General features: G+C 48.1%; 1 pseudogene; it reads left to right on the top strand.

The window, feature by feature from the left end:
• The first annotated feature begins 24217 nt into the window (after nt 1–24217).
• LOC136480514 (aspartic proteinase nepenthesin-1-like) lies at nt 24218–40714 on the top strand (annotated as a pseudogene).
• The last annotated feature ends 21440 nt before the right edge of the window (nt 40715–62154 follow it).

Genomic DNA, 62154 nt, shown 5'->3' with positions numbered 1-62154 from the left:
GCGGCCCGCCAAAAAATCCTTTAGTCTCGGCTCCTGCCACCAGCCGGGACTAAAGGTCCCCCTTTAGTCCCGGCTGGTGGCAGGAGCCGGGACTAAAGGTGCTTTAGTCCCGCGCGGTGGATGGAGCCGGGACTAAAGGTCCCACCTTTAGTCCCGACTGGTGGCAGGAGCCAGGACTAAAGATGCTTTAGTCCCGGGCGGTGGGTGGAGCCGGGACTAAAGGTCCCTCTCGTATATATCGCCGCCTCCCTTCTCTCTTCCTCCTCATCGATCGCGTCTTCGTCTTCAGCGTGTCCCCAGAGCTCCACCGCCGCTGATTCGCCTCCCCGGCCACCCCCGACGCCGCCTTCCTCACCGGAGGGCACCCCGAGGCTCGCCCACCTCGCCGGAGTAGCCCCGACGCCGCGCCCCTCACCGAGTAGCCCCCGGCCGCCCCCAACGCCGCGCGCGCGCCACGCCGCCGTTGATTTCGCCTTCCCAGCCACCCCCAACACCGCCTTCCTCACTGGAGGGCACCCCGACGCCTGCCCACCTCGCCGGAGAAGCCCCGACGTGCCGCGCCCGGCCAGGAGCCCCCGTGCCTAGATCTAGCACCGCTGTCCACCACCGCCCGTCGCCACTGCACTCCATTATAATTCTAAACCGCCGGTATATATATATATTATATTTATGAATTATATTGACGAAATGTGTATTAATGTATATATGTATGAAATTATATATGTATGAAATGTGTATATATATATATCAATTAATGTATATATATATGTATGAAATTATGTATGTATGAAATGTGTATATATATATCAATTATAATGTATATATGTATGAAATTAATGTGTGTGTATATATACATATCAATTAATGTATACATGTAGAATTTTTCCTTAGGAAAAAAAATCAATTGTGTTATATTCTGATACCATGTGGCCTATACCCTAATCCCGGCCTAAACCACCCTAAACCCTAAACCACCCTAAACCCTAAACCCTAAACCACCCTAAACCCTCCCCGGCCACCGACACTAGCCGGCCGCCCCGCGCAGGCGCCACCGCCCCGAAATGTGTATGAAATGTCTATGAAACCCTAATTGCATAATTATTGTTTTATAATTGTTTAGGCTCTCTATGGTCGACCCGAGAGACGATGACCTAGAGGCGGAAATGATGGATATTATCAACGTCGGCACTGAACGCGGTGCCGATGTTGATAATGACCAACAGGAAGACGACGAGAGTCAATACTTGAATCTCGATCATATTGTTGAGGAAGTTGTTCATGAACATAATTCCGGCGAGGTATATATTTCTCAATATCTAGCTCTCATTTATTTATTATGCATACATGTAGCCCACTGGATCGACCTTCGTTTTATAATACATTTTGTGTTTCTATGCGTACATAGCCGTCTGGATCGACGACGACGACGGGGAACACAAAGAATGTTCGAGGGGCCAAAAAGCTGTTGGAAGGCCGCTACATCATCTCAGAATTCAACGTGGCTACAGGCGAACCACTAGGACAATATGCACAGAAATTCGTGTACCACTGTGGGTACCTTGTAAGGGACAAGCTCCCGATCAATGCCCACGAATGGAAAAAAATAGCAATGCTCCTCATATTAGTTATGTCTCTGATAAGGACAAGGAGCTAATTTGGCAAGATGTTCTTGCACATTTCATGCTCCAAACAGATGATTATCATGAAGACATCACCCACGAAAGGTTGACGGAACGAGTTAGGCACTGGACAATGAAGAAGATGGCCACCCAATTCCAATCTTGGAAGAAGCAGCTGTACAAATCATACGTCAAGAAGAACAAGACTCCAAATTGGAACGATAAGGGCCCAATCACGAAGGCAAGGCCCTACTGGGAGGAATTTGTACAGTACAAGACATTAGAAGAGGGTGTGGAATGGGCGAGAAGGAACCAAGAGAATTCCAGACAAAAGCAATACCACCATAACATGGGATCAGGTGGCTACACGACTTTCGTTCCCAAGTGGCAAAAAATGGAAGCAAACCTTATTGCCAAGGGGGTCGTACCTGAATCAGCATCGTGGCCTGAACGCACAAAGCGTTGGTTTTTAGGTGATGGGGGAGGATTGGACCCAGTCACCGGGAAGCTCGTCCATGGCACAAAACTCGAAAGAGCAACAGAAAGGTTGATTCAAATTCTAAAAGCTAGAGATAGTGGACTATTCTGGCCCAATAGAGAGAAAGATGAACTGACATATTCCATCGGGACTGCTGAGCATTGTGGACGAACTAGAGGCAAAGGGGCCATTCCGTGGGTGAAAGGTTTCCCTGAATGGATCGATTCGTACAGAAGCCGCCAGAGACAGAAGGATGAGGAGGCAGAGAGGATCCGCATCTTGCAGCAATATGTTATTGAGTCACAGGAAGCGGTGCTTGAATCACAAAGGCAAGAAAAAGAAATGCAAGCGAAAATGCAAGAGGAAGTCGCAAGGCAAGTGCAAATACAATTGAGTGCCCATAGGATTACAACAGCTCCGGGAATCAACATTAGCTCCGATCAGTTGAGAAGCAGTTGCGCTTCTACAGAGCTGCCTGATGCCATAAAAGATGCAGAGCTGCGCTTCCCCGTGGATGATGTCACTAAACCTTTTACATCATGTGAGCTGCACATTCCAAAAGATAATTGCACAGTGAAGGTGGATATTGGTGTTGTAAACCCTATCAACCGTACCAAGACACCAAGAATCCATGGGGCAGTAGTACCAGCTGGATATGCTACCGTCTCGGTGGATAAAGCTATTGAAGGTTTTAGTGATGTGCCTCTTGACATTCATGCAGGTGATGGGGAGAAGACCGTGGGAGAAGCAGAGAAGTCATTCATTGCATGGCGCAAGCGCTACATCAATATTCCCGGGAAGCCGTTGCCGCACAATAGGTACGGATGAAAGTGAACAAAACAAATTTTTTTATTAATTTTATATTGCCTCTTAAATAACAATTGACTCATTGTCTTCTGTACGCACACAGCAGGGCCTCCCCCAACCTAAGTCAAATAGTACAATCACCAGACCAGCATAGTGCTCCGGGCGGCGGTTATGATGGGGTAGAAGACACGGCTGCAACCCCACCATCTCCAAGACGGTCTCCACCGCCGCCGCCACCGCCTCCAAGGCATTCCCCAACGCCGCCTCGAAGGTCTCCAACGCATGTTCCCCCACCATCTCCAAGACGGTCTCCACCGCCGCCGCCACCGCCTCCAAGGCGTTCCCCATCGCCTCGAAGGTCTCCAACGCCTATTCCCCCACCATCTCCTCCAAGACGGTCTCCACTGCCACCGCCACCGCCTCCAAGGCGTTCCCCAACGCCGCCTCAAAGGTCTCCAACGCCTGTTCCCCCACCTCCTCCCATGAACCAGGGAAGACGGCTACAAACAAATAAGCCATCTGCCCCGCCGACGAAGACGACCAAGAAGGCCCCCATGAAACCAAGGCCAATTCCACAGAAATTGCCTGGTGAAATGAGTAAAGAGGAGTTACATGATGCAGTTAAAAAAACCGTCGAAGCATTCTTCTCAGGCACAGGGAAGAGGAAGCAGCAGGAGCAAAAGCACTTCCACCTACCTCCAGCTAAACTAAGGCGGATGGTGGAAGCTGAGCAGAAAAAGAGGCGGCAAGCTCGTAAGCCCTCACCACCATCAGACTTTGACCGCAATCTTAACAAGATAATCAAGAAAGCTGTTAAAGCAGGGAAAACTGTTGCACAACTCGGAGAACAAGAATTGCAATCAGTCCCTCCTCTAGTTATTGCTAATGAATATGGTTCAAACATAGATATGCTGGATATGATGAAAATACCTGCTGATAAAGAAGTGGATATGGCGGAACTTGCTAACTTTTATGCTATGAGAGGTATCGACCTTGGCGATTTCCTCTTTGAAAGTGCGCCCGTAGCGGATGAATGGCAGAAATATGAGCATGGCAGGAGTCTATGGAATCCTAAGACCATCAATGAACTGGGTACACAATTGTTCAAGCTAAACACTTTGTACCTCGACGCGTGTCACCAGAACGAGTTCTATATTTCTGTCAGAATCAAAGACGACCATTGGTTCTGTGGCGATGACGTTATGTACATTGAGTTAGCTGAATTACACCAACTAGTCCACCGGAACTCTCTCGACAAGACTCTCATCAGCTGCTATTGTCTGTAAGTGATTCTTTCTACTAATTAATAATAAGTCGCTACGTACGTACATGTCTGTGTTTATTATCCTCACTCTATATATATGATGCAGGTTTGAGATGGGAGAGTGTAAAAAGAGAGGGTGTACTGATATTGGTTTCATTGATCCACATATCGTATTAAAAAACCCTAAACCCTAACCAACATGGAAAGCAGAAACGGAGGCCAATATCAAGATGTTCTTAGAGAAGCAACGTGATAAGAAATGTATACTCTTCCCCTACAACTTCAGGTAAGTGTTCATAATGTCGATGATAGTGTATCCATATATATGTTCACTGTACCTGTTAGCTAATTAATGAGTGTTAATGGACATGGCAGTGAACACTGGATATTGATGGAACTCGATCTGGAGAAAGGTCATCTAGGCATCTGGGACTCGATGAGAAAAGAGCAAAAAGAGTTTCAAGAGATGATAGATATTATTCAGAGGTAATTGCAGTCTCACTAGCAAAACTATTCCAGTCTCTCTACATGCAAATTAATGGTCCAAATATTTTTTTATGTTATTTGGTAGTTGTTGGGAAAAGGTCTGTCAGGAACACCATATGAAACGCAAAGTGCCACTGAAAGTAGTGCTATACAAAGTAAGTACTATATACCTACCTTAGTTCAATTTCCCTATGCTCTGATGATGACGAATCTTTTTCTCGTAAAGTGGGTTCTGCGACAGCCCCAGGGGACCAATCTCTGTGGATACTATGTTTGCGAGTTCATGAGAGTGTGCTAAAAAAGAACTAGTCTAGAGGAAAAAAGGGTAAGTGTACACATATATATATATTCTTCATACATATATATATATATATATATATATATATATATATATATATATTCGTGATAGATACAATTTATTTATCATTATTCTTGATACACACACACACACACACACACACACACACATATATATATATACTAATATACTTTTTCTCTATCTCATATCTCAAATTGAAGACTCGTTGGTTGAAGGAAAAAACCCTGGACACACACCATCTCAAAGCAATCCAAGAGACAATAGGTGGATTTCTGAATGATCAGGTCTTAACTCCCGGCGGTGAGTTTTACTATGACCCAAATATGTGATGATGAAAACCAAATTTGATATTGATCCAAAGAACATGTGATGATGAAATGTACAATTAATGCAAACTTTACATGTGACGATGAAATGTAATATTATGTTTTAGTTTACTTTTACTTGTGTTGCTTGCGTGCATTGATCGAGCGAAAACTTTATAGTACACGCGCATATACGTATATTACTTTGCAACGAATAATGCGTATTCGAAAACCAAATTAAAACAAAAAAGAATCATCAATTGAAATAAGCAGGAAAAGAAAAAAAAAGACCCTTTAGTCCCGGTTAGTAATACCAACCGGGAATAAAGGGGCCAGCCCAGGCGCTGGCGTGGCTACCTTTTTAGTTCCGGTTGGTATCACCAACCGGGACTAAAGGTCCACTTCTATTCCCGGCTACTGACCCTTTATTCCCGAACTCGTATTCCCAGCTGCGTAACCAGGAATAAAGGGGGTTGGCAGCCGGGAATAGAAGCCATTTTTTACTAGTGATACACGCTGCTTGCGTTGTTGCCCGTCTCTAACAAGATCGAATTCAGTCAGCTGCTGCCTCAACTATGGTAATGTCACTATCTTCTGGAGGCAATTTGTTCTAGGGTTATGGATCTAGAGGATTCTTGTTCTAATTGGAATTAGAAACTCGTGTATCTGAAAAATGTTTGATTTCTGTTTAGTTAATTACCTAGATCTTTAATCTGTATCCTTTTAATTGCTCAATGCTTCCTTATTTTAGGCAAATAGTTAATTGTAGTGAACATCAGACTGAGGTATACTACAATTATTATGAATTCTTTTTACTACTTAGTTATGATCTAATTTCTTTTAGGTTGTCATACCTGTTGGTTAAATTGATTGCAGCTAGCAGACGGAGTACCTAGTTTTCGGAAAAATTAATCGCTTGGAGTGGGGAGGATTACTAAAGTTGCTATCTTTAGTTAGGATTTTTGAGAAAAATATACATATGAGTGCCTCTAAATTATATAGTGTTAAAAAGCTGAAAACTGGTTCTTAGTTCATAGTTCAGTGACTGTTCAAACTGCAACAAAAGAATTTTAGAATTTATCCTGGTTAAGAACTTGCTTGATGTTCAGAGTTAAACGTGAATGTACACTGGCTTTTGGTTGCCAATGTTCTTTTTCATATAGTCGTATGGATTTGTTGCTTTAAATGTTGAAAGTGAAAAAACAGTGCTGCTTGATAGGTTGCATAATACATGTTCTTATGGAATGTTAATTATTTTTCTTTTACTGCTAAAAGTCGATCCAATTCGTTTTTTTCCTACTCAACATAATAATGCCTCAGTTTCATATTGTTTTTTCTTGTTGAGAGCATTATGGGGAAGAGAAAAACAGAGAGTATTGTCACCAGACACCTTTGGGTGATAATCTGATATACAAAAGGTGGGGTCATTATTATCTGGTGTTATATGCAGAATATGAGATAGGACCCTACACAATTATTATTTAGTATTGTGACACGTTGCAAATTCATTATCAGTTTTTCTTAGAAACAATGCAAAGCACACTATGATACTAATACTAACATTTGAAAAGTCTGAGTTGGTGGTGCTTTATTTCTATAGTATTCATGCTTCGATTTAACATTATCGGTTTTTCATAGAATTCATGCTTCGACTTGACTTGATATTTTTTCATTTCAGAACTAATATAGGTGGTATGGCAAATCAGTGTAGCAATAGTCTGTGATCATGTGTGTCACCAGTGAATCACGTCCTAGCACTACCGGAATCGAAGGCTTTGCCGATTGTCATATTCTTTGCCGAGTGGCCAGGTCACCTTGGGAAAAGTGGCGCCTTGTCACACCCAGCTCTCGCCTGGATTCCTAGTTGCCTCTGAAACCATGATCTGTACTATATTTGTTTCCTTCTCCATATCTCAAAAGGGACTTGCATACATTTTTGCCTTTTCATCAAGCTATGGGATGTGCTTTCTTGTTTTCTATTTTTATTCATGCATGTTTTTTTTCAACTGCTCCAAATTATACAAATAGCCTACCTGTGCTCTTGTTACATTTAGATTGTTAAGGAGAACCAGAAACTTCACAAAGGCTCTGTTGAGATTGAAGATGACCTTGCTACTCTTGCTGATAAGGGTGTTTTTCCTGGGGATATTCTTTGGGTCAGAGACTCTGAAATCTATGAGAATCGTGACATAGCAGGTAAATAATAACAAAAAATGATGTGGCAAACCTTTTTTTAAAAAAAAAGAGGATGCTAATGGTTTTAAGCGTTTGCTGCTTATATGTTTCAGATGAAATTTCAGAACAGAAGGCTGATATGCTACAGGTTGAGGAAGGGTTTCGAGGAACCCTGTTGACATCAGGCGTCTCTGTTCAGCTTTGTCAGGACATAACATTTAGTGAATGAGTTCCGCATATCTACCGACTTGCTGATTGAGCTTGCTAGGAGGTGATGGTGACTTGCTTATTCTTTGTTTTTATTTTATTATTACATATCGTTGCGTTCTCAATGAAGATATGCATATGCACTGTCAAAAATTAGCAGCTGTTTCAAACCCCTATCATCTAGTACATATATTATTCACGTTCCAAACTATGCTCCATGGATGAAATCATTTTAGGAAACAACCGATTTGAGATGTCAATTACTCACCACTGACCGCACTGCTACTCATTTCAATACCCTGTCTTTCAGCTTTGCATCTTTTGACTCTTAACACATGGTCTGTTGTGATGCAGACATCTGAATTATGGTGGTTCTGGCAATCGCCCAGGTGCTGATGGTTTTACCTTCACTATTTTGGTAGCATAGTTTTTGAATTTTTTCTGGATGTTGGTTCTTCCGAACTTATACCTGTCATTAGTCTCTTAAATTTGTCGTCTTCATTTCTATGTCCATGTGGTTATTATGAGAATTATGTTGCCGGAAGCATGATGTGCATGCAGATATGGTGTACTTAAGAGTGTTTTGTATGGCAGCTATTAAACTGAAATATGCTGAGAAAAAATTTATTTTTTTTCTTTGGAAAATAGGTTTGCCGAGTGTAATTCCCAAAAACACTCGGCAAACAATAATGGTATGCTAAGAAAAAAATTATTATTTTTCTTTGAAAAATAGGTTTGCCGAGTGTAATTCCCAAAAAACACTCGGTAAACAATAATGGTATGCTGAGAAAAAAATTATTACTTTTTCTTTGGAAAATAGGTTTGCCGAGTATAATTCCCAAAAACACTCGGCAAAGAATAATCATTTGCTGAGTGTATTTTGGAAAAACACTCGGCAAACCACTTTTTTTGCCGAGTGTAAAATTTGACACTCGGCAAACCATTTGCTGAGTGCGCGATAAAAAACACTCGGCAAATAGCTGTTTGCCGACACCGTAGATGTCGTATACTGTTTGCTGAGTGTTACACTCGGCAAAGTCTTTGCCGAGTGTTTTTTTGTCTTTGCCGAGTGCCTGTGGCACACGTCAAAGTCACTGTTTCCGGTAGTGCAGGTTCCACGAGGATCGTGAAGATGGTGCCGGAATCCACGATCATGCCCCCGGAGCCATCGGCGCGCAGGTCGAAGGTGCCGTTCGGGATCGGCAAGCGTGCGTCGCCGAACGATATGCCCTCGAGGGAGACATAGTACCTTGACGGGCTGAACGGGCTCTGCAGGAGAGGCGTCGACTGCACGGCGGCGCTGCCAATGGGTGTTAGCTCGGCAAGGGAGCCGAACAACACTGGGCTGCCTAGACTGGTGTTGAAGAAGTCGGTGAGGCAGTAGGAGAACTTGCCGACCCCAAGCTGCGCCGCTAGGGACAGGCTCCCGCGGCCCAGGCCGACAGTGCCGGCGGAGTTGTACGAGAGGCCGCCATTGTCGATGCCACAACCAAACGCGATGCCGCCGACGGAGACTCTAGGCGCACCAGGGCTAGAGCCGAACGTGAGCGTCTCCGTGCCCAGGACACCGGCGGAGTATGCGCCGTCGCCGTAGGCGTATTGGTACCTGCACGGTGAGCTAGCCGTGTAGTTGCGGCTCCAGATGGGCAGGCCCGTGGCGCTGTAGCACGGCACGGCGGAGAAGCTTGACGAGGCGGCGGTGTCATAGATGGCCGTGTCCTGCAGGAAGCAGAGCTTGCACGGCTTGCACTGCGTCCAGGTGAGATCGCTACTGGTGTCGGCCAGGGCGACAAACGGCACTGGCAGCGTCCCGATGGCGAGCTCCATGAGGTACTCGGCCTGGCCAGAGCGGAGCGTGGCGGGGCCAGCGTTCAAGCTGGTAGACATTGTGGAATAACGCGGTAGCATCGTGGACGCTCGGTGCCGGCTTCTGTGTGCAGCTCGGCTCATGAGTTCTGCCTTGGTGATGCCGCCATGGGAGTCAATATGGGTGAGCGTGGAGCGGTAGCCGGACGGTGGTGCCGCCACCGAACAGCACTGTGAGGCTAGTAATACTAAGAGTAATGTTAGGACTTGCATTGCTCCGGCCAGTGTATTGATGTTTGTAGAGTGTTTTTATGTTTGCTGAGTGTATTCTTTCAGGCACTCGGCAAACAAGTTCTTCGCCGAGTGCTGCTCTAAAAACACTCGGCAAAGAGGAGGTTTGCCGAGTGTAAAAAAACACTCGGCAAAGAGAGGGTTTGCCGAGAGTTTTCTTTTTTGCACTCGGCAAAGAAATAAAATCTTTTACTGGGAAAGAAAGAGAAGAAAAAAAATGAAAAAAAACTTTGCCGAGTGCCCAGATCAAGGACACTCGGTAAAAGAAATAAAATCTTTTTTCTGGGAAAGAAGGAGAAGAAAAAAAAATAAAAAAAACTTTGTCGAGTGCCCAGATCTAGGACACTCGGCAAAGAAAAAAAAACTACTTACCGTGTAAAAAAGAGGCAGGAAAAAAAACAAGCTTTGCCGAGTGCCCCCCATCCGGCACTCGGCAAAGCAAAACTCCTACTATAACCCGGCCGCACCCACGCCCCCCCCCGCCCCTTCCCCTTCTCCCCGCACGCCCCCTCTCCTTCTCCCCGCTCCACGCCGCGCCCGCATGCCCCCTCCCCTTCTCCGCGCAAGCGTCGCGCCGCCCCCTCCCCTTCTCCCAGCCGGCGGCCCCTCCCCTCCCGGCTGGATCTGGCGGCGGCTCCTCCCCTCCCGGCTGGATCTGGCAGCAGCCCGGCCACCCCTCCTTCCCCCGGCCGCCGCTCCCTCCCCTTCTCCCCGGCGCCGCCCCCTCCACTCCTTCCCTAGATCCGATGGCGGCCCCTCCCCTCCCGGCCGGATCCGGCGGCAGCCCGACCACCCCTCCTTCCCCCGGCCGCCTCCCCCTCCCCTTCTCCCCGGCGCCGCCCCCTCCACTCCTTCCCCAGATCCAGCGGCGACCCCTCCCCTCCCGGATCCTGCGGCGTCCCGGCGGCCGCCCCTCCCCTCTCCCGGATTCGGCGGGTGGCGTGCGGGTGGCGTGGTGGCGGGCAGCGTCCGGCGTGGGGCGGCAGCGGGCGTGGAGGCGTGGTGGCCGTGGTGGGCGGCGGCCGGTGGTAATTTTTTTTATTTCTTGCGAAAAATGTTTGCCAAGTGTTTTTTGGGCACTCGGCAACGTCTTTGTCGAGTGCCCGACGAAATACACTCGGCAAAGTTAGTTTGCCGATGAATTTTTTGCCGAGTGCCCTTTACCGAGTGTTACACTCGGCAAACCCTTTGCCGAGTGTATTCGTGGCTTTGCCATGTGCCCAGGGCACACGGCAAAGCTCCCGTTCCCGGTAGTGACCCTTGGATCTGACTAAATTTCTAATTAAGAGCTGCTGGATGAGCTTGAATAGTCATGTTCAAACTTGCAAAACTATTTATAGTTGAAGATCTAGCGGCTAAATTACTTTGATATCTTCCACTTGGAAGACTCTGACAATGGCATGAACACATAGAATAAATGACAACAGTAAGTACTACTTGTAGATTGTCATCAGCTGCTTATGGAAAGCGATGTGCACAATATATATTTAGCTCTACCAGACACATTCTGTTATATGCATTGACCTTGAGCACATACAGACATTGACATATATGATCATCAGGATCGTCATCATTCTGTTATATAATCATCGATCAGCATCGTCACCATATACAGAGAATGAGATAGACATTCTGACAATGGCAAGATAGCACAAACTAAATGACAACAGGAACTACTGGACCCTGAAAAAACTTGTCAGAATGCGATAGCACAAAATATTTAGAAATCTAATCAGACACATCATGTTATCAATCTTGAGCATATAGACGCAGATGTCTTCATCAGGAGCAGAAAAACCAATTCAGTGGAGTGGGCTACCCATTACTAATGTAATGTAATTGGTTCTAAGTGCCCAACCCCAACTTCTTGGCGCTGCTCCAGCCTCTAAACCTTTGGTACCACCATTTGTTGTTGTTGTAAGATACATGAAAGAATCTAGACGAAGACAAAATGAACTGTTCAGGAAGGTGCCTTCGCTACCGGAAACCAGCACTTTGCCGAGTGCCGGAGGCTTTGCCGAGTGTATTTTATCGGGCACTCGGCAAAGACGGTCTTTGCCGAGTGCCAAATAAAATACACTCGGCAAAAAAAAAACACTCGACAAAATGTGTCTTTGCCGAGTGCCTTTTTTCTGGCACTCGGCAAAGATGTATTTTGCCGAGTGCTATTTTTTTGGCACACGGCAAAATGTGTCTTTACCGAGTGCCTTTGTTTTGGCACTCGGCAAAGATGTATTTTGCCGAGTGCCTTTGTTTTGGCACTCGGCAAAGAGGCATTTTGTCATGTGCATTTTTTTTGGCCCTTGGCAAATCAGTTTTTCAAAGCAATTTTGAGGCCCTAAATGAATTCAAATGAAAAACTTTTCAACTACAAAGTTGTATAACTTCTCAAGATTTTCAAAATTTATTTTGGTCATTTCTTCATTTGACAAAGCGACAATAACATTGTTCATAAAATCTACATCTCTTATATCTCTCATATTAGTTTCATGAAAGTAGAAGAGAGATATATAAGATTTGTGAACAATGTTACTACCACTATGTCGGATGAACAAATGACCAAAATAAACTTTGTAGATCTTGAGAAGTTATGAAATTTTGTAGTTGGCAACATTTTGATTTGAAATCATCTTGTCATGCAAAAACGACGTTTGAATTTGAAAATTTTAAATTTTGAATTTTTCAAAAGACCTCGGATGGAAAAACTTCCTAAATGAAAATTGTAGATCTCCAAAAGTTATGAAACTATGTAGTTGACAACTTTTTGATTTGAAATCATCTTATCTTGCAAAACTACGTTTGAATCTCTCAAATTTCAAATTCGAATTTTTCAAACGACCTCGGATGGAAAAACTTCCTAAATGAAAATTGTAGATCTCGAAAAGTTATGAAACTATGTAGTTGACAACTTTTTGATTTGAAATCATCTTATCATGCAAAACTACGTTTGAATCTCTCAAATTTGAAATTCGAATTTTTCAAACGACCTCGGATAGAAAAACTTCCTAGATGAAAATTGTAGATCTCGAAAAGTTATGAAACTTTGTAGTTGACCATTTTTTGATTTGAATTCGTTTAGGGTCTCAAACAAGCAATTTACTCTCGGTTTAGTATAATATATGAGGATAGATAACGGAATCTAGACACAAGTGTCAGTGTAGTGCAGTGGTAGAGCAGCAGACTCGCGAGGGAGAGGTCGTGAGTTCGAATCCCGCCGGCCGTGTTAGCCGCGAATTTAGCCCAAAAAATGCAGCGACTTCGATGGAGATGGGTGGGCGCTGGCCGGTGGCGGCCTCCCCCAAAAAAATTTGGGTTTTTTTGCTATTATTTTTGGATTTTTTTTCACATTTTTATTTTGCCGAGTGTAAATCTTTGCCGAGTGCTTTTCCGGCACTCGGCGAAGTCTTTGCCGAGTGTCCGACAAAAAACACTCGGCAGAGTCTGTTTGCCGACTAAAATTCGTCGAGTGTCGTTTGCCGAGTGTCGACACTCGGCAAACCCTTTGCCGAGTGTTTTTTAGGCTTTGCCGAGTGCCCCTGGCACTCGGCAAACCTCCTTATTCCCGTAGTGATGGCGGCGGTGTGGCTATATCTACTTTGTCATGGGGCTTTCTCTTTCTTGATGTCTCTAGAGAATTCATCCCCGTTCTTGTTGTTTTCGGTGGCAGCAGCTCCCAGGCCGGCCTATGCGGGCGGCAGCCGGATTCAGCACCAACATGCTTAAATCCAGTGCTTCGAGTATTTGTGGTGGTTTGCATGCAGATCTGCCTAGAGGCATCACGGGAAGGGCCAGGCACGGAGCCAGCGGTGGGGCTAGGGGGGGCTCCAGCCCCCCCTACCGCTCGTGAGCAAGTGAAGCCCCGTAGAGTCGTCGTCTGAAATTTCAGCTGTAGATGTAGAGGTAGGAGGGGCTGAGATTTGCTGAACCACTTTTCTTGCTAATTGCCGTTATTCAGCCCCTCCTAAATTTTTTCCTAGCTTCGTCCCTGGGAAGGGCAAATAAGAGGTGCAAGTGATTCATGTATTCCTCATGCGGGCATATGGTGTTAACTCTTCAAAGGAAGCTATAGCGTCTTTATGTCTCCCATGCCGTGCAACATCGATGTATTTTGGGGAGGCGGTGCTGGGTGTAACACCCATGGTCGCCGGCATCAAGCCGTCGACGTGAGCACTACAAATGGCACAGATCAGGGATGAACGTCGGCGAGGTAAGCCCTTGCCTTAGCGTGTTCGTGTTTACTTTTCTTCAATAGCGTTTCTCTTACAGAGTTCTGGCATTTGTATGCCGGTAACACGACACTGGCCTATAGCCCACATGACAGACACTGAGTACAAAGCGAACAATGAAAAATACGCCAAGCTAATAAGAAGACGTCTTGTGCCCTGCTGTGTCACCTGTGACACTTCCCCCCGCCGAAGATGAAGCTTGTCCCCAAGCTGGAGCATCAGGAAAGCGTTGCCTCAGAACATGATAATCTTCCCATGTTGCAGTAGATGGATGCAAACCAGTCCAGATAACCTTGATTTGAGGAATGGATGTGTTCCCTTTCTTGACCAGACGCCTGTCAATGATCTTGTCTGGCACAGCTGCTGTAGCTGCCAAGTCTGTAGTGACTGGTAGTGCCTCAAACACCGGAGTGTAGTCTGGCACAAAGGGCTTTAGGTGGGAAATGTGGAAGACTGGGTGAGTCATATGGCCCTCCGGTAAGTCCAATTTACATGCAACTGAACCCACGCGTTCCAGAACTGTATAAGGACCAAAATATTTGTATGCCAGCTTGGGAAAGGGGTGGTTGGCCACTGTAGATTGAGTGTAGGGCTGTAATTTCAACAATACCTGATCACCAACAGTGAAATGACAGTCAGTCCATTTCCTGTCAGCCAGCAACTTCATCCTATTCTGAGCTCTTGCCAGATTTTGCTTGATGGATTGCAAATGAAGTTCCCTGTTCTGAATGACCTCAGCTACTGATGGAGAAGTATTTTGGGGTAGCTGAGGTACTGCACCTACATTTGGTTCATACCCATAAAGGGCCTTCAAAGGGGAGCAACCTAGTGAACTGTGATAGGAGGAGTTACACCACAATTCAGCTAGGGACAACCAAGATTTCCAGGCCTTGGGAGAGTCTTGCACTGAACATCGGAGAAACATTTCCAAACATTGATTTACTCTCTCCGTTTGTCCATCCGTTTGAGGATGATAGGCTGTGCTTAAGGCTAAATTGACTTTGTACAACTTGAACAGTCATGTCCAGAAGTGGCTGACAAACAGTGTCTCGGTCACTGACAATAGAGTTTGGTAAGCCATGCAACTTGACTACATTATCCAGGAATGCCTGAGCAATAGTGCTGGCAGTGTAAGGATGCTTAACTGGAATAAAATGGGCATACTTAGTCAGCCTGTCCACAACCACTAAAATGACACTGTAGCCATCAGATTTGGGTAAACCTTCTATAAAATCCATAGAAACATCTCTCCAAACTCCTTCTGGCACAGGCAAAGGTTGCAACAGACCAACTGGATGTTGTAATGAATGTTTAACATGCTGACAGACTGCACATTGCTTGATATAACTCTCGACATCCTATCTCATACCCTTCTAAGCAAAATGTTTCTTTAGTTTAAAGTAGGTAGGAGTAATACTTGAATGGCCTCCCAAAGGACTTGAATGAAAAGCAGCAATGATTTTTGTTTGTAAAGATGAATTCTGGCCAATCCAAATGTTTCCATTGTGTCTAATGAGGCCCTGTTCTAGACTGAAACCATGAGCATCAGGGCTGGACATAGCTAATTGCTTCATCAGTAGCTGAGCTTTGGGATATGTGGTGTAGGAATTCAAGACCTCTTGAATCCAAACAGGCTGAACAGTTGAGACTGCTTGAACAGCCAGGAGATGAGCTACCCTAGATAAAGCATCTGCAGCCACATTTTATTTGCCTTTCTTATACACAATCTTAAAGTGGCCACACCTTGAGAAGAGATTATGTGACCCAAATATTCCAGACTATCTTGAGCAAAAGTACATTTAGAAGATTTCAAGTACAACTGATGCTGTCTAAGGGTGGCCAGCACTTGCTCAAGATGACTAGCATGATCTTCTAAAGTATTGCTATATATCAATATATCATCTAGAAAGACCAACACAAATTTTCTGAGGAAAGGCTGAATGATTTGATTCATGATACACTGGAAAGTGGCTGGTGCATTAGTGAGTCCAAAAGGCATCACCTTAAACTGGTAGTGGCCGTGATGTGTCTTAAATGCTGTCTTGTGCTCATCCTCTGGAAGCATTCTGACCTGATGGTAACCAGACCTCATATCCAATTTTGTGAAGAATTTGGCGCCGGCCAACTCATCCAGTATCTCCTCAATTATAGGCATTGGAAACCTATTCTTTATAGTGAGGGCATTGAGTTTCCTGTAATCTACACAAAACCTCCATGTTCCATCTTTCTTCTTGACAAGTAGGACTGGAGAAGCAAATGGACTGTGGCTGTGGAAAATTAATCCAGCTTGGAGTAACTGTTGAACCTGCCTTTCTATCTCTGATTTATGGTGGGGAGAGTAATAATAGGGTTTTGAATTTACAGGAATGGAACCAGGAAGCAAAGGAATTGAGTGATCATAAGACCTTTGTGGTGGTAAGGTCTGTGGATTAGAGAAAACATCCTCATATTGTGACAACACCTGTTGTATAGATGATGGAAGGATAGTGGAATTGGTAGGCTGGGTCTGGTGTTGTGGGATCTGGTCCACTAATACAAAGGCCCAAACATCATTGCCTTTGGTGGAATTGTAGACTTTAGTTGCAGATATGGCTGACAGCTGCAGAGGTGGTGGATTGATGCCTTGCAATTTCACTGTCTATCCATTCACCTTGAATTCAAGAGTTTTAAGTTGCCAATCACACTGCATTGGACTGTGGTGCTACAACCAATCAAAACCCAGAATAGCGTCATAGGGGTGCATATCCAGTACTATCATATCAGCAACCAGTGTGTGACCCTGACAATACCATTCCAATTGCTTGACCATTTTATCAGCCACTATCCACTCCCCATTTGCAAGTTTTACTTTCCGAGGGGACATCGGCACAGTTGGCAGGCCAGCTAGTTGGGTGAACCAGGCACTTACAAAGCTATGAGAACTGCCACTGTCCAATAGAGTAAGCATAATCTTGTTCTTGACCCTGGTTTTTAGTTTAATACTGTTGCTTGTATCAATGCTGGTCAATGCATTGAGGGACAATTGACAAAATTGGTGTGGTAAAGCATCCTCGATGGCTAATTGATTGAGAACATCATCACTGAGTTCTCTATCCAAGTCATTGACCACCAGAGCATTGCTGTGTGGTTTGGTTCTCTTGGGACAGACCTCAATATGTCCTGGTTCAAATTTCTCCCCACAGGTGTAGCACAATCCATTAGCTTTTCTATAGTCCCTCAGCTGTCTATCCCTCCATAGAGTACTAGAAACTAGTTGTGGCTTGGTCTCAGTTCTGTGTTGTGGGGTTGGCTTGGGAAGAATAGGAGCCTTCTGGTACTTGTTTTTCCCTCTATCAAGCACCTTTTGCTGAATCCTGGCTATAATAGCAGCTCTGTGTACAGTTGTTGGTACCTGAGGCTCAACCACTGCCCTAATGTCATCTTTGAGACCACTTACATAATGGGAGGTGAAGAAAAGATCATCATAATGACAGCTATGCATAGTAATATCAAACTGCAATTGCTCAAACTTAGTAGTATAGTCTTCCACAGTGCCTGACTGTTTGAGATCAATCAACTCAGTGAGGGCATTTCTATAATCATCGGCTCCAAATTGCTGTTCCACAGCCAATCAAAAGGTGATCCAAGAGATCTTAGTATGTGTCTGTTTATAGGCCTAGTACCACTTGGCAGCATTGCCCTCTAGATGCATGGTGGCAGAAGACACCCAAAGTGTCTCAGGCACATTATAGATAGAGAAGTAATTGCAACAATTGTCAATCTAGATTTTGGGATGAAGGCCATCAAACTTGGGAAAAAACATTTTAGGCAGAGCATGATGAGGTACCCCTTCTCCCTTGTCTTGCTCTAGTTTGGATCTGTGATACTTGGACTACTCAGGTTTCTGAATGTTCTTGTCCTTGGCAAACATGTTCTGGAAGTGCTCTTCCTCATCATCGTACACTAGGGACGACGAACCATGACTGGCAGAGCTTTTCTCCTCCTCAAACTGCCGCAAGGTCAGTTGAGCTACTACCTGGCCATTAGCTCCAACTTGCTAAGCAATGAACTGTTGATCTGCAGAACACTTGTCAACCTTTGCGTTGTTTAACTCAATTTGAGTTTTCATCTCTTGCTGGACGATACCCATATCTGTCATACGATTGAACAAGAGATCGAAATGATCCATCACCTGGTCCCACTTGGACTGGTCATCATCAGCGCTCTTCGACATCTGATCCAATAGAATTTGGGTCTGCTTGGATGGTTTAGGATTGGAAGGCTTAGACGGAGCCGTGACTGAAACTGGTGGAACAATAGGTTCGGTTCACGCCTCCCCTATTTACTGCTCCACACAACAACTAATCACCGCCGCCTGGAAGTGAGGCTCGACCAAGGAATTTTACACGGAAACAAAGTGTCCCGCAACCCAAGTGGATGGACACTTCCCCTCCGAACGCCACCACAACACAATTGAACCAGTTGGCTACGGAATTTTACACGAGAACAAGCGCCTCGCAACCCTCACCACTGATTCAAGCGTGCTAGAAGGAAATGGAGTGAGAAGTTGGAAAAAGTCTCACAAAGGGTTCATGCCACCGAACCAAATTGTTGATGTAGTCCCCCAGTCGAGAATCGTGCCGTAGAGGATGGAACCGTCAACGAACGGGTGGTGATGGCGCCCGCTCGCAGTCGATTGTGGACAAAGAGAAACCCGTTGCAGTGCCGCCACACAGATGGAGGGCAGGAACTGCAACGGATCCAGGTATCTATGGAGGAGGTGGGGTGGATGGATGGAAAATTTGTGGATCTCGGATTAGACGAACTCGACGCCGCTAGCTGACCCGATTCAACAACAGGAGGGATTTACGGGACCTCTCGCCCACACCACAAGGATGCGGGGTGGAGATCAACCCACCGACCGGAATTACGAATCGAATATCGAAGCCGAGTGGAATCGAGAGCGGAGGCCGAGGATAAACCGTCTCTCATACCACTATAACACCCATGGCCGCCGGTGTCAAGCCGTCGACGTGAGCACTACAAATGACATAGATCAGGGATGAACGCTGGCGAGGTAAGCCCTTGCCTTAGCGTGTTCGTGTTTACTTTTCTTCGATAGCGTTTCTCTTACAGAGTTCTGGCATTTGTATGCCGGTAACACGACACTGGCCTATGGCCCACATGACAGACACTGAGTACAAAGCGAACAATGAAAAATACGCCAAGCTAATAAGAAGACGTCTTGTGCCCTGCTGTGTCACCTGTGACATAGGGCAACTCTGATTTGATGCATTTCGTGATCAGTTGGTGTAGGATCTGATGTGTGTCCACCGCTAGATTGACCGCCTTGCCCAGCCATCTGTGTCAGATGGAGGTGGAGCCAATCATGGGGTAGTCTGATCCAAAGTTCCTGAGCTCAGATATGCTTTTTTTGAGGAAAAGCTCAGATATGCTTGGTGGTGGTGATCTGCTCATTGGTGATGCATAAGTGTCACGTGATGGCTTCGGCGGGAGTTATGGACAAGGTGCAACACTCTGGTAGTCGACTGTTTCTATGCGTGGATACGTGGTGGGCTGCTGTGGAGGTGCTAGCGAAAGCCTTGATGTTGTTCCTACTTCCTACCAGACTCGACAGTGGCAATTCCTTCGGGTGTTGTTTTCCTTCTTAGAGGTGTTATGATGGCACTGCAAAGCTCTCCTACGCACAGATGTCCACGTGAAAACCTGGCCTCGTATTTTCAGGTGGGCGACATCGGTGACTCTCGTCATTTTCCTACATGGGGTCATCCACCTTAGAGGTCCGTCTTCACGAAAAGTTGATCGACGGATCGTCAAGCTTGGAACTTGTGCAAGATAATTTGCATGTGGTCTTCACTCGGAGAAGACATTCGCTTGCAGGAGGCTGTCAGAAACCCAAATCGGATTCTCTCACAAATCGAAATTACAGCAATAATCAAAGTAGCTAGTAGCTTCTAGAAGGTTCTGGATACAACTTTGAGGTACTGGGAGAGGGAGGAAGGAAGGAAGAAGAAAGATAAATCAAGTCAGAGACTCGCCTCGAGCGTGAGCTCGCCGCCGGGTTCCTGGTCTATTCTTCGACGACTCCTCCACTTGACCTGCTTCTGTATTTGTTTGTGCTGCCGTGTGGCTTCCTTCTTGGGCCAGGCCAAGTCTGGTGCTAGAGCCCACTCGCTTCTCCAGCCTGCTAGCCGGCCCGGCCAGCCCATGAGGTCGCTGACATACTTCCCTCCTTGAAACACGGCTTGTCCCCAAGCCATGGTAGAGATATCCAAAACAAACTCAAAACCGCCAGGATCCCATGGCACTTGCAAGTCATTGGTGTTTAGTGTCAATCTGACATCATTCCAGACCGGTATATGTGACGTGCTTCCCTCCTTGTAACACGGCTTGTCCCAAAGCCGTCTCAGAAATAGCAAGCAGATGTGTTCCAAATCTCCAGGATCCCAAACCCAAACTGATGTCGAAAACGAAACAATATTGAGATGGTGACCACCTGGATCCCAAAGCACTTGGATATCTGGCCAGTCATCCTTGCTCATCAGTAAGCCATGCTGATACTGGGCAATGATCTGAATTTTAGGGAACTGCACATCTATCTGAAACACCAACTTGCATTTTGTAACCTCAGCAAGATGATTTTGGTGATTCTTGTTCCCAAGTGCTGCATATGGCGCAAGCCACAATTGGAAGTGAAACCAATGCAGACTAGAGTTGTGAATGGTGCACTTGTTCAGCACATTCAGTAGCATCCAATTCCACATATACACTATTGTTTCTACATGCAAGCTGAGAGCAAACCATGCTGTCACTCCGAGCAGCATTCCATCAATCAGTGATACTTGCTCACACCATTTCCCATCCTCTACAATATATAATAATCTCTTCATGTCATATATAACCCATTGGCTTGCTCTTACACATAGCTTTTGCTTCTCTCGATCTGACAGAAAATAATCTGGAAACCACAGCCTTCTCAGATTGATATATAGGGAACTATCAAGAAATATGCAGGCTCCTACCCTTGTGATACATCCAGATAATAACCAAGTAGATATACATTCCACAAATTGTGAATACATGCAGGCGCCTCCAACATTAAACAATCTCCTATTAGCATAACCCCTCGTATGACAGAGATGTGACAGTAGTATCTCATCTTTGCTAAGTTCTGAATACAGTAAATGAGGTCACTGTCTTTTCTGGCGGCAGCCATGGAGATATCAATTGCACTTTGGCTTGACAGTAGCTTGTCCCATGCCATGGCTTTGGTTGTCGAACCTCAACATTGCTGCTCCAAAGATACACTTGCTCAGGCGGTGGCCATAGTAGTAGCACTGATGGTCCAACAATTTGACTGCACACAAACAATGGCCACAGTAACAATTGTAGCTCCACTTTGCCTCCCTCATTGTGAAGTTTACTCTGATAGTAGCAACTCATGATCAACAACCAACGTCTTAGCTTTTGCTCAAGGACGAGCAAAGGGTAAGCTTGGGGGATTTTGTTGGCGGTTCTTATTGACAAAATCCAACCGCCAACTATGATCCAAAAGGAGGAAACTACATGTTTTTACGCACATACCTTTACTATTGACATAGTTCCACTTGTATTTCAGGATTACTGTTTTGCAGGTCACATACATGAATTCAAGGGAATTATAATCAAAATACGCCATTAGACAAAGCACAATACAGATCATACACCAAAGAACGAGAAGAGGGCCCATCCAACGTGCAAATCCAGGGCGAGCACTGACATGGGGATGATCCAGACCCAGCCAGCAGCCCATAGCACGAAGACGGTAGCGAGGGGGGGCAGCCCTAGTGTGGCCGCTCCAGGGGTGCACCCGCACCCCCACCACTGCCTCTTGGTCCCATCTTCGTCAGGCGATGCATTGATGATGCCTAGGGTCGGTTTTGAGTAGTTTCCTATTTTACTTCGGCCAAACCGACCACAAACTAGTATAAAAGGAGGGATAGTGCTCACATTCAAAGGACACACACCACACAAGAGCCTCCTTCCCTCCACACTTGTATTTTTTACTATTTTTAGTAGTGTTTGGAACAAGGCAAGCTTCATTGGAGAGCTTGAACCTCTAGGGTCAAATTTTGGTATGAATAATATGAAGAGCTCCCTTATGTTCTTGTTCTCATTTTATCAATATAGCTATGTTATGAAATTAGAGCAAAGTTTTTATGTTATCCATTTGGAATATGGAACTTTATGCTTAATCTTTCATACATACATGTTTAGACCAAGACCTAAATTGAGGTAGTAGGTTCTACTATAGGATTAGTTTTTGTTGTTATATTCTTGCGGTTCATCGTCCGTCCCCGTGGTGGATGCTCTAGTAAGAGGACTCCTTATAAAGACAAAACTTTCAAGCCACTGCTAGAGTAGTAACCAATAGCGTAGACGTGGTGTCTATGTTAGAAGTTACCTTCGTTTGCCTCGTATCCTCCGGTTGAGGGGTAGGCGGTAGGAGGTGATAGCCCCGTCCGTCCTTCGTAATCCCACACGTTCGGATACGGCGTAGAGCTAGAGGCCGGTATCGCCTGGCAGACCAATTGTAAGCCGGTGCTCGAAGTAAGTTTATAGTGACCAAGACTATCTTAACTTAGGATCACTATCCTTAGATATTCATGTATTTGTATGATATGCTAATCTTAGCATAGCTATACATGATAAGCCTGCTCCAGGTTAAAATATTCTTTTATTCTTTAGTCTTTCTTTTATCTTTGTCTTTGAGATTGACTTGAGTGTGTGTGTCACACTATCCAATATCTATCTGGAATTACCCCTGTTATGGACTTTGGTCTACTATGTAGTCATGTTATCTTGTCTATATCCTTTTTAGAGACTTTTACACTAAGCCTTCATTTGGAAAATATAAATGAACGATACCCGAATACTTCCGGGTGAAATGCTACAATAATATATCCATGCGCTTGCAGAGTATTTCTGCATGTGTTCAGAAATATCGTCACGGTGTTTCTGGTGCCATTGCTAGGAAACACCAATCCTAATGATTGCGCTAAAAATGCCAATAGCCACATGTGCCAGGAAGCTGTGTAGTCGTCATCAGTGCTGGTCTTCCACAGGGATGCTAGCTCCCCTAGCGGATTGCATCGTGTAGGTAAACCGAAGCACTCGTTGACGCAGCGAGTGAAGTAGGCCCAGCCGGTGATTGTCCTGTGCTACGTGAGGCGCATGTACCATTGCTGAGCGCCACATGTTAGATCAAAAGAGGCATACCAGACTTGCTCATTTTGGGGGGTCTTTTGGCCTCTGAAGAATTGCTTGCAGCGGTTAAGCCACGGAATGGATCCTCCTTGCCATCGAACGTGGGGAACGACAGCTTGTGGATGCGTGGTAGTGGAGGACTAGGACGGAGCCTGGTGTTGTTGATGGATGCGGGTTTGGCGGTGGTAGTGGTAGCCTGGCCCTAAGATACGGGCTCTTGGTGTTGCTCTATGGGCATGTATACCCTAAGACAGGTAGTGGTCAACAACCAATGTATGTTCTATGTAATTTGGGCTATGCAAAGATACGTCTGTGATAACACATCAGAGGGAGAATTCAAAACAAGGCAGCTTCCTGAACAGTTCGTTTAGTCTTCGTCCAGACTGTTTCCTGTATATCTTACAACAACAGCAAGTAGTAGGGGTTGGGCACTTAGAACCAATTACATTACATAGGTTTCTCCGCTCCTGATGACGACATCTATGTCTATATGCTCAAGATTGATAAAGTGATGTGTCTGATTAGATTTCTAAATATTTTGTGCCATCGCATTCGACAAGTTTTTCAGGATCCAGTTGTTACTGCTGTCATTTAATCTGTGTTATCTTGTCATTGTCAGACTGTCTCTATGCTCATTAATTCGCTTCCAATACCTAAACAGAATGATGACGACAAGTTATTTGTCCTGATGACCATACCTATGTCTGTATATATATGCTCAAGATCGATGCATATAACAGAATCTGTTTGGTAGAGCAAAATATTGTGCACGCCGCTTTCGATAAGAAGCTGATGACAATCTACATGTAGTACCTACAGTTGTCATTTGTTCTGTGTTCATGCCATTGTTGCCAAAAGGTGCGGAGTCTTCCATGTAGAAGATATGAAAGTAATTTAGACGCTAGATCTTCAACTATAAATAGTTTTGCAAGTTTGAACACATAACACTTCTGTCCCAGCATGCAGTTCTTAGAAATTTACTCAAGCTATGCATCGGTTATCAGTTCTCACGCTCGAATCCAAGGGTGCAATGCAAGTCCCAACATTACTCTTAATACTAGCCTCACTATGCTGTTCAGCGGCGGCACCACCGTCCGGTTACCGCTCCATGCTCACCCACATTGACTCCCATGGCGGCTTCACTAAGGCAGAGCTCATGAGTGGAGCGGCACACAGAAGCCGCCATGGAGCGTCCATGATGGCATCGGGTTATTCCAAAACGAGCTCGGACGCTGGTCCCGCTAGGCACTACGTAAAAAACGATTTTTAGCAACGGTTCGAATTTTTTGTAGGGGCGGCTAGTGATGGAGCCGGCCCTACAATGACGTGCTCGGGTGCCCAGACACCAGCCGCCCCTACAAATGGAACAGCAGGGGCAGCTGGTGATACGAGCCGCCCCTACAAATAAGGTCTGATTTGTAGGGGCGGCTCAATCACCAGCCGCCCCTGGAGTTGCTATTTGTAGGGGCGGCTGGTGATTGAGCCACCCCTACAAATGCCCCCGTATATATAGCTCCGATTTGTAGGGGCGGCTCAATCACCAGCCGCCCCTACAAATGACCCACATATAATACAGCTACAGCACCTCCTTCCTCCTCGGGTCACTAACTCCAACCCATGAAAGAAAGGTGGGGAGGCCTTGGGCATCTCCCAAAAATTGCTCTAATAAGGGGGGAAGGTTTTGGTCTCAAATCCTTTGGTGGAGAGGTTGTAGAAGGTAAGAAAATGCTATTCCCACACTTTTTTTGAAGTTTTAATGGTTGGTTAGTGAGTAATTAGAGTTTTATTTTTCTCTCTCTTCTATGGTGCTTGAGCTACTTATGAAGCAAATTAGACCCAAGTTTTAAATGTACTAGGGTAAATTAGGGAGGGGAACAAGATCATACCCTTATTTGGTCCATGTTTCTTGATTTTAGTGAACAATTAGTTAGTTTTATGGATGTTTCATGTGCATGTGGATCTAGATCTAGGGTTTGGTTTTTTTATTAATTTTGTTTTTGTAAATTTATGTTTGATGAAATTGGACTAGGGTTTGTATGAAAGATATTGGGTAAAGTATAATTGTTGCTAATTGTTGTCTTTGAAATTGTTTATTGTAATCAATAAATATGTATTTTAATTATTTATGGATAAATGGGCCATTAATTAATTTTCCTCTACCATGGTGTGTTTGTATGCTTCATGTAATTATATTAGATTTATATTCATATATATCTGAAGTATATACAATTATTCTCAAGTAATTATTAATTTGATTCATTTTTATATATATCTGAATAAGTAGTCCTTTAATGTTTGTTTTGTTGTTGTTGTAAAAGATGGAGTACAGGAACTCTTGGATGTATGGTTCGTTAAGGTTCAAGGCAGGTTTCCGTGAAGAGGTGGATAAATTTATTGAAGCCGCAAAGAAGCATGCAACGACATTGAAAGAGAATAAGGATACAATTATTTGCCCCTGTAAAGATTGCAAGAACCGTATGGCATGGATAGATGTGACTATCATCAGATCACTATTTGATTATGCGAGGATTTGTTGAGGACTACACAGTGTGGATTCATCATGGTGAAACGGTTATTGTTAACGACGAGGATGAGGAGGAATACGACGACGAAACCATAGAATCCCTGTCCCAATATTCAGCAGAGCTTGATGCACGAATGGATTTTGAGTTTGGCAATGAACAAGGTGGTGATGCTGGTGGTTGGGATGGTAACGACGAAGGTGGTGCTAATAATGATGGTAGAGCACGTGTCGGGGATGAAGACGAATTTGGAGGACATGATTCGAGCCCTTGGACCAGAGATTTTACTAAATAGCCCGAAAGGTCTAGAAAATTTGGAAAGGGTGACAAAAGCATCGAAGGAGACTGTGTATGGTGTTGAAAAGGGTTGTCCGACACATTGGACATTGCTACGTTTTGTGCTTGAGCTGCTCATCCTGAAGGCTAAGTACGGCTGGTCAGACTGTAGTTTCAATGATCTATTGCATCTCCTGTCATGGGTGCTGCCACAACCAAACTCAGTTCCCGCCAACACATACCAAGCGAAGAAGGTCATAAGTCCATTGACAATGGGGGTTGAAAAAATCCATGCATGCCCCAACCACTGTATACTTTTTTCGTGGCGAAACGTTCAAGTCACTAGATAAATGTCCCCGGTGTGGGGCCAGCCGGTACAAGAACAATGACCTTTACGGTGGGGACGAACCCTCCACAGGGAAAAAGAGGAATAAGAAGGGTACAAAAAAGGTGGTACAAGAATCTCAGCCCCTAGAGGACACTCCATTAGGCAACGATGCAAAGCAGAGAAGAATTCCTGCCTTGGTAATGTGGTACCTGCCAGTGACCGACCGCTTGAGACGTATCTTCCTAAACCCTAAGAAGCCGCACTCATGACATGGTGGGATGATGAGCGCAAGGTGGATGATGATAAGATTGCACACCCGGCTGATTGTAGTCAGTGGCAAAGGTTTGATGAGAAGCACAAAGAATTCAGCGATGACCCAAGGAATGTACTGATTTGGCTTGAGCACCGATGGAATGAATCCCTTCAATGAGAGGATGAGCGACCACAGCACATGGCCAGTGATCTTGACCATGTACAACATCCCAACATGGTTGTGTCAGAAGAGAAAGTACCTTCTCCTCACTATTCTTATTTCTGGCCCTAAACAACCAGGCATTGATATAGACGTGTTCCTCGAGCCTTTGATGCAAGAAATAGAGAGGCTATGGAGGCATGGGGAGCAGATGTATGATGCGTTCCGAAAGGAGGACTTCATATGTAGAGCAATAATATTTGTTACTACCAATGATTATCCCGCGCTGTTTGCTTTGTCTAGACAGATCAAAGGAAAGACGTGATGCTTGGTTTGCTTGGATGGTACTACATGGGTGTACCTGGATGCATCCAAGAAGATAGTTTACCTAAGGAACCGACGCTTCTTAAAGACAAGTCACAAGTACCACAATAAATTGTTCTTTAGATTTTATGACAACGCCTCAGAGATTGAACCCCCTCCGGAGAGACGTCATACAGGAGAACATGCGTACAGAATGGTGAAAAACATACGCGTCAGTCTATGGAAAGAAGAATCCGGATGGGACAAACAGAGATAGAAGCACACCTCCTGTCGAAGGCGTACCTTTCAAGAAACAATCGATCTTCTTTCAGTATCTGCCTTATTGGCCAGACTTGGAGGTCCCCCATGCCATTGATGCTATGCACGTGTAGAAGAATGTCTTTGAGAGTCTCATTGCTACCTTGATGGACACAGGCAAGTCAAAGGATTGTCTAAAAGCACGGAAAGACATGGTGCAGCTAAACGTGATGCCACAGCTTCATCCGGTACCTGAGGCTAATGGAAAATACACTCTGCCGTGGACGTGCTTCAACCTAACACTAGACGAGAAGAGAGCTATATGCACTTTCCTGAGGGGGATCGAAAGTCCCGACTGGGTTTTCAGCAAATGTGAAGAAGCTAGTGTCGATGAAGGACTTGTCAATAACACACTGTAAGGCTCACGATTGCCATGTGATGCTGACAGTGTTTCTACCTATTGCAATCAGGGCTATAAAGCCAGAGTTCTTGAAAATGGCCATCACCCACATGTGCTACTTCTTTTCGAAGATCTCACAGAAGATGATTGGCAAGCAAGAGCTGAGTGACCTACATGAATTTGTGGTGGAGACACAAAACCAACTAGAGATGTGTTTACCTCCTAGCTTTTTTTGATATAATGCCACATCTCATTGATTCACATGGTTCATCAGATACAGGCGCTGGGACCTTGCTACTTGCATGAAATGTGGTCCTACGAGCGGTTCATGTCGGTTCTAAGTCGATACGTGCATAATCAAGCATACCTAGAGGGCTCCATGATAGAGGGTTACGGTACTGAAGAAGTCATCGAGTGTTGTCAAGAGTACCTAAAAGTACAGAAAGCGATTGGTAAACCTGATTCTCGTCACAAGGGTAGGCTGGCTGGGAAGGGCACCAGTGGTAGAAAAGTGTTCATCCGACCATGATTACAAAGAGGTGAGTCAGGCGCATTACAGTGTCTTGTAGAGTACACAACTGATGCAACCGTACATTGATGAACACTTGGATATCATTATGGCGGAGAGAAATGGCCGTTCGGATGATTGGGTCATGAAACAACACAAGCAACGACTAACTACATGGTTGAAGGACCAAAACATACTGCCTGGAGAAACCATAGACTCTATTACCATCAGTAGGTTGGCGGAGGGGGCATCGAGACAAGTGACATCTTGGAATGCTTATGACATCAATGGGTATATGTACTATACCCACGCAAAGGATAGTTAATATGTGAACCAAAACAGCGGTGTTCGAATAGAGGCTCTTGATGGATTGGGGTGAAAGATCCAATACTTTGGCATCATTGAAGAGATATGGGAACTTGACTATGGAAGGGATATAACGGTGGCCCTGTTTCGATGCCGTTGGATCAAACAACACCAACTAAACAAGATCGGATTGAGAGTCCTAGACCTCAAGAATCTAGGCTACCAAGATGACCCTTAGGTGCTCGCTTCACGTGTCGCACAAGTTTTCTATATGTCTGACCCACAAAGTAACCTCCCCCCGAAGAAGAAGACAAAGCACGTGGTTGCCTCCAGGAAACAGCACATTATTGGAGTTGATGGCGTGGATGATGTTGAAGCTTACAATAACTATGATGAGATGCCGCTATTCACAGACTTTCCTAAGAAGATCAGTGTTGTGGAAAAGAACCTCCCCAAAGGCATAATGCCATGGGAATGGAAAGGTGTCAAGGGGAAAGTCGTTACAGCGGGCTAGCTAGTTGTTGAACATGGAGTGTTTGTGTAAGTGTGTGTTTGTAAGACTTCATTTATGCATGCGTGTGAGACTATATATTTATGTACGTGTGTAAGACTACATATTTTTGTACGTGTGTAAGACTACATATTTTTGCATGCGTGTTTGTAAGATGATTTTTTCCCTAAAATTTTCTAAAATCTTGCCCTATCAAGTTAGTGTATTGATTTGGGCATTCTTTTCATTTGACAAAGTTTGAGCACTTTAAATTTTCAAATTTAAAAAAATGACAAGTTCAAACGAGATTTTCAACCATTAAATGATTTCAGCTGAAAAAGTGACGAATACCAAAGTTGTATAACTCATCAAGTTCTACAACTTTTATTTTGATCATTTCTTCATCTGACAAAGTGATAGTAAACATTGTTCACAAATCAACATGTTTCTCGTATAGTTCATGAAACTATGAGTCATACATGAATTTATGAACAATGTTTACTAATACTTTGTCACATGAAGAAGTGACCAAAATAAAAGTTGTAGGTAGTGATGAGTTCAACAACTTTTATGTTCACGACTTTTATTGTTGAAATCATTTAAGGTTTCAAAATCTCATTTGAAGTTGCCATTTATTGAAATTCAAAATTTCAACTGTTCAAATTTTGTCAAATGAAAATATGATCAAAATAAAAGTTGTACATATTGATGAGTTCTACAACTTTGGTATTCATGAGTTTTTCATCTAAAATCATTTACTCTTTCAAAATATTGTTTAAAGTTGAAATTATTTGAATTTCAAAATTTGAATCATTCAAACAAAGTCACATGACAAGATGACCAAAATAAAAGTTGTACATGTTGATGAGTTATACAACTTTTATGTTTACAACATTTTAATTTTACTTCATTTAATGTCATAAAATTGTAGTCGAAGTTTTAAAATTCAAATTTTTAATTTTTGTTTTTTTGTTTTCTATATTGTTTTGACTACAGTTGTTTATATATATATATTTATTCATATATAGAATAATACAAAATATTATATTTGTGCATATACACAATTTTTTTATATTACTTTGTGTTTTTATGATATAAAAAATATAGAATTTATAATTTATAAAAATAGAAAATATTTGTTGGGGCGGTTGGATCAGGAACCGCCCATACAAATGAATTTTTAGGGGCGGCTGGATCAGGAACCGCCCCTACAAATAGGGGCGGCTGGATCAGGAACCGCCCCTACAAATAGTCTCAAGTATAAATACAAGGGTGCACGGGAGTCAACCTGTTGGGCGCTGTCTTCTTCCTCCGACGCCGTTAGGCTGCCCCGCCGACGCTGCCTCCCGACCGGACCTGTCCCGACGCTGGCCCGCGCCCCCTTCCCGCACCCGCGTGCCTGCTCCTCCCCGCCATAGGGTTTCCAACAGCGAGCGGCCTCCGCGCACCTCCACCGGCGTCCGCGCACCTCCAGTTCTCCACCTTTAGACCTAGGTACTTGTAATCTTCCCCATCTGTTCATTCTCTCTAATATCTCTAATCCCTTCTCATGGGTGGCGCTAGCTGCGGGATCCGAGCGCGGGCAGTTGGATCTGAGCACGGATGGCTGGATTCGAGCGCAGTAGGATCCTAGACCGAGCAACGGCAACGGTGAGATCCCGACATTGGGGCGACGACGGCAGGAGGATCCAGGTGCGTGGCCTATAACCTAGCCATCTCAAGTCTCCTCCTCCATGATGCTCCGCGTGCTCATGGGTAACCCTAGCCATGCCTGTGATGCCCCAAACCCTAGCTGCATTCTAGATCAAGGGGTCCATTACCTGTATAGTTCATGGATTTCATTTGGGTAACCCTAGCTGCTTAGGTTTTGTACATATGTCCCTTCGTTCTCTCCTTATTTCCCCAAATTGATATGGTTCCTTGATCTATGATGGCTGCAATTTCCTATGAATTTCCCCAAATTTGGGCTATATGATATAGCAGCTCCACTTAGCCTATGGTTTTCAGGGTATATTCTGTTTCATGTCTAAATTGTTAATCATTGAATTGTTACAATCAGAGGATATAGCAGCTCCACCAAGCAGTGTGGAAAAAGTCATGGGAAATGATGAGCACATAGGCTGTGCCATGAGTGGACTTATTGCTGATGCTAGAACACTAGTTTTGACTACAATCATGGGAGAACTTGCACTACCACGCAAAGAAGTCCTCAAGAGCTTGTCCATTTACCAAATATTGGTCCTCCTAGTTTCTCAAACCTCAATAAGACTTTTCCCTTGTGGATGGATGTTACCAGCTAACAAAGCAGCACAATGCACATAAAAATAGGATCACTCACACTGCCTTGCCCTCTCACATGTCCAGCCAAATGCTGCTCTTTTATGTTCTAAGAGTTTATAGAAAAACTACTCAAGATCTGAAAAGACACTGATCCCACAATAACACCAAGGATAACTATAGTTTCTAAGATGCACACTACTTTGGACATTATGGCATTTAATTCTTAGAAAAAATCAGTCAGAATCTAATATTTGAAAAAGTGGAAATTTTCATTAATGTCTATGTTATCTCATATAAAACATCTATGATTTGTAATTGGCACCGGTCAAATTTTAAGTTTTAACGCAACAACACTCGGTTTGAATATTCCACCAATTGTAAGAAACACATACAGTGTTTGCTTTTATTAACAGAAAAGTTAACATATAAATTGCAAGAGAATAATTTTCATAGGAAATTGCAGCCATCATAGATCAAGGAACCACTCTACTGCTACACTTACTCTAATCTACTACTTTCTACTTACTACTACTACTTGCTACTTCTAGCTACTAACTATTGGTTGCTGTTGCAAATTTTCTTATATAATGCTAGTGTTTCTTATCCTCTCCGCTATGTTTGGCAGCAGCAATTGCTCTATTTGATTTGGCAAGCTGGTGCTGCTCTATTTGTTTTAGCAAGCAGCAGCTGCTCTATTTGTTTTGGCAAGCTAGTGCTGCTGTTTTTTTTGCTTATATAATGCTAGTGTGTAGTGGTTGTTGCTACTACTACTACGTAACTACTACTACTACAACTCCTACTACTACTCCTTCTCTGTTTTTTTTGCTTATATACTGTTGGTTTGTAGTGGCTGCTGCTGCTACTACTACTACTACTCCTCCTACCACTACTCCTACTACTACTCCAACTACTACTACTCCTCTTACTACTCCTACTACTCCTCTTACTACTCCAACTACTCCTCTTACTACTTGCTACTCCTAAGTGGTTGCTGCTCTTACTCTACTACTACCACTCTACTGCTACACTTACTCTACTCTACTACTTTCTACTTACTACTACTACTTGCTACTCCTAAGTGGCTGCTGCTCTTACTCTACTACTACCACTCCTCTGTTTTTTTGCTTATATACTGCTGGTGTGTAGTGTCTGCTGCTGCTGCTACTACTACTACTACTACTACTACAACTCCTCCTCCTACCACTACTCCTACTACTCTTCCTCCTCCTACTACTCCTCTTACTACTCCTACTACTCCTCCTCTTACTACTCCTACTACTCCTCTTACTACTTGCTACTCCTAAGTGGTTGCTGCACTTACTCTACTACTTCCACTCTACTGCTACACTTACTCTAATCTACTACTTTCTACTTACTAATACTACTTGCTACTTCTAGCTACTAACTGTTGGCTGCTGTTGCAAATTTTCTTATATAATGCTAGTGTTTCTTATCCTCTCCTCTATGTTTGGCAGCAGCAGCTGCTCTATTTTTTTTGGCAAGCTAGAGCTGCTCTATTTGTTTTGGCAAGCAGCAATTGCTCTATTTGTTTTGGCAAGCTGGTGCTGCTGTATTTTTGCTTATATAATGCTAGTGTTTAATGGCTGTTGCTACTACTACTACTTAACTACTACTACTACTACTACTACTACTACTACTACTACTACTCCTACCACTACTCCTACAAGTACTCCTGCTCCTACTACTACTCCTTCTCTGTTTTTTGCTTATATACTGCTGGTGTGTATTGGTTGCTGCTACTACTACTACTACTTCTACTACTACTCCTCCTCCTACCACTACTCCTACTACTCCTCCTACTAATACTCCTACTACTCCTCCTGTTACTTCTCCTACTACTCTTACTACTTGCTACACCTAAGTGGCTGCTGCTCTTACTCTACTACTACCACTCCTTCTCTATTTTTTGCCTATATACTGCTGGTGTGTAGTGGCTGCTGTTGCTACTACTACTACTACTACTACAACTCCTCCTCCTCCTCCTACCACTACTCCTACTACTACTACTCCTCCTCCTACTCCTCTTACTACTCCTACTACTCCTCTTACTACTCCTACTACTCCTCTTACTACTTGCTACTCCTAAGTGGTTGCTACTCTTACTCTACTACTTCCACTCTACTGCTACACTTACTCTAATCTACTACTTTCTACTTACTACTACTACTTGCTACTTCTAGCTACTAACTATTGGCTGCTGTTGCAAATTTTCTTATATAATGCTAGTGTTTCTTATCCTCTCCTCTATGTTTGGCAGCAGCAGCTGCTCTATTTGTTTTGGCAAGCTGGTGCTGCTCTATTTGTTTTGGAAAGTAGCAGCTGCTCTATTTGTTTTGGCAAGCTGGTGCTGCTGTTTTTTTGCTTATATAATGCTAGTGTGTAGTGGCTGTTGCTACTACTACTACTTAACTACTACTACTACTACTCCTACCACTACTCCTACAAGTACTCCTCCTGCTGCTACTACTACTCTTTCTCTGTTTTTTTCCTTATATACTGTTGGTGTGTAGTGGCTGCTGCTGCTGCTGCTGCTGCTGCTACTACTACTACTACTACTACTACTACTACTACTACTACTACTACTACTACTACTACTACTACTACTACTACTACTACTACTCCTACCACTACTCCTACTACTCCTCCTCCTACTACTACTCCTCTTACTACTCCTATTACTCCTCCTCTTACTACTCCTACTACTCCTCTGACTACTTGCCACTCCTAAGTGGCTGCTACTCTTACTCTACTACTACCACTCTACTGCTACACTTACTCTACTCTACTACTTTCTACTTACTACTACTACTTGCTACTCCTAAGTGGCTGCTGCTCTTACTCTACTACTACCACTCCTTCTCTATTTTTTTGCCTATATACTGCTGGTGTGTAGTGGCTACTGCTGCTACTACTACTACTACTACTACTACTACTACTACTACTACTACTACTGCAACTCCTCCTCCTACCACTACTCTTACTCCTCCTCCTCCTCCTCCTCCTACTCCTCCTCTTACTACTCCTACTCCTACTCCTCTTACTACTCCTACTACTCCTCTTACTACTTGCTACTCCTAAGTGGCTGCTGCTCTTACTCTACTACTTCCACTCTACTGCTACACTTACTCTAATCTACTACTTTCTACTTACTACTACTAGCTACTTCTAGCTACTAACTATTGGCTATTGTTGCAAATTTTCTTATATAATGCTAGTGTTTCTTATCCTCTCCTCTATGTTTGGCAGCAGCAGCTGCTCTATTTGTTTTGGCAAGCTGGTGCTGCTATTTTTTTTGCTTATATAATGCTAGTGTGTAGTGGCTGTTACTACTACTACTACTACTACTTAACTACTACTACTCCTACTACTCCTACCACTACTCCTACTAGTACTCCTCCTGCTCCTACTACTACTCCTTCTCTGTTTTTTTTGCTTATATACTGCTGATGTGTAGTGGCTGCTGCTGCTACTACTACTACTACTACTCCTCCTACCACTACTCCTACTACTCCTCCTCCTCCTACTCCTCCTCTTACTACTCCTACTACTCCTCCTCTTACTACTCCTATTACTCCTCCTCCCTGTACTTGCTACTCCTACTGCTGCTCTTCTTTCAGTGATGCTCCTACTACTACTCCTAAGTGGCCGCTGCTCTTACTCTACTACTAAACACCCTACTGCTAAACTTACTCTACTCTACTACTTTCTACTCACTACTACTACTTGCTACTCCTAAGTGGCTACTGCTCTTACTCTACTACTACCACCCCTTCTTTGTTTTTTTTGCTTATATACTGCTAGTGCATAGTGGCTGCTGCTGCTGCTGCTGCTACTACTACTACTACTACTACTACTACTACTACTACTACTACTACTACTACTACTACTACTATTACTACTACTACTACTACTACCACCACCACCACTACTCCTACTTCTCCTCCTCCTCCTCCTACTCCTACTCCTACTCCTCCTCCTCCTACTCCTACTACTCCTACTCTTACTACTCCTACTACTACTCCTCTTACTATTTGCTACTCCTAAGTGACTGTTGCTCTTACTCTACTACTTCCACTCTACTGCTACACTTACTCTACTCTACTACTTTCTACTTACTACTACTACTTGCTACTTCTAGCTACTAACTATTGGCTGCTGTTGCTTTTTTTGCCAAATCTCCCAGGACTCGCCCAGGACTTGTTGTCCTATCTTTTGCCATCAGCCGCTGCTCAATGTTTGCTAAGCAGCTGTTGGTTTTTTTGCCAAATCTCCCCTCTCCTCTCCTCTCCTTTGTTTTGCCGATGATGAAATTGTCCAAGTCCATACATTATATGGAATATGAGCTGATGATCAAGAACTTTTGAGGAACTTGGCATCATTAGCAGCCGCCCCTACATTACCTTCTCCTCTCCTCTCTATTATGATGCCTTGATGCTCCAAGTTCAAGATCAGATGATGATTGACATGTTTCTGAGGCATCTACCACTGCTACTACTTGTTTTTTTGATATATTGTTGTTTTATAGGACTACTTTGGTTTATAAACCTTTTTGATTTCTTATACCATCTCACGTACCTAAAGCACACTTTCTTGCATCTATTAGAACAAAGCGCGAAATAATGTCGCAGACACCAGATAGTGTAGCCCAATGCCCCGAGCATGATGAGCACCCAACCGATGAGGAGCAAGCACTAGAGGACCAGCTTACTCAGGAGTAGTTTAATAACAAGTTACAAAAGGATCTAGAAGTGATGCTTACTCAGGAGCAGTGTGATGAGGAGGAAGGGGGGAGCAGAAGGAAGAGTAGGAGAGAGTGCTGAAGGCGAAGAAGTTGATGATGATGATGATGATGATGATGAGGACTCAGAAGAGGGATATGTAAGTCCCGAGGATCCTTTCCCATGTGAAGCCAGAAGGAGGCCAACGGAGGAAGATTTGGACAAGGATTTTGACCTGAACGAGGAGGTAGGGAAAAAGCCTTAGTTTGTAAATTTTGCTAAAGCTTTGGCTGTGTTACCTCTGCTAACACTTTGACCTGTCATATATACAGGTCCCTCCTGAAACTTGGAAAAGATGACGTCGACGTCCATGACATCTCGCTGGACAAGATGGAGTACAGGAAAGGAGAGCAGAGGCAACAGCCACAGAGACAGATCGTGATGCCTCTGCTCCACAACCTCAAGACACATCCACAACTACCAAGCCTAAGAGGAAACGAGGGGATAGAAAAGGAAATCTATATCTAGATAAGGCATGCTATGTGATAACGGAGGTTAGGCCAGCAGGGGAGATCCTTGAGCTGAAGGAATTAAGTGGACGATTCTGTAATGCAATCGGGGGCCCTAGTAAGAGATAAATTGAACCCAACAATCCCTAACTGGAAAGAGGTACAGAGAACACAAAGAATGCACTATGGGATTGGCAGCTGAAGCTCAATTTTAGATTTCCAGAGGGTAAGCACGAACTGGTAAAAAAAATGCTTTCAGGATGATGGGAGAGTCATTCTGACGTTGGTGGTCAAGCACAACATGAAGTATATCCAAAAGGGGTTAACTCCCTTCAACGAGTTTGGCAAAATAACTCCTAGTCAATGGGAGGAGCTCATGGCTCAAAAGACTTCACCGGAGGCATTGGAGCTCAGTGCCTATAACACAGAGCTGGGTGAAGAGGGAACAATACCCAACCATCATCTAGGTCCTGGTGGCTACTATGCCAAGGAAGAGCAGTTTAGGAAGATGGACGAAGAGGCCGCAGCCTTGCTGGGAATATCGTATGTGATATGAATTTGAAGAGTACGCTCAAAGGAAGTGGATATATGCGAGGAAGTACAGAATCATCCGGCGGTATAGGTATCTTAAGTTTTGATAAGCTAGAGACCCAAGAGGCAGTATCAAGGATACTGAAATATGCTGAAGACAAGGAGAAGGGCTCATTCAATCCTTCTAGAGAGAGGGACGAGCTTAGCCTTGGCTTGGGAAACAAGGAGCACACAGGCCGCACCAGGGGGCTAGGGAAAAGGATGACATGGAAGCAAAGATTCGAAGAGGACAGTCACATGTACAAGAAACATGGCAGAGACCGGGAGAGTAGTCTTGAGCTCCAAGTGAAGGCTCTAGTTGCGAAGGCGCTGGAGGAGCAAGGACTGTCTATGGAGCCACTAATATTAGTGACGCCGCCGGGACAACTGGCATTAGTTGGCGGCCCTCTGAAAGTTCCTAGTAGCCAAGGTTCCACTGCAGCCACAACCCCTGTCGATAGCATACGGGAACCAACTAGTTGCACCTTGGTGTTTCTCAGCGGCCGGTAGAACACTGTGAGGGAGGTGGCAATGGGTGTGGCACATTCTCCCGGTGGCTTACACCATAATAATAAGATACCGCCGGACTACACTAGGGTCGAGGTGCATACAGTGAAGCCCGAGTTCATGCAGTGGAGGATAGACTACGCAACTCCCAAGGGGCTGGTGTTACTCAGAGACGTTATGGGGTAGTTCATCCTCTGGCACAAATGGGACATTATATTGACTGCTTCTTCGCCGCCTCCCCCTCTCCCAAATTTGGAGCGAGTTGTTGAGGTCAGGGAGATATTTTCACCGTCTCGTGACCACCACATTCCTGAGATGCCACATTCTTCCCCGCCTCTGAGCGAGCATGTGCCTAAAGAGATGCCACAACCTTCTCCAGCTCGTACCGAGCAAGTGCATCATGAGATACCACAGTCTTCTCAACAAGCATAGCCGATACATGAACAATGAGTGCCTCCTGAAGAAGGTGATGCACAAGAAGATGAGGACGTGCCTGAATGGGAACTTCGAAAGAAGCATCCAATCACCATAAGGCTAGTTTATGTTCCAATCAAAGACGTCTCATCGGTGTCCAAGTGGTTTTCCCATGACCAGTTCAAGCCTGAGAACCAAGTTAAAAAGTCCCATCACGGGGTTCTGAGGAGGCCATCACTAGCAAACTCCACCAAATTGCAAAGCAGTATGCAAATGTTGATGCCATCGAATGGTCAAAGGATTGCCCAAAAACATATGAAAGAGCAAGCCCTTCCTACCAAACTAGGACATCCAACGCCTACCACTTGGAATGAGAAGGTTCCATGATTGGTACTTGCGTGTTCTCCCAATGAGCATAGATCTCATACAAGCATGCTTCCCCACCGGCACATTTGGAAGCCCAGCCGGGAAAATTGTCTTTGACTTCAATGACATGCACACATGCTTTCACATGGGAGAAATGGAGATGAATCTAATTCGCACATGGTGCCTGTAAGTCCTTGTCCTCCCAATATGATATGAATGTAATCTTTGAATTTTGTTGTAACTAACCCACGCCGTGATTTGTAGAATGCAAGTGCACATTGTCAAACAAATGCCAAGTGTGAAAGCCGGGTATCTAGACCCTCAAGCTATAGCCCAAACAAATTTTAATTACCCTAAATGGTGGACACTGGATGTCAAAGAGCTAGCTGCTGCAAAGACTCTTCGGGAGAAAGAGCGCATCCGTACGGCAAAACTAAGGGAAGAGTCCCTTAAGGTTGCGGCATACATTGCCCTGGCTTTCAAAAATCTCCAACAACACTCTACTATATGGCTATCATACAACTTCAAGTAAGTTCAACTCTATACTTAAAGCTTTGTTCGATATATTTTATTCAATGCAAAAGAGCTTATCTAGTTCTATGATTAAATCCATACAGCAACCACTGGATTTGTATAGCCGTCGATGTCGGGAGGAGCATGGCATGGGTCTTTGATTCAATAGATAGGGACCTGGTGACATACAAAGACTTCATATCGATTCTCAAGACATATACATATCGATAATCCTCATTAGCTTATATGTTTGTATATGTACTTGTAATGTTCACTTTTGGATTCTAACAAGTTGTATTTGCTAAAATAATTCGAATAGGGCATTTAGGTTCTATGTCACTAATCATCACGGAAGGCATGATCCAGCAAGGAAGGAAAAGCTGGCTATAAAAACACTATGTGCGGTAAGTGTAACTTACTTCTTCAGTACTCTAATGCGTGGCTGTCAAAAGCATTACTTAACATTTTCATATGTAAAACACACAGTGCCCCAAGCAGAAGCCTAGGAGTGTACATTGTGGATACTATATATGTTCTATGATGAGTAACACCGGTGCCTACAGGAGACACCCCTTAAGGGTAAGTTTGAACCTCTTCACCCGTAGTATAAAAACTTCGTACATGGTATGAAATACTAAACCGAAACTTGTTCTCTTGTAGTGGAGAGAAGAGAAAGGAATGAAAAGAGACCCATACAAGGATGACCAACTCTTAGAGCTCATCGGCGACCTTTGCAACTTCATATTGGACCAGATTGTACACGTCAGAGGCGCCTACGATGACCGAGAGTCTAACTTAGGTACAATGTGTATGGAATTTGTATATTTAATGATGGATTGTATATATTCTTGTGAATTGGACTTGTAATTGTAGTTCATATAATACTCTTGTGCTTGTAGTCGCGGTCGCGGGGCATTCGGCAACGCGAACACGGTTCGGAACGTTGGTCACGGGGCGTTCGGCAATGCAAACGCTGGTCGTGGGGCGTTCGACAACGCGAATGTGGTTCGGAACGTTGGTTGCGGAGCGTTCGGCAACACGAACGCGGTTCGGAACGTTGGTTGCAGGATGTTCGGCAACGTGATTTTGAATTGTAAATTTGAATTTTTTTTTGCGGGAAAACATACTGTAGGGGCGGTTCTAGATTGAACCGCCCCTACAAACAGGTATTTGTAGGGGCGGCTTGTACTACAGCCACCCCTACAAATCGATTTGTAGGGGTGACTGGTAATACGAGTCGCCCCTACAAATCAATTTGTAGGGACGGCTGGAAACACCAGCCGCCCCAACAAATCGATTTATAGGGGCGGCCTAGGAACCGCCCCTACAAATGCATGATTTGTAAAGACGGTCCGGTAGGGGCGGCTGGCCTAACCGCCCCTACAAAGGCTTACCAGCCGCCCTAGAAATGTTTTTTTGTAGTAGTGAGGCTCCGCTCCAGCCAAGCCGAATACCTCATGGAGCTCGCCATCGGGACACTGCCGGTGCCGTTCGTCGCCCTTGCCAACACTGGGAGCATCATCACCTGGACGCAGTGCAAGCCGTGCAAGCACTGCTTCCCGCAGGACACGCCTGTCTACGACACCGCCGACTAGTCAAGCTTCTCCCCCGTGCCATGCGCCAGTGCCACGTGTTGGCCTGGCTGGGGCAGCAACTGCACCGCTAGTTCACCCTGTAGGTACTGCGTCGCCTACGCCGATGGCTCCTACTCGGCCGGCGTCCTATGCACGGAGCCGATCACGTTCGGTTCGAACCCTGGTGCGCCCGGAGTTTGGAGGAATTAGGCTTCTGATCAACCAGTCAATTGTCGCTGTGGAATTGGAGTCTTCACCGAAGATCGGAGTTGTCTTTCTGTTGTTTGCTATCTAAGGTTATATTCTCTATACTAAGTATGCTATATATTGAGAATTGTCTATTGATATTACCCTAATTTATAGCTATATGTGAGATTTGACTTCCTGGGCTCACATATGATGCGTATCTAGTTTTGTTCTTCAAACCGGGTGCTACACCTTCAGACCTTATTCTAACAGCAGACACCTCAGTTTTTTTTAAAAAGCAGACACCTCCGTTCAAAAAAAAAGCAAACACCTTTTGAACAGCCCTTCAGACTTGATTCTAGTAGCATAACAGAAATTTCAACATATATATAACAGAAATGTCAGCATGGTTTCTCCAGAAATTTCAGCACTGCATAACAGATTTCATGGCAAAGTACATAACTAATTGTTACAATGTTTGGTGGGATTTGTCGGTTCATGTCACCACCACTGCGAGATAAGTGGAAACACACACCCTATACTATACATACAATGCGTCTAGCATTTCAACTCTGACTAATAACTGACTGCTCCTTATGGGTCGCTGTCATTTCATCTTTCACCAACATCTCACTCATTCGTATGTGATGTTGCTATTGAGAAACACATCTCACTAAGATGATTTCAATCATGGTATCAGGTTAATTGCAATGGACATCATGTCCTCAAATGTAAGCCTTCTCTATTTGCTGATCTGGTCATGAATGGACAGATATATATACAGTTCTTTCTGCTGTGTCAAGTACATTGTGTGTTTTTGGCTTGTATGTACAAGCCTCAAACATCATGAGCGCCATGCTATACTTGCTCCCCCATCATCGAAGAGGCATGTTTTGAAACTCTTAGCTTCACAAATGCATTTGTTACCTTTGCTTATAATTTTAATATATATGCAAGATTTGCTAGAAATGATGGCTCACCGTTTCGATCATACCTTATGAGTCATGCCCAAGACACACTAATAGTTGTGGTTTGTATGCACAAATCACATTTACCGGCAATTGATTATTAGTTGTTAGCAATATTTTGGAGACTTTATATTTAGGAGTAGGCTTCCATAGCAATCATAAGTATTGATGTGCCATCCTCGTGTTCTCTTGCTTATTATTTAGAAGATTCGTTATATGCCACTAGAAATTTTCTTGGTTCCCTATCTATCATTAAATTTTTTTGAGTGCCCTATCTGCCATCCCTTTAACTTCTTATCCTTTTGCCACTTTAATAGAATTTCATCCACTTTTGTTGACCTTGGGCTCACATGACAGGTTATGGTTCAAGTGAAAAGTCAAAACTACCTCTGAACTATTATGTATTCTATCTACTCCCTCTTTAGGGCCCACAACCCTATCTCTATTATTCTCTTTCGATCTTGATTGCTACTTGTGGTGGAGAGGCGACTTGGTGGGCCAGGTGCCTAGGCGATGGAGCGATGTGCAGGGCGCCTGGGCGGAGGAGCGACTCGGCAGGCTGGGCACCTAGGTGGTGGGTTGGCTGCGCAAAAGGGCTTCACGACTGGTTGGACAGAAGGGCAGTGCTTGAGTGCCATGTGGAAGAGACTCATGCCCTACTCCTCCTTGCATCGGACCTCCACCGCTCCATAGTCTATACATTACATAGAAATAGAATAGTCCTGTCCTAGATAATACGAAGTCTACCATAGTGCCAAACATTACATAGAATCCATGCACAATTCAAAATGTAACAAGTAGCACCAAAATGGCAAAATCATGTCACTAAATCAGCCCATATCCCATAGTACTTTCATGCCCAAATCACTGCAATTTCTAGCAAACAAGATGTTATTAGTTTCTACACCACCACTATTTCCTTCAATGTAAGTCAAATTATCATAGCTCACCACTGCCATTAGTTTCTACACCACCACTATTTCCTTCAACTCTTTCAAAAGTGCCATGAGCACCATAACCACCTTTGATAAAATAAGATTATATTTAAGAAACAGAGAAACTAGCCCAAGTAGTGAGCAGAAAGAAAAACAACCCACAATGAAAACGGCTAGAGGATAGGCAATTTCACATTCACCTCCAGTATCACTGGAGCTGCTGTCCCTTGACTCAGCATATGTTGGGCTACCTCCAACATAATCTTATTCATAAAGTAAGTCTCATTAAATCTACTAGGGTTGGAAGATTCGGTCTCTCTATCAACATATTCATCAAGAGTGGGCACAAACTCACTCCTAGAGTTGCTGAACCAATCCATGATTGGGTTGTGGTCGTCAAACATAGCAACATCCATTACTATGCTAAAAGGATCAGAATCCATGACTGCTTTATTCGTCAAACATAGCAACATCCATTACTATGCTAAAAGCATCAGAATCCATGACTGCTTTATTCCAAGTCAATACCCTTGCCTCTGGCACTAGCCGAAGGATGCGGTGGATGTGCACAAGCACCCGTGTCAGCTCCATCGCCATCCATGGTGGTAACCGGTAACATAACCATACAAGACATTCACAAACATTGAAGTCTGAAGAAGCAAGCAAACTTAAATATTCAGAAACTAAAGACAAATATATATATTACATTATTTCATAGAGAAAACAATTCAAGAAGTCCTATTATTTACAATCAGCGATCACTTGCTTCTTCTATATTAATATGACTTATGAGACTATCAGGAAACAAGTCAGCAAGCAAGTGTCTCTCAAAATTGACTACGTCTACAGGATTACTTGGAACAAAAATCCTACTAAGGATCCCTATCTCATTCAGATCATTAGAAAGTAAACCAAAAACTAATCACAGTGGCGCAAAAAAAAGATATGTATCAGTCTGTAAAAAAAATCCAACCCAGCCCAGATGAATCATTAGCGGAGGTGCGCCTAACCTGTCGATTGAGCTTTGAGGATTCGCAATCTAGATGCCAATAAGTACCATTGGCTGCATTTTTTTTTTGAAAAATACTATCCTGGAGGGGGAACAGATAACAAACATTGACTTTTTTAGACCAAGTCCACGAGTTCATGTGTAAATAGGCAATTGTTTGGGAAATGAAATGACAGAAACGTAGCTTCCAGTTCTCCAAAAATTGGCAATCACAGTTGCAGGCGAACAACTGATCATGGACAGAGCGGGCAGAAAAGAGCCACGCACCTTTAGGGTTCGCTCGTTTTACCCTTGTTCCCCCAGGATTCATTCCAGGAGGTCAAATATAGTATAAATTTACACAACATTCCTGGTTGAAATCAATCCTGGCGTCCATTCCGTATTAACCGAACAGCTCCTTATAGTGAGCTGAGCAGGCAGGTGGATTCCTGCGAAGGGCATGCTATTCCATAATCCATTCCATCCAATCAGACCAAGACGAGGTGGCAAGAACCACCAGGAAGATGGGAACAGCAGCAGAGCAGCCCACTTCTGGTCTCCGGATCTCAGCAGCAACCTGGGGGGCCTGATTTCAAAATGCCAAAATTTTTGAGTGGTAAGCGAAATTTTGATAAATGCGAGATTTCGGAAATTTCCTATTCTTCGCGACGGCTGCCGTCGTTTTCTCTAGGAGCCGCAGCTGAGTCGCTAGGCCTGGACCGATCGCTAGGGCTCGTGTCCCATTTTTTCCCCTTGTTTTCAGGCTGCTAGAATTTGCAGCTGTTTTGCGCAGTTTGTCATGCAATTTTTGCTGGACCACTCTTTGCCCATGTCGTGGTTCTCAATTGGGATAGTGGTCGAGCCTCGAGAGGACGAGCTCAAAGAATTTTACATCAGAAAGTATGTTGCGGCAAAATAGTCTTTTCTGGTCCCACTTAATGGCAACTAACGGTGAACTTGGAATTGGTAGAAAAGGCAAGAAATTTAAGTTGGATTGAATTTTCTACTTCCCTTTTTCGGTGTAGCCGATTTTGGACAGTTCTCCCACAGCAGGAAATCCCACAAGTTCGCCAGAAACTGAACATCTGAAGTCTATAGTCCAAGGCCCCTTCCTAACTTTTTCTAGTATATACGTATGTCACAACTACGACAAATGGGAGTACAAGCTTTAGAGGCCGGAGCAATCCCATGTAGTAGGGCTTATGCACTTGGAGCCAACTACATGACATATATTACCGACATGCTCCGATCCGGGGCGCTAGTGTCATATGGTATCTGCTCAGCAAGATAGTGAGCCAGTGGTGTGCTGGCGCTGCCCCCGGGCATCGCCTGTGCCGCCAGTCGCTTCCCACATGCATCCCATGTGCAACACCTGATCTATTTATGAAATGTCCATATGCAACAGTTGCAACATACAAAATAAGACGGATGAAACATTTGAAACATGCGTCTAAAACACTTGAAAAAACACCTGAAAAACACTTACAAAAATTGCAAACATATGCAACATCCAAACGAAACAGTCGTGTCGGTGTTTCGGACCGGCGGGCCCTCAACCAACTAGTAAATTTGTATTGCGTGTTTCCAGTCCCGGATGGTGATGCAAAGAGACACAAGGCTTATACTAGTTCGGGCAATGAGCACCCTACATCCAGTCTGAGAGATCGATCTTGTATTCCTTGCACCGAAGTGCTCGTAGTAGGGGGCTACAAGCAGGGCGAGAGAGGGAGCTAGTCCCAGGTCTCTACGTGGAGTGGCGTGGGTTGCTTGAGATGTTGATCTCAGACAGCGGGGAAGCTCGAGCGTTCGTCTGTGTGTTCATGCGTGACTTCGTTGCATGGGTGTAGGCCTAATCATTTTTCTCCTGATCCTAGAAATGGCCCTAGTCCCTCCCTTTTATAGTTTGAAGGGGCGATAAGGGTGATACAGGCGCTAGGTACACGGCGTTGTGCGAATGGAGGCGGCATGTTCGAGCCCTGTGGCCTATTACTGTGGCGGCGTGGGTGATGGAGTGGTCTCATCCTTGAAGTACTGGGGCGACGCGCCGGTCACATCCGGTCCTGTACGTCGTGGGAGCTCCAGTGTTATCTAGAAGTGGGCGTGGTGGTCGGCGTGCTGGTCACTGTGTGCTGACTACACGGGAAGCCGAGGCTTGGTTGGTGCCGAGGCCGAGCCATCGTGGGAGGCTCGGCAGATGCGAATCTTGGGGTTGCCGAGACCCTGAAGTGGATTGCCGAGGCTTGGAGGGAGTAGTTGGTGGCATACACTGATTCTAAGGCTATGGCGACCCAAACTTGACCCCCCATGCCACGTTGTCTCTGGGGCGGGGGTTAGGTGGCACAGTGTAGCGCAGGAGCTGATCGTGGGCACAGCACCAGAGCACAGTGGCCGGTAATCCCCGCCGTGCCCTGTCCAAGACAGTATGGCGTTGACGTGACTTCCCGTCTCGTCGGTTGCTCCGCAGTGTCGAGCCGTCGTTCGGCTGATATTGCGGGAGTGGTTGGCGCATTAATGGGATGCGACGCACTGTCGGGGAGGCTGGCCGAGGTGGAAGCGACGGATCATTGCCGAGCCAGCTTCGAGCGAGATGGAGAATCGACATCTCGTCCGAGGCTTTACGCGTGGGGCCTCGGGCGAGATGGAGAATCAGTTCCCTGTCGAGGCCCCCTACGTGAGGCCTTGCGCGAGGTGGAGATTTGGCAGGCCGCCGAGGCCTCTCGTACGAGGCCAGGGGCGAGGCGGAGAGCCAGTGGGTTTGGACAAGGCCAGGGTTTAACAAATGGCTTATCCTTTGGCTTTGTTTTTATGGTGTTTAAGTGATTCTTTTGGTATGCGCTCGGGGTATCCTGTTTTATGGTACCCGACACTTGGGGTACCCTATTTTATGGTACCCAACAGTAGCCCCTGAGCCTCAGGGAGGCGTGAGCACTCTTCTTGAGGTTTTATCGAGGCTTGACTTGCGGTGGCTCCTGGCAGAATGGTATTTCGTATTTTGAGGCCTCGATGGGTGTAGCCCCTGAGGCCCTGGGGGAATGGATTCATTCCTCTAGGGTCTTTTTCTCACGTTGACCGAGGGATGCTATCGTATTTGCCGGGCCCACAAGCAAGAGGGTGATCAGGAGTCCTCCTGACTTTTTGTGCGACCCTCGCGCCTCCTTTTCGCTTAGAAGGAGGGGTGGAATATGCCAAGCTACCCTCGATGGGCGCGAGTGGTGGCACTTCTGGTGAGCTATTATCGGGTGAGTCCGAGTGGAGGCCCGTGCCCCGTTCGCTAGGGGTCGGCTAGTGGTCTAGAGATGCACTCCAAGAGTACCAGAGGGTTTCTCTAGTGGGTGCCGAGGCCGTTCGCTGGGCCCCGGTGGCTCGGTGCCTCCCTACGGTGGGATCCCATTCGGAGACCTCCCTGCTGGTCTCGAACACGACTTAGGGCATCCCAAGCGTTTTGCTCGCTCGGGCCTTGGCCCCATACGGGCTCGCCCATAGTCGTCCCTGACTCTGTTGCCCTGGGGCGGCTGTCGAAACCCTTAGGGGCCCAGCCTTCGAACCCCTAGACCATAACGGGCTCGATGCCCTTTGTCTCGTTTTCTCGAATTTTCAAGTGCGGGCTTGGGTCGCTTGTCTTTGTCTTGGGTGCAGGAGGAGCCCCCGAGCCCCTGCACAGAGCGAGAGGGCGGTCAGGGTTCCCCCTGGCTTTTTTGTTCTACCCTCGCACATCCTTTTCGTTTGGACGGAGGGGTTTTTTGCCGAGCCCACTCGTGGGCGAGCCTGGGTCGCTTGGTCTCGGCAAAATTGCAGGGAGAGCCCCCGAGCCTCTGCACGGAGCAAGAGGGCGATCAAGAGTTCCCCTGGCTTTTTGTACGCCCCTCGCGCATGAGGGTTTGTTTGCTGAGCCCCCCTCGAGTGCGAGCCTAGGTTGCGGGGTCTCGGCATATCTGCAGGAAGAGCTCCCTAGCCTCTGCATAGAGCGAGAGGGCCATCAGGAGTTCCCCTGACTTTTTGAATCGACCCTCGCGTGTCCTTTTTGTTCGGAAGGAGGGGTTGTTTTGCCGAGCCCCCTCGAATGCGAGCCTGGGTCGCTGGGTCTCGGCAAGGTTGCAGGAGGAGCCCCCTAGCCTCTGCACAGAGCAAGAGGGCCATTAGGGGTTCCCCTGGCTTTTCGTACGACCCTCGCGCTTCCTTTTCATTCGGAAGGAGGGGTGGAATATGCCAAGCTACCCTCGATGGGCGCGAGCGGTGGCATTTCTGGTGAGCTGTTATCGGGTGAGTCCAAGTGGAGGCCCGTGCCCCGTTCTCTAGGGGTCGGCTAGTGGTCTAGAGACACACTCCAAGAGTACCAGAGGGTTTCTCTAGTGGGTGCCAAGGCCGTTCGCTGGGCCCCGGTGGCTCGGTGCCTCCCTATGGTGGGATCCCATTCGGAGACCTCCCTGCCGGTCTCGGACACGACTTGGGGCATCCCAAGCGTTTCGCTTGCTTGGGCCTCGGCCCTATGTGGGCTTGCTCGCGGTTGTCCCTGACTTTGTTGCCCTAGGGCGGCTATTGAAACCCTTAGGGGCCTAGCCTCCGAACCCCTGGACCGTAATGGGCTCGGTGCCCAATTCCTTCATCTAAAAGGAATAGGGTGGGGGGAATGTCTCCCCCATCGGCTCGACAATGGTTGGCGCGCCTTTTGAGGCAATTTTCTCGGGGAGGCAGAACGACGCCTGCTGCTGCAGCGGTCAGGCGCGACGTGGTGTCAGCGGATGGGACGTAACTGTTCCCGCGATTAATGAAGAAAAGGTGGGCACGTGGGTGGTAAAATCGGATCGGGATTAACCATGCTGGATCTAAGGGAAACTTCCCCAATTTTGTCGCCCATCCATTTCGCCTCCATCCTGCATAAATACGCAACGAGCCTCGCCCCTCCCCTCCTTACCTTGCCCGCAATAGCTTTGCCATCTTTGAGCCATCGCTAGAGCAGAGAGCCCCGGGAGGAAGAAGGGAGAGAGGCGAGGCGGAGAGAGAGAGAGAGAGAGAGAGAGAGAGAGAGAGACTCACCGCCGTAGTCGAACCCTCCATCGCACTCATGGCCGGCGACATTGTTGTCATCGAGGTGGATCCTTGGGGTCCATCCGACGTCACCGTGGAGATGCTTCAGTCGCTCATCGACGGTGGGCTCCTTCATCCGGTTACCGACCCCAACCGGCCGGAGTGGATCGCTCCATCGGGTGAGCCAGAGCCGAGGCCTCACGATGGTTACGTCGTGAGCTTCGTGTCTTTTCACGAGCGCAGCCTCGGCCTTCCGGCAGACCGGTTCATGTGGGCGCTCCCGCACTACTATGGTGTGGAGCTCCACAACTTCAACCCCAATTCCATCGCGCAGGCGGCCATCTTCGTCGCTGTCTGCGAGGGGTATCCGGGGATTGCTCCCCATTTGGAGTTGTGGCTCCACCTCTTTTGGGTGGGGCATACCACCAAGCCGACGGGTACGTCAGGCATGAGGAAGGCGGTGAGGGCTGGCGGCTGCACTCTCCAAGTGCGCCAGGACCATCAACACCTCTACATCCTAGCCCAGCTTTCGTCATCCAATCGCCGATGGTACACGAGCTGGTTCTATTTTCGCAATGACGACGGCGGACTTCCACCCCACATCGGGTGGATCATGGGGAACTGCCCGGAGAGGTGGAAGTATGGCGTCCCGAGGGAGGATCAGCCCAAGCTGCAGCCGCTCCTAGAGGGGCTAGAGAGGCTGCGGGGCCGTGGCCTTACTGCGGCCGTGGTCGTGGCTGCCTTCCACCACCAGAGGGTGCTGCTGCTGATGGCTCGGCGGCGGTGCCTGTTCGAGATGAGGCCGGATGAGCCAATCGAGGGCATCCGGATGTCTGCCTCCGCCCTTTCCAACAAGGAAATTCTTCGTCGGGTGGGGGAGATGGTGGAGGTGAAGCTGAGGGGCAGTAACCTGACCCCCTTCGCGATGCACCCGTCGCAGGGGTTCCTCTCGCTAGTAAGTCACGTGCCACTGCAACCCCCGGGGCGTCTCCGTTTCTCATTGTTTCTTGTTCCCTTATCCATGTTCGCCATTCCTGCAGGGGATGAGGGACGTGCGAGCCTCCCCGCCGCCTGTTCCTGAGGACGCAAGGTGGTGGGTGGCTAACCGGGCACACGCCGAGGCGTAGAAAAGGTGGAAGGACGCCAAGGTGGCGAAGCGCATGAAGAAGATCCTTGCGCGTGAGGAACTGGATAAGCACCATTGACAGCAAAGGAAGGATGGTCTCCCGTTGGAGGAGTCCCCGTCGCCATCGCTATCGACGGATGCCTCGGACTGAGATGACGAGGGCGAGATAGGGCGGGGTCCCTTGGACCATCTCCCTGACGTTGAGGAGACGGTGCCCGGGGCATCGGCAAGCAGCCCGGCGCTCCCAGGAGGAGGAGGAGGAGCCGCCCCAGGGTCGGTGATTGTCCGCCTCGGGGCCGAGGCTGACACGCCCAAGGAGCGGGCATTGGGCAAGCGTTCCATCAGCCTAGTGGGCTCGGTAGCAGCGGTGGAGTGGGTGCGGTGGGGGCGACGCAACTGCCCCCGCACAGGACCGAGGGGGCGTCGGGGTCCGTCGAGGACCAATTGGTGCCGATGAACATGGAGGCCATGCCTCTGCCACCGCCACCGCCTTTGTAGACGAGGGTCATCGTGCTGAAGCGGTTGCAGCCCCGCTCGAGGTAAGCATATTTTTGGTGGAGCCGCATCGCTTTCCGTTCGTTCTTTTATCTCGTGCCGACCCTGTAAGTGTTTTGTCCTTAGCCGGAAGCGACCTGCGGAGGTGCCTACCTTGGCGCCCCTCAAAGTGCTCAAGGTGAACCCTGGCTCCACCGCCCACTGGGTGGCGGAGGCGCAAGCCGCCCTACAACATGGCGCAGCATCGGCGAGGGCCGACCCGAAGGAGGGGTTGCCGAGGCGGCCCCGACACAGACAGGGGAGGGAGCGCCTCTGCCCCGCGATTGCGAGGCCCGTGGGTCGGATGGGGCCGAGGTTCCCTTGGCTACCAAGGCCACCGAGATCGAGGTCCCTGGGGTCTCACAGGCCGAGGCGACGGAGGCCGGGGCGCCTAGGACCGCCGAGGCCGCAGCGGTGGTGGTCGGAGCTCCCGCGACCACCGAGGCTATGATAGCGGAGGTCAGAGCCCCCAGGACCATCGAGGCCACAATGGCGGAGGCTGGAGCCCCTGGGACTACCGAGGCCGACGTGATTGCGGTGAGGCTGTCGGGCCAAGAAGTGGAGATGAAGGCGGCGGAGGCTTCGGTGGCACCCTTGGGCCAAGGCCCATCGTCGTCGTGGGAGGGCGCCTGGAAGGTGGAGGTCCATCCGATCTCCTCCGATGATACCTCCTAGGCACAGGAGGTGGTCGACGCCAAGGCGGCCGGCGCCGTGGAGCAGCCGGTTCCGACCCCGGGCGAGGGAAGCTCGGCCCTCGTGCGGGTACGACCCGAGCCCCGCGGGTGGGATCACCCACATGTCCTATGGCAGAGCCAGGATGACCCTGAGGGGGAGCCTCTGTTCGCCCTTGAGGACACGGCCGAGGGTGGGTGCTAGGACACCTTTGAGCAATACCGCCAGCTAGCAGAGCGGTCACTACGGACGGCGTTGTACGTGGTGGCCGATGATCTGCCCGGAGTCGCCCAGGTTCACACTTTCTTTTCTCATGCGGTGTTTTCTTTTTCCGAGTTTACTTGCAGTGAATGACCCCTGTTCTGCTTACCCAGGAGCTCGAGACCCGGTCCCTCGGGAAGTCGGTCTTTCTCCGGTGGGAGAGGGACGTCTAGGACCAGCTCCAGCGGCAGAAGGGCCTACTTGCCTGCGCCAACAAACTTCTGGCGGTGTGGAGCGCGGAGGTAGGGGTCCTCCGCCTTCGTTGTGCCGATGCAAAGGTCGAGGTGGCCACGGCCCAGGAGCAGGTCACCCCTCTGGTGGCACGGGTCAAGGAGTTGGAGGAGGAGCTGACCCGCGTGGCTGGTGAGCGGGACGCCTTCAGGTCCTAGGCTAGAGAGGCCACGGCCTCGGGCAAGGTCCTTGCTGGGTAGCTAGGGGCAGAGCAGAGTGCGCACCAGCTGATGAAAGGTGCCTTGGATGAGGCCCATACGGTGGCTGAGGCCTCCCGAACTGAGGCTGTGGTCTGGAGGGGAAAGGCCAAGGGTGAGTCCTATTCCCCTCGTTTTATTCGCTTTTTCTTATGTTTGCTCCCTAACTCCCTGGTGTAACGCAGAGCTAGGGAGAGAAGCTTCCAGGGCGACCAAGGCTTCTCGGGTCGAGGCCCAGCGCCTAAAGGAGAAGGCCGAGGCGTCTCGGGTCGAGGCCCAGCGTTGGAAGGAGAAAGTTAAGGCTTCTCAGGTCGAGGCCCGACGCTGGGGGTAGAAGGCCGAGGGTGAGTCCCGTAGACTTCCATCCCTATTATGGCTTGTATTCCTTTGCGCTCAACCTCATTCCGTTGCGTTTGGCGTAGAGCTAGAGAAGGAGGTTACCCAGGTAGCCGAGGCCTCCGCCGCAGTGCAGGCGGTGCTTGAAACCGAGATCGGGGAGCACGATGCGCTGAAGAGCGCCGCCCGTACCGCTTGCGAGGCCCTGGAAGTCAAGGGGGTCCAGTCAGGAAGCTCTCTCGGGAGCCGCCTGATTGCGTTGAGCGGTCAAGTGGGCGAGCGACTCCGAGGGGCGCTACATACGGGCGTCAAGCGCGCGCTGGCCGTTATCGCTTCATGCTACATTGGCGTTTACCTCCAAGCCATCAGCGATGGCTACGTCCTGCCCGACGATGACGAGGAGGCCGACAAGGCGGTCGTGAAGCTGATAGAAGCGGCGGAGGGCCCCGGCACGACGCTGGCCAAGCTGTTCGAAGAGGAGGTGGTCCCTCCCCTACCGTCTGCCGATGCTGGAGGCCCTGAGTCTTGACCTGGGCCCAAGAGGCCATGTAAACGGAATAGGGATTAGCTCTGTATCGAAACGCTTATGGCCGTCGAGGCCTTTTTTTAAAAGTACTCGTGTTTCTTAATCATTTTTCTTATATTTCCGAGCCTATGCCCTCTGTTGTCTCTGATCAGATTTCTTTTGCAAAAAGCCTCCTCAGAACCTAAGCCGCCCCTTGGGCGAAAGGTGGTGAGGGAGTGCCGTAGCCCGGGGGTGTAGCCCATCTCGCGACTCTACCGGCCTTCTGTCCCTGGAACAGACTTTTCAGTCCTTGGGTTTTTTACAACCGATTTGTCAGAGCGTGCTAGAGAGTTTGGCGCAGGAATTTTTTTGAAAAACGACTAGAAAATGGTGCATGGGACTTAGGGGGGAATCCCCCATCTAGCCCCCGAGGGAGGCTTGGTTCTGCAGAAGCAGAGCCGTGTCTCCCTTGTGATGTTATCGTACTGCCGAGGCCCGTGATGGGGCTAGATAGGTTTCTCGAGGAATTAAAACAACTGAAGAGCGCTTCTTAATTGTATTCCGAGAAACAATGTATACAATGCTTGGAAATTTAAGGGTAGAAGTGACATAGCTGTTCTATGTTCCAAGCGTTGTTGAGAATTTCGCCCTTCTCGCTGGCTAACTTGTAGGTCCCGAGCTTCAGCACTTGGGCGATGATGTATGGTCCTTCCCATGGCGGGGTCAGCTTGTGGTGGCCCTTGTTGCTCTGCCTTAGCCTCAACACTAGGTCGCCTACCTTCAGGTCTCGGCTTCGAATGCGTCGGGCCTGATAGCGTCGTAGGGCTTGCTGGTACTTGGCCGAATGTAGTAGCGCCACATCTCTGGCTTCCTCCAGTTGGTCGAGGGCGTCTTTGCGGGTGGTGCGGTTGCTTTGCTCGTTGTAGGCCTGTAGCCTCGGGGAACCATATTCCAAGTCAGTGGGGAGGACGGCCTCAGCTCCATAGACCAGGAAGAAAGGTGTGAACCCCATGGCTCAACTTGGAGTGTTCCTCAGGCTCCAGATGACCGATGGGAGTTCGGCGAGCCATTTCTTGCCAAACTTTTTCAACCGGTTGTAAATTCTTGGCTTAAGGCCTTGTAGGATCATGTTGTTGGTGCGTTCTACTTGGCCATTTGTCCTAGGGTGTCCTACGGCCGACCAGGCCACCCGGATGTGGTGGTCGTCATAGAATGTCAGGAATTTTTGGCCGGTGAACTGTGTTTCATTGTCGGTGATGATGGTGTTTGAAACCCCGAACCTATGGATGATGTTAGTGAAGAATAGCACCGCTTGCTGGGATTTGATTTGATTGATCGAGCGAGCCTCGATCCATTTGGAGAACTTATCGATTGCTACCAGCAGATGGGTGTAGCCCCCGGGGGCTTTCTGCAGAGGCTCGACCATGTTGAGCCCCCACACGGCAAATGGCCATGTAATGGGGATGGTTTGGAGGGCCTGGGCCAGGAGGTGCATCTACCGTGCGTAGTACTGGCATCCTTCGCAGGGGCATACTAACTTGGTGGCGTCAACAACCGCCGTCGACCAGTAGAACCCTTGGCGGAAGGCATTTCCGACGAGCGTCCGAGGCACCGCATGGTGCCCGTAGGCCCCTGCGTGCAAGTCCCCAAGTAGGGCCTGGCCTGCCTCGGTGGTGATGCATCGTTGGAGGACGCTAGTTGGACTTCGCCTGAACAACTCGCCATTGCAAAGGATGTAAGTTTTGGCTTGTCGCGCAAGCCATCGGGCTTTGGCTCTGTCCCTAGGAAGCTCTCCTCGAGCGAGCCAATCAAGGAACGGGACTCACCAGTCTGTGTCCTGGTCGGTCTGGGGAGTCTCCATGTCGACTTCCATGACCTCGAGCTCGTCCAGAGGAGTCTCAGCGGTAGAGGGGGCGTCGAGGCCTGCGGTGGGTTCGGCCCGTGGGCTCTCCTCCGCTGCCGAGGCATAGTCGATGGAAGGTTTGTGGAGGTCTCTGGCAAAGACATTTGGGGGGACCAGAGCCCGTGTCGATGCCATCTTTGCCAATTTGTCCGCGGCCTTGTTGTATTTCCGCGCAATGTGGTTGAGTTCGAGACCGTTGAACTTGTCTTCTAGGCGACGTACCAACTTGCAGTACGCCTCCATTTTGGGGTCGAGGCAGTTTGACTCCTTCATGACTTGATCGACGACGAGCTGCGAGTCGCCCTAGACATCGAGACGCTATACCCCAAGTTTGATGCAATTTGCAAGCCGTTGATGAGGGCTTCGTACTCGGCCGCGTTGTTGGAGGCGGCGAAGTGGAGCCGAACCATGTAGCGCATGTGTACTCCGAGGGGCGAGATGAAGAGCAGACCCGCGCCTGCCCCGGTCTTCATCAGGGATCCATCGAAGTACATGGTCCAGCACTCCGTCTGAATTTGAGCAGGTGGTAGTTGGGTGTCGGTCCACTCAGCCACAAAATCAGCCAAGACCTAAGACTTAATCGCTTTCCGAGGCACAAAAGTCAAGGCTTCCCCCATAAGCTCGACGGCCCACTTGGCTATCCTACCTAAGGCCTCCCAGTTATGGATTATCTCTCCCCAAGGGGAAAGACGATACCACGGACACTGGGTGGGACTCGAAGTAGTGACACAGCTTGCGCCGAGCCAAGACTATGACATAGATCAGCTTCTGGATGTGGGGGTAGCATGTTTTGGTCTCGAAGAGCACTTCACTAACGAAGTAGACAGGTCATTGGATGGGTAAAGTGTGCCCCTCTTCCTGCCTCTCCACTACCACAGACGTGCTGACCACTTGGGTCGTTGCAGCGACGTGGAGTAAGAGGGCCTCATCCCTGGTTGGCGGTACCAGGACGGGAGGACTGGTGAGTAGTGCCTTGAGCTTGGCAAGGGCTTCTTCGGCCTCGGGGGTCCAAGAAAAGCGTTCAGATTTTCTCAAGAGGCGGTACAGAGGTAAGCCCTTTTTGCCAAGGCGCGAGATGAAGCGGCTTAGGGCCGCAAGGCATCCCATGACCCTCTATACTCCCTTGAGGTCTCGGATTAGTCCCATACTGGTTACGACCGAGACCTTCTCCGGGTTGGCCTCGATGCCACGTTCTGAGACTATGAACCCTAAGAGCATGCCTCGGGGAACCCCGAACACACACTTCTCGAGGTTGAGCTTGATGCCCTTCTCTCTGAGGCATTTGAAGGCTATCTCTAGGTCATTGACGAGATCTCCGGCCATTCTAGACTTGACCATGATGTCGTCCACATAGGCCTTGACGGTTCGCCCAATGTGCTCGCCAAAGACCTGGGTCATGCACCGCTGGTATGTGGCTCCTACGTTTCTAAGGCCGAAAGGCATAGTCACATAGCAGTACATGCCGAACGGCGTGATAAAAGAAGTCACGAGCTGGTCGGACTCTTTCATCTTGACTTGATGGTAACCGGAGTACACATCAAGGAAAGACAGAGTCTCACATCCCATAGTGGAGTCAACGATTTGATTGATTCGAGGTAATGGGAAGGGGACTTTTGGACAGGCTTTATTCAAACCGGTGTAATCTACGTAGATCCTCCACTTCCCATTTTTCTTCTTGACTAACACAGGGTTAGCTAACCACTCTGGATGGGATACTTCCTTGATGAATCCTACCGCTAAGAGCTTCTACAACTCCTCGCCAATGGTCCTGCGTTTTTCCTCATCGAATCGGCGTAGGCGCTGCTTCACCGGCCTAGAGCCAGGCCGAATGTCCAAGGTGTGCTCGGCTACCTCCCTCGGTATGCCCGGCATGTCTGAGGGACTCCACACGAACATATTGGCATTCGCACGGAGAAAGTCGATGAGCACGGCTTCCTATTTGATGTCGACAGTGGCGCTGATCCTTAGTGCCCGGTCGTCGAGGCACATAGGGTCGACTGGGATGTGTTTGACGGCCTCCGTAGGCTCGAAAGTCCTGGCTCGACGCTTGGGCTCGGGCAGGTGGCTGCTGAGTCGGTCAAGGTCGACGATGAGGGTCTTGGCCTTTGCGAGAGCCTCGGCGTACTCGATGCACTCGACGTCGCAGTTGTAGGCATGTTCGTATGTGGACTCAATCGTGATGACGCCATTGGGACCCGGCATCTTGAGCTTGAGGTAGGTGTAGTTGGGGACCGCCAAGAACTTGGCGTAGCACGGCCACCCTAGGACGACATGGTAAGTTCCTTTGAACCCAACCACTTTGAAGGTAAGGACCTCCTTGCGGTAGTTGGAGGGGGTGCCAAAGCAAACAGGAAGGTCGATGCGCCCGAGGGGTCGCGTGTGCTTCCCTGGCACGATGCCGTGGAAAGGCGCGGCGTCACCCTGGAGCCACGACCGGTCGATCTCCAGGAGCTCCAGGGTGTTGGTGTAGAGGATGTTGAGGCCACTGCCTCCGTCCATCAACACCTTGGTGAGTCGGGTGTTGCCGATGATCGGGTCGACAACAAGTGGGTACTGCCTGGGATTCAGGACATGGTCGGGGTGGTCATCCCGATCAAAGGTGATTGCTTCCCGAGACCAGTCGAGGTATCGGGGAGTGGCCACCTTAACCGAGAAGACCTCTCGGTGTTCCCTCTTTCGTTGGCACACCGTAAGGCACGCCGAGGGTCCGCCAAAGATCATGAAGGTGTTGTGCACCTCGGGGAACCCTTCGTCCTTGTTGTTGTCCTAGTCACCGGCGCCCTTCTTCTTGGCATCATCGTCGGGGAGCCCGAGCTTGGCATAATAACGTCGGAGCATGGTGCAATCCTTGAGGGCGTGCCTCGCTGGGCCCTGGTGATAAGGGTAGGGCTTCTTCAGCATGTCGTCAAAGAGCCCGAGGCCCCTGGGGCCTCGGGGATTCTTACACTCCGCGGCCGCGACTAGATCAGCCTCGAGGATCTCCTGCTTCCCCTGGCGACCCTTTTTCTTTTTCCTAGGGAGGCGGGGAGCCGAGGCCTCGGTGGCCTCGTCCCTCCGCTTCCCCTTGGCATTGTTGTCGGGGAAGATGGCTCCAACTACCTCTTTGCCTGAGGCGAAGTTGGTGGCGATGTCGAGGAGCGCGGCGGCTGAGCGCGGCACATTCCGGCCTAACTCTCGGACCAAATCTCGATAGGTGGTGCCGGAGAGGAAAGCCTGGATGATTTCTGAGTCACCGACACTAGGCAACTCGATGCACTGTTTGGAGATGCGCCGGATGAAGTCTTGGAGAGACTCGTCTGGTTTCTGGCGATAGCTCTTAAGGTCCCAGGAGTTTCTAGGGCGCACGTATGTGCCCTGGAAATTCCCGACGAAGACCCTAACCAAGTCGCGCCAGTCATGGATCTGTGAGGGAGGAAGGTGTTCGAGCCAGGCTCGTGCCGAGTCTAACAAGAGCAAGGGGAGGTTGTGGATGATGAGCAGGTCATCGTTCGCGCCGCCTAGCTGACAAGCCAGGTGGTAATCGGCAAGCCAGAGCTTGGGGTTGGTCTCACCGCTATACTTCATGAGGTTGGCCGGTTGGTGAAACCGGGCTGGAAACTGAGCGCTGCGGATGGCCCTGCTATAGACTCGGGGGCCGAGCGGTTCGGGAGAGGGACTGTGGTCCTCCTCACTGTCGTAGCGGCCGCCCTGATGTGGATGGTAGCCTTGGGCGGGACCCTCACTGTCGTGGCACCATCGTCGGCTGACCACCTCGTGGTCGCCTAGCACCTCGCGTCGGTTGTCGAGGCGGTCGTGGACCGAGGGGACCCTATTGATAGTCGGTGCCCGGGCAGGCTTGGGACGAACTGAGGCCTCCCTATCCTGCCGATGCGGTGTCGAGGGGAGGTCTGAGGTGGCTCCGCGTCGCCGGGAGGCGGAACTCTCGACCTGCTGCACCACAGCGGTCTCAAGGAGATCCTGGAGCTCGCCGCGAACCCGTCGCCCCTCCGTGGTAGAGGGCTCAGGCATCGCGCGCACTAGCATTGCCGCAGCCATGACATTCTAGCTAGCACGATTGAAGATTGGGGGATGATCGCCCCCTTCGTCGTCGTTGATGCGGTGGTGGACGTCGCGAGCCCGCCGTCGGGCTCCTCCGCCGTCATCGTGGCCCTACTACTCCTGCTCAAGAGTGTTTCGGAGCCATTGCAGAAGGAGTTGATCTTGCTCGACCTTGGTCTGAAGCTCACGGAGCTGCTCCTGGTCCGGGCGTCGAAGTTGTCCAAGGGCAAGGTTCTTGTTCTGCGCTGCCGGTGGGACAATGCGTGAGGGCGTGGCATCGCCTGTTCCCTGATGAAGCAGAGTACGGTTGCCTGCCCCCTCGTCCTCATCGCTCGTGCTTGGCATCCCAAGTCCGACGTGGAAGCACTCTCGAGTGGGATCATAAGTACCTTCATCGTCAGAGTTAGAGTAGCCAAAGCAATAGTCACTCGCGGCCAGGAAGCGGCACATGGCTTTAGGGTCGTGAAGCCCGGAGAAATCCGCTCCGGCCCATGCCTCGTCCTCCTCCGAGGAGTCGGCGTGGGAGTGAGTCAAAGTCACAGTACTAAAGTCGAGGGCGAAGCGTTGGTGGTGTCCTGAGGGCTCCGCGTGAATGGAAGCGTAGGCATAAGCATAGGAGGCAGCGGCATTTCTCAACCCGAAGGGGTACGGAGATGGTGCCATCGCTAGATTCCGCTTCGCCGGAGCCAGCTCCTTAGGACATGGTGGGACAGACCTTGGTGATGGGGTGTTGCCGCACACCACCGGTGTCTTTCCCTTGTCTAGGCTTAGGCCAGACAAGTCCCCAACCAGGGACCTTGTGCCAACAGCTGGGCATAGGATACCGGTAGAGCGCGACGTGTCATCCTGGGTTCGCGTGGTATCGGCGTGGCCCCTCTCACGTTGTGCCTGGCGAGCGCAACGAGAGCGGCCGCTCGGGCGCCACCTGCGCCTGGGCTGTGGGTGCGTGACGTCGTCATCGATAGGCGGGGCTCGGGGCGTGAGGAGTACCATGTCGTACTCGTGCCCTAGAGACATGAACTCTAGGCTCCCAAACCAGACCACCGTGCCAAGACGCAGTGGTCGTACGAGGTCTGCCATCCGGAACTTGTTGGGATGACGAAGCTGACACATAGAGGCCCCTACCTGGCGCGCCAACTGTCGGTGTTTCGGACCGGTGGGCCCTCAACCAACTAGTCAATTTGTACTGCGTGTTCCCAGTCCCAGATGGTGATGCAAAGAGACATAAGGCTTATACTGGTTCGGGCAATGAGCACCCTACATCTAGTCTGAGAGGTCGATCTTGTATTCCTTGCACCGAAGTGCTTGTAGTAGGGGGCTACAAGCAGGGCAAGAGAGGGAGCTAGTCCCAGGTCTCTACGTGGAGTGGAGTGGGTTGCTTGAGATGTTGATCTCAGACAGCGGGGAAGCTCGAGCGTTCGTCTATGTGTTCATGCGTGACTTCGTTGTGTGGGTGTAGGCCTAATCGTTTTTCTCCTGATCCTAGAAACGACCCTGGTCCCTCCCTTTTATAGTTTGAAGGGGGGATAAGGGTGATATAGGTGCTAGCTACACGGCGTCGTGCGAACGAAGGTGGCATGTCTGAGCCCTGTGGCCTATTACTATGGCGGCGTGGGCAACGGAGTGGTCTCGTCCTTGAAGTACTAGGGCGACGCGCCGGTGACATCCGGTCCTGTACGTTGTGGGAGCTCCAGTGTTATCTAGAAGCGGGCGTGGTGGTCGGCGTGCTGGTCACTGTGTGCTGACTGCGCGGGAAGCCGAGGCTTGGTTGGTGCCGAGGCCGAGCCATCGTGGGAGGCTCGGCAGATGCGAATCCCGGGGTTGCCGAGACCCTGAAGTGGATTGCCAAGGCTTGGAGGGAGTAGTTGGTGGCATACACTGATTCCAAGGCTATGGCGACCAAACTTGACCCCCCATGCCGCGTTGTCTCTGGGCGGGTGTTAGGTGGCATAGTGTAGCGCAGGAGCTGATTGTGGGCACAGCACCAGAGCACAGTGGCCGGTAATCCCCACCGTGCCCTGTCCAGGACAGTATGGCGTTGACGTGACTTCCCGTCTCGTCGGCCGCTCTGCAGTGTCAAGCCGTCGTTCGGCTGATATTGCTGGAGTGGTTGGCGCATTAATGGGACGCGACGCGCTGTCGGGGAGGCTGGCCGAGGCGGAAGCGACGGATCATTGCCAAGCCGGCTTCGAGCGAGACGGAGAATCGACATCTCGTCCAAGGCTTTACGCGCGGGGCCTCGGGCGAGATGGAGAATCGGTTCCCTATCGAGGCCCCCTACGTGAGGCCTCATGCGAGGCGGAGATTTGGCAGGCCGCCGAGGCCTCTCATACGAGGCCAGGGGCGAGGCGGAGAGCCAGTGGGTTCGGACGAGGCCGAGGTTTAACAAATGGCTTATCCTTTGGCTTTGTTTTTTATGGTGTTTAAGTGATTCTTTTGGTATGCGCTCGGGGTACCCTGTTTTATGGTACCCGACACTCGGGGTACCCTATTTTATGGTACCCGACAAGTCACAATAGTAGTATGAAACATATGCTTGCAACATGCATGTATATGCAACATCTAGATCTACTTTTGCAACATCTAGATGAAAACACATGCAACATACATCTGATACAAATAAAACATTTGGAACATACACTTGAAACATACGTACATTGCCATCAACATGTCAAGCATCCCAATCTACTTTTGCAACATCCTGATTTACTTTTACAACACCGATACAAAAAACATGCAACATACCTCTAAAATATTTGAAATACCTAAAACATATGTTTGCATCATGCGCTTTCAGCATAAGATCACCTTGTTGCATGGGAATGGAGGCTTGTCAGCATGTGGAGTTCACTAGTTTAGAGCTCACCGATGGCACAGATCAACCACCCTTTGTTTCTTCGAGCCCGGCAATGGAGCTTCATGTCGTCGGCGAACCGACCAAGGACACCGTAGCCTTGGAGTGGACCGGGCAGGGGGTAGCTGCGGACTAGCTAGGGGGGCACGATGGGTGGTGTCTTGAGCGCAGCCACCCACAATTTCTTCGAGCCCGACGATGGAGCTTCGTGTTTGGTATGCAGTTGCGGTGGAACATGATTGCAGCGCTGTTGTGGAGAACCTTCTGGAGAATGGAGACAATAGGATAAAGTTAGTGGCAAGTGGACAAGAGGATATGACTGTTGGGCCATTGGGCTAGTGCTATGACCTACAAACGTGACCGTCTAGACAATTAGTCGCCCTGACAAGAGCATTTCCGCATATAATATGGCGAGACGGCTTCTCTAATCCACCCATGATCGATGACCATTATACACAGAGGGTGTTCGGATGGATGGACGAACCTGACCCGCCCGAACCCAACCTACCTATACCGCACGCCGCCATATCCTTTCCTCAACCACTCACTCCCGCAGCGCTCACGCCTCTCCCATTCTATGCCGCGCCTACGCCCAACTCACTGTAGCCCCGCCCGCACCACGCTTCGGGCCTGCTAGTGGCCCCAGGACAGATGCCGCACCTACGGCCAGCTCTTGCTGCTGTCCCACCCACCAACGCTCCCTCCCTCCCTCCCTCACCCCTCTGTGACCTCCATTGCTACCCCACGCCACTAGCAACCCCGCTCCCACTCCCTCCCACCTGAGACGAGAATGACGGTGACGGCTTCGACGAGGTAGGTTGATCATCCTCTGGATCTGAGCTCTCCTCCTCCTCCTTTGCATCTGAGCCCTCCTCCTCCTCCTCTTCCTCC

The sequence above is a fragment of the Miscanthus floridulus genome, chromosome 9, assembly GCF_019320115.1.
Source record: "Miscanthus floridulus cultivar M001 chromosome 9, ASM1932011v1, whole genome shotgun sequence".
NCBI lineage: Eukaryota > Viridiplantae > Streptophyta > Magnoliopsida > Poales > Poaceae > Miscanthus > Miscanthus floridulus.
The sequence above is the reverse complement of the archived record's forward strand: the minus strand, read 5'-3'. Positions and strand labels throughout refer to the sequence as shown.